This window comes from Mustela lutreola, chromosome 1 (assembly GCF_030435805.1).
Source record: "Mustela lutreola isolate mMusLut2 chromosome 1, mMusLut2.pri, whole genome shotgun sequence".
Classification (NCBI taxonomy): Eukaryota; Metazoa; Chordata; class Mammalia; order Carnivora; family Mustelidae; genus Mustela; species Mustela lutreola.
Genome location: NC_081290.1, coordinates 259,670,944 through 259,743,032, shown reverse-complemented (window position 1 = coordinate 259,743,032; position 72,089 = coordinate 259,670,944).

Here is a 72,089-nt window from a genome sequence, read left to right as displayed (position 1 = left end):
CTCACCCTGAAGTATAGCTTGTCCTTGGCCTTGGATGACTTGGCCAAGAAAGCAGCCAGTCCCCTTTGCCCACTGCCCTTGCTCTGGCCAGAATCTGTCTACTGTTTCTCCAGGACCTCAGGCTGTCTGGAGGGGCTGTAAGAACTCTGAATGGGGGGAGTGGTCTGCTATCTGCCCCTGCCTCCTGAGAACAAGACTGCAGAGCAGATCAGCTCTGCCCCCCTTCTAGCACCACACACACTGAGCTCATGGGTCTGGCTTCCCTCTGGTCTCTAGACAGTCAGTTGTTGGAGAAGAACAGAGCAGCTGTCCCAGAGGATGCCACAGGCCATGAACACACAGCCACTTAGCCACCTGGTATTGTCCTCAGTGTACTGAAGGCTATTTTGGTCTCATGAAAATAACACTTCTGTACATTTTAATGCAGGTTTGCATTTCCACATGCATTGCCCTATTTTATTTCTAATCCAGAGAAAGGAAGTTAGTCACTCAAGGATGCACAGTGAATGGTCAAGAACTAATCTTTCAGCTCCTTGTCTGGTGCACTTTCCACCACACCACATACCTCTTTGGAAGGGGATGCCTCCATTGAAATTTGAATAAAAAGACTTGCAGAATATCATGCTGCTATTGAAATAGAGTACGTATTGTCATGGAGAGATGCCCATTGTTTGGTGAAAATAGTAGCTTACAGAATGTGTGTAATATAATTGCATTGAACTTATATGTGTTTAAGGAGTCTAAGAGAATATTCAACAAATGACTAATGATGGTTATTTCTGTGGTGCCTGAGTGGCTCTGTCGGTTGAGCATCCAACTGACTCTTGGTTTCAGCTCAGGTCATGATCTCAGAGTCATGAGATCAAGTGCCACATTGGGCTCCCTGATGAGCACGGAGCCTACCTGAGATTACTTTTCCCTCAGCTCCTCCCTCTACTCTCTTTTAGTATAAGTAGATAAATAAAGAAATCTAAAAAAAAAAAAAAAAAGAAAAGAAAAGAAAAGAAAAAAGATGATGATGATTCCTGGGAACATGAGATAATGGGAAAACTTTTGCTCTGATTAGTTTATACATCTGTATTGCTTGCCCCCAACTTTTTTTTTTTTTAAAACAGGGAGCAGAATTGCTTTATAATTAAAAAATGATGAAGATATATTTCTAGAGAGAACACTAAATGTTCACATCTTCATTGCCCAGGAGGGCCTGAAAAAAATGAGGTTAACTTTCGTAGTGGTTTGGTAAGTTTTGGCATATCATCATACTTAGTGAAGTCCCAGCGACATCCGATGAAGGCTGGAGAGAAGGCAGAGGTCCCGGGAGGGTTGGGGGTGGGAAGGTTTCCTGCGATGGAAGTGGATGTGAATGGGGAGGGGCAGAGCTGGACCCCACACGGAGAAGCCCTCTCCAACAGAGTAGAAAGTGCCCAGCGAATCGTCATGTCCACAAAAGGTGCCTGGCATGGCGGGGTGCATCCCTCTCTTCCAGCTCCTTCTCTTTGGGAAGAAAGAGGGAGGAGGCATGGATGGCATTAGGCAGGGGACGAGAGGATGGAGATGGTCCAGGAATGGGAGGAGGAAAGTGATGGTGCTAGGCTCGAGCACCTCACACGTCCATCATACCTTTCAACCCAGCACTTTGACTTCTAACCACTTGTCTTACGTAAATACTCAGAAAAGTGTATGAACTTGTACGCACTCAAGGATATCAAAGTGTGAAGCAATAGTTGCATCACATCTTATGTTCTAGGAACGTTCCCTTTATTGATTCATTTAATCCTTGCAATAATCTTGGGAGGTAGGTGCTATTACTATTCTTTCCACTTTTGAGATGAGGAAACTGAGGCACAGAGAGGTTAAATCACTTGCCCAGCATCACAGCTATTAAGTGCCAGAGCTAGAGTTTGAACCAAAGCAGCCAGGGTTCAGAGGCTGCGCTCATAAACCCAGGGTTGTATAGCCTCTCACTGCTGGCACTTTTTTTGTTTAAATAAATAAATAAATAAATAAAAGCTCTGGAAATCAACTAAGTGTCTACTAATAGTAAATTGTTTCAGTTACAGTTCATTCATAAAAGGGAATATTATGTGACTGTGGAAAGCAATGAGGTCTGTCCATAGGTGGTGATGTGAAAAGGGTTCCAAGATGCACGACTAAGTGGAAGAAGGTGAGCAGAGGTGTGTATGTATAACGGGGACCCCTTCACACCCCTTAGAATGGCTACTGTCTCAAACAGTAACAAGTTTTGGAGAGGAGGTGGAGCAATTGGAGCGCTGTGTTAGTGGGGCTGTAAAAGTGTGCAGCTGCTATTGAAAAGAGCATGGCAGTTCCTCAAAAAATTAAAAATAGAATTCCCGGATGATCCAGCCATCCCATATATGCTGCCAAGAATTAAAAGCAGGATCTCAAAGGAATACTTGTATCTGTCCACTCATAGCAGCGTTAGGCACATAGGTCACATAGACGGTGGAAGCAACCTGAGTGTCCATAGACAGACATACGGTAAACAAAAGGAGGTATATACACACAAGGAAGTACTATTTAGTCTTTTAAAATGAGGACATTTTCATACATGCTACAGCATGGGCGAGTGTGGAGGACATGATGCTAAGTGAAATAAGCCAGTCACAAAAACAGACAAATACAGTATGATTCCATTTATATTCTGTACCCAGAGCAGTACAGTTCCCAGAGACAAGGAAGTAGAATGGTGGTTGCCAAGGGCTGCGAGGGGAGAGAGACATGAGGGGTTGTTTACAGAACATAAAGTTTCAGTTTTGCAAGACAAAAGAGCTCTGGAGATGGGTTGCACAACCACGTGACCACAGCTGACCCTGCTGAACTGTACACTTAGAAGTGGTTAAGATGGGGGGCACTGGGGTAGCTTAGTCGGTTAAGCATCTGCCTTTGGCTCATGTCATGATCCTGGGGTTCTGGGATCAAGTCCTGCGTTGGGCTCCTTGCTCAGCAGGGAGCCTGCTTCTCCCTCTGCCTGCTGCTCCTTCTGGTTGTCCCTGCTCTCTCTCTTTCTCTCTCTCACTCTGACAAATAAATAATTTAAAAAAGAAGTGGTTAAGATGGCAAATTTTATGTTGAATGTGCCACAATTAATAAACAAACTAGGGATTTTTGTTTGGGAGAGAAACAAAACTGCTATTCCCTAAGTGCTTAATTGTACCCCCTGGGGCTCTCTCACTTTATCTCACCCACACTTCAGAAAATACAATAGAAAGATCCAGAATCTGAGGGTGCAACCGCTCCTATTTGTAGATAACTTTACAGCTTACTGCACTTTCCTCAATTGGAATCCTGTGAGAAGGGCGGTGTGGGTTTTCTGTCCATTTAGTTCTATGGATGGGGAAACTGAGGAGGGCTTGTCCCATATCCCTCGTTCTCTGGCTTGGAATTCACAAGGGTGGGCCTTGAAAAACCCTGGGAAGTGTGACAGAGGGTCAGAAAAGGGCAGGAGGCCCTCAAGGGTATGGAAAGTTCTATAGCCCCAGGCACTAGGGGGTGGAAGCTGGGCTTTATAGAGGGTAGTAGTAGTTCAGGGTAGTAGTAGTTCTCATCCCTTGAATTGCACAGACCATTGAAATTCTCTCCTGCCCAAGAAACCCTTGGACCTTGACTTACTGAGATATGGATGTTTATATTTGCCAACTAACATTAAAAATGAAAAACAGAAAAAACATTAAACATGAAAAAAACATTAAACATGAAAAAGCCAACTATCATCCTCTGCCACCATTTTAATACCAAAAGATTAGTTATTTAAACAGAATGAACTTAGTTTTCTGAAAAAAAATCGCCGTATTTTCCTATCTTTTCACATTTCATGCAGCTTGGAGAAAAGAATGGCCTCCACCAGCCTTTGAGGACTTCTGATCAATACCAGTTGTGAAGTCATTCACAGTATTTGTGATCGATAATGATTAAGGCAACAACATGTGTGAATGAATTTTAAATAATTTTGAGCAGATTCGAGGTTATCAGATTCGAGGCAAACCAACACCACCACCCCACACCAAGATGTCCGGATCCTAATTCCCAGAACCTTAGAGCATATTATGTTACATGTTGTGGGTGAACTAAGGTTGCAAGTGGAATTAAGGTTATTGATCACCTGATCTTAGAGAGGCTACCCTCATTATTGGGGTGTGTCCAATATAATAAGAAGGAGCCTTAATGACAAAGGGGGAGGTAGAAGAGCTAGAATCCGAGTGACTGCATTGTGGGAGAGACTCAGCTGACTATTGCTGGCTTTTAGGATGGAAGCAGACACATGACAAGGAATGGGGCAGCCTTTAAGAGGCAAGGGGATAGAGTTCTGTGATAGAGCATCCAGAAGGAACACAGCCCTGCCAATACCCCCCCTTCTTTTTTATCCATTGAGACCCTTTTCAGACTTCCTCCAGCAAGAACTGTAAGATAATAAATTTGTTTTGTTTTAAGACACTTTGTTCATGGTAGATCATTACAGCAGTCACACAGAAAACGAATACAGATTTCATGCAATCTGGAGAAAAGTACACACGTGCATTAAAGGACTTCTGATCGATATCAGTTACAAATTTGTTCTCAATTTCTTACCGATAATGACTAAAGCAATAGGTGTGAATGAGTTTTAAACCATTTTGAGCCATTTCAAGTTTAAGCTTACAGAAATGTTACTTTGTTTTTTTTAACTGATACAATAATCTTTATTTTTCATTAACTTTTTAATTTTAATTCCAGTATAGTTAACATACAGTGTTATATTAATTTCAGTGTATAGGGATTCCAGATAGAGAGTAGAAATCTACCTTTCTTTCTCTTTTATTTCCTTCCTTCCTTCCTTCCTTTCTTTTTAGAGAGAAGGGGGAAGGTCAGGTGGAGAGGGGCAGAAGAGAAGGAAGGAGAGAATTTTAAGCGGCCTCCACACCCAGCATAGGTCCAGTCATGGGGGCTGAGTCTCATGACCTTGAGATCATGACCTGAGCGGAAATCAAGAGTCAGATGCTTAATTGACTGAGCCATCCTGGCACCCTGAAATGTTACTTTCTAAGCCGCTTCCCTGGGTGGGAGGGAAAAAAGGTAGGGTTATAGGTGGGGCTGAAGTCATGCATTAGTCACACCTGCCTTGCTTTTCTTTTTAATTGAGCACTCACTTTGTGCTGAGTACTGTCCCCAGTGTTTTATGTGCACAATCACATTTACCCAGCCACCCCTACAAGCCTGTGAGGTAAGTATTATTAATATTGCTGGCTCGCAGACTCAAGAGGTTAAATCGCTTGTTCAAGGTCAGGCATTGGGTACGTGATGGAGCCAGGCTTTGGACTTGTCATTTCTATGACGCTGATTGTACTCATGGCTGTGGGTTGGGCATCCTCATGCTAGCGGTCAGGTGCGTTGTCATGCCTGCAGAAGGCTGAGAACTCTGGCTAACACGATAGCTCGTACACTACACGGTGGTCCTCCCTGGGCCACGGGACGCAGCTGCTGTCATCACACGGGGCAGCCTTCTGCTGCTTCTCCCAATTTAGAAAGACAAGACAAAATTAATAATCATTTCAGTGGAAAGACATTCGTTGATTTAACTTTTTCTCTGGTACTTTTTTTAAAAAAACGTTTGTTACTTGGCTACTGCTGTTGGAGTCTCTACAATGTGCCAACACTAGCGGGGATAAAATAGAGTACTTTTTGTCATTCAGTCCTGACACCAGTATCAGTCCGTCTTACAGATGAGGAAACAGAGGCACAGAGATGTGAAGTAACTCGTTCAAAGCCAAACAGCTGACAAATGGTAGAACACTGTCAGGATTATCTATGACTTCATAGTCAGATGGCCCAAATTGTGTATTTAATCCTCTCACTTTAAAACACTGATGCTTCCTGGTTTTTTGCAAAAATCCTCATGACTCCCAGGTGCTTGGGCACGGACAGGAAGATTTGGTCACCTGCTGTCCCCCACTAGCAGACTGTCGACCAGACTTGAGCCAACATCTCTCTCCTCCCTATCCCCTGGCTGTTATTAACTTGACGCTTCTGAGGTTTAAAGCAAATCAGGGACTGGCTAAGAAAACATTCTAAAGCAGGTGAGTCATGGCTAAGTCTCGCCCACACGAGGAAGCCAAGTGCAAAGTCTGAGGGGATTCAAAGGAATTTCCCTGTCTCTCCTGCCTTCCTCCCCTGGAAACCTGACCGTGCTCCCGAGATGCGTGCGTGCGTCTTGGCAAAGTCACGGCTATTCCAGCACGCTAATGGGATGGATTCTGGGAGCGATAAAGGCCACAGAATGGAGGCACTAAGAGAAGCTTTTGTGTCTCCAAGACTCTGACCCCTTTGATGAGGCAGATGTTTGAGCTGGGCCCTCCTTTAGAGGGAAAATTAAACCTCATTAAACAGCAGGACAACTTCCTCAGTGGCAATGGCCAGCCCACATGCTGGTCTTCCCTGGCAGCAGACGGACTGGGAAAGAGGTGGTCTCCTGTCATCCAGCCCAGCGCCACCCACCCCCCCACCCCCGGAGACTCCAGAGCTGGTGTCTGTGACACGTGGTCACCTTGGAGGCTTTGATTTATGGTTGACTTTCGGAAAGGCCAGCCTCCGACCCTGGCAGCCTGTCGCGTCACCATCTTTCCTCTTGGGTGGGAGGACCTTCCGTCGGGATCAAGGGGCATCCCAAGTCTGAACCCCAAACAGAGCTTCTGAGAGACACTTCTTGTTCAAAGAAAGCAGGAAGGCTTTAAACAGAGGCTTTTCCCGAATCACCAGTATCCTAAGACCATTCTGCAGACACGTGTGGGGAAATCCAGGACTTGAATTCTCCCCTGAGTTGAATCTCAGTGCAGCATCTGAAGAGAGGATCGTCCCCAAGCCCATCTGGCTTTTCTAGGTTTATTCCAAAGCATCGACTACCCAGCTGCCTTGCCAGGTTGCATTACAAAACAAAAGACATGGGAGTTCCTCAAGGATGACCTTCTCAAAATCTGCCAGGGTGTCAACGCACAAAGTTTAGGGTGTGGGTTTGGGTGGGGCCAATTATTTCAACAAAATTACGGATTTAGCATCATCTTCCTTGAACTGGAAACATCTACATGGAACATATCAGTGAACAAGAAGTTAGAAATGGGGGGTGCCTGGGTGGCTCAGTGGGTTAAAGCCTCTGACTTCGGCTCAGGTCATTATCCCAGGGTCCTGGGATGGAGCCCTACATCTGGCTCTCTGCTCGGCAGGGAGCCTGCTTCCCTTCCTTTCTCTCTGCCTGCCTCTCTGCCTACTTGTGATCTCTGTCAAAAAATAAATAAAATCTTTTTTTTAAAGTTAGAAATGGGTCTAATGGGTGGGTATCAGAAGGAAGAAATATGTATGAGCTTTGTTTAACTGAATAATAATACTAGCTAATACAAATTATGGGCCCAGCACTTGGTAAGCATTTTACATGTATTGACTCTTTGATTCTTTCAAAGGAAACAGATACAGAGAGGTTAAATAACTTGTCCAAGATTGCACAGCTATTAGTGACAAAACTGAGGTTTGAACCCAGGCAGTCTGGCATCAGACTTCGTATCCTAATCATATGATCTTGCCCTAAAGAACTACCTAATAGTGAGAGGAGAGTGTGGCCCCTCCTAAGACAAAATCCTACTCCAACTTCAAATTGGCCGCATGTATATGAGACACATAAATGCACACATACACATACGTCACGAACTGAGACTCGCGTAGCTCTCACAAGCCCCCTGTTCCCATCTCCTGGGAGCCAAGAGACAGGTCTCACCTCCCCAACTTTTGGGCAGGCCCTGAGGCTGGGGAGACCTAACTTCAGCCAGAGGCCTCCCCTGGCCAGGCAGTGGCCGGGAGGTGGCGCTGTGTCACTTTCCTACTCCGGAGCTTCTGTTGTCTGAGGCCTGAGGGCTGGAGGTGGGAAGGCTGATGTGAGCAGAGCCTGTCGCCAATTTCTCTGATTTGAAATCTCACTCTTTTCTGTCACTTCCTTCAAATGAGCTTGGAGATGTTCACCAGATGACAGTCTTGAAAGCGAGCCAAAGCTGTTCTCTTAATCCCGTCTCAGGTTGGATTTGAAAAGGGTGTTTCCAAAGATTTCATCTGCCAGAGTTACATTCAAGTTGACCTTTGGGCCCTGAAGGGGAGAGAGAAAGAACACACCAACCCTCAACCACCTTGGAAGTAGCTTTGAGAGGGTCATGAAGAAGGCTCTGGTGCTCACTGTGCCCCAGGCGCAAGTCCGGCTGACAAGCAGGGACCTACATGGACCGTCTACCGGCACGGCACAATGAGGCCAGAGCTTCTCGTCTCCCCAGGCCTCCATGGACTTGCTTGACACTGGTCCAGGGTGGCCCACCTGCCGCCATTTTCTTTCTGAGGAGTTGAGTAGTAGAGAGCCCAGGCCCCTGCTGACGTGTGTAGACCAGACGAGCCCCGGGTCAGAGGAAAGATCACTCAGCATGGTGAAGCTTGGGGCAGGGAGGGGCCCTCCAAACTGAGTTTCTAGCTCCTTATTTTTCAGATGAGGAAACTGGAGCCCCGAAAGAGGAAGTGAATCACAAATTTGAAAAGTGGAAAAGCTAGGGGAAAAACTGCAGCTGGTTCTCAGAATACCACCAGGATCGCTGTTTCCATAGGATAGAGTTTTCATCCTGAGGCATAGTTGGGGGGTGCAAACTTTGGACTCAGACAGACCCCAGTTTGAATCGCAGCTCTGTGAGGCTTTGTCTGTGTGACCCTGGGAAAGTCACTACACATTCCTGAGCCCCAGTTTCATTTGAAAAATGGGGGCAATAATAACATGCACATCGTGGGGTGTGATGCAGAGTAAGTAAGATAACATACACATGAAAAGAGTCCACCACATGTGTCTTCATCCCTTTGGAGGTGGGGGTGTTATTTTAAATCTCAACCAGAGAAGCTGGTTTTGGATTGAGTGAGCACACATCCACCGTGACAATCAAACTGTGGTCCATATCTTACCCTCAAACCCCAAAGCTACCTTCATCTTAACTTGTTAAAGAAGAGAATTGTCTTTTATGTCCTTTTAGATCTGGAAACCAAGCCAGACTTAGGCATAAGCAAGTATCCACAGAACGTGCTAGGGAATGTAGGAAGGTTCTCCATTCCTTAATGTCTTATCTTTCTAAAACCCATCCTTTGGCAGCCACATGTCCTAAATACTTTTAGTAAATACTAGAATTGGGGTGCGTATCTTGCCTTTGTATTAAGTCAGATACTCCCATAAGTGACATGGGGGTATCAGTGACATGGTATCAGTGGTGACATCAGTCACTAACACCTTAGTATGATTTTTTTTTTTTAATCCGATTGCCTTCTTGCTAATATCTGCACTAAGGAACTAAGCATATTTATTTATTTATTTAAAAGATTTTATTTATTTATTTGACAGAGAGAGAGAGATCACAAGCAGGCAGAGAGGCAGAGAGGGGGGAAGCAGGCTCCCCGCTGAGCAGAGTCCAATGTGGGTCTCGATCCCAGGACCCTGCGACTATGACCTGAGCTGAAGGCAGAGGCTTAACCCACTGAGCCATCTGGGTGCCCCAGGAACTATACATTTTTATGGGGCTTGGGGAGGGGCTGGAAAATAAGGGGGTGTAATTTTTCAGATGGCCCAAGAAGAAGCTTGAGCAGCAAGAGGCAGCATGAGGGGGCGCCTGGGTGGCTCAGTGGGTTAAAGCCTCTGCCTTCGGCTCAGGTCATGATCCCAGGGCCCTGGGATCGAGCCCTATATCGGGCTCTCTCTTCTGCGGGGAGCCTGCTTCCTCCCCTCTCTCTCTCTGCCTGCCTCTCTATCTAGAAGTTTAGTGCAGCAGGTATCTATGTAGGTAAGGTGACTCAGAAGTACCAAAAGGCTCAAAGGCTCCCAAAACAGCATTTAAAAAACTTTTTTAAATAAGATTTTATTTATTTATTTGACAGACATCACAAGTAGGTAGAGAGAGAGGAAGGGAAGCAGGCTCCCTGCTGAGCAGAGAGCCCGATGTGGGGCTTGATCCCAGGACCCTGGGATCATGACCTGAGCTGAAGGCAGAGGCTTTTACCCACCCAGGTGCCCCCCCCCCCAAAGCAGCGTTTGTAAGTCCTTTGGAAATGCCCAGCACTTGAACCCAACTTTGAGACTTTCTGAAGAAGCCATGAATGTAAACTTTTCTTGAACTCAGATAAGGCATATTCCTGGTACACTCTTCGCTCTGGTCTTCACAGAATGGACCCCTTCTCATTATTCAGTCTTAGCTCAAAGGTCCCCCCCTCAGAGAAGCCTATCCTGACCCCCAAGTCCAAGCCCACCCTTCCCACCCACCTCTACCCTTACCCCATTCTTCTCTATTGTACCACTTCTCAAGAAACTCAAGCTCCATGAGAGCCAGGAACTGGTCTCCCTCCACAGCTGTGTTCCAGCAAACTGTTCTCTCTCCCAGTTGGCTGTTTTTTTCCTTTGCCTACAGTATGCTCAAATTTCCAAGCTCCAGCTATAATTCAAGTGGAAAATATGTCATTTCCCCTCAAGCCATTTCTTTTTCTTTCTTCCATTTCCAGACTCTTTCCAAGGGTCCCCTTCACGGGCGCCAACTCCTACCTCACCTCCCATTTCCACCTCAGCAGCTTACCATGGGGCTCTGGCTTCAGCCCTTGGCTGACAAGATTCTCAGGAGCAGGCTGTCCCCGCCAGCCACAAGGGTGACGCACTACGGAACTCCAGGGTTGCCATCCCCACAGACAAGGGTGTGAATGGCTCCCTCAGGAGGTGGGCAGCTCTCATTACGTCTCCCATCTCCCGCTGCCTTGCTCAGGCACCTTAATCACCAACCATTTCCTTTTCTCAATTTTTAATCTCCTGATCTCTTGGCAACACAACACTGCTGATCTCTCCTCCTTGACGTGATGAGGTACTATCTGCTCCCAATTTCCTTGGTACTTCAAGTTCTCCCTCCCAGCCTCCTTTCCTAACTCCTCTCGCTTTCCCTCTCACAAACCATGGGTGTTCTCTCAGCCTCCCCCTGTCTCTACACGGCCTGCCTCAGGGATCTCTGCTCGGACGCCCATGACATCCACTGTTACTTCTACACAAATGACCTGCCTCATAGTGCTGGCTGGATGCCTCCACTTGACATAAGGGGGACCCCGAAACTCAACTCTACCTAAATCTCCTTCTTTCCAGGCTCTTGCCCTATCGGGACCGGTATTGGGGCCATGTAAGAATGTACCAGGAAACATGGCGCTGGGTGGGATCCTGGCACCTTCACTTCGCCTCCACAGCCGGCCCCCGAACCACCTCATGAATAAATAGTTCCTCTGAAGAACAGACTGGTGAAAAGGTGAGGAAAAACACCCAGCTGAAACTGTCTCTGCTTTGAAAGAGACAGCCTGATTCCAGGGACTTCTCGGGTCACTGAGAGTATTTACTGAGGACGGAATCTGTCCATACAGAGATTGGAGGGAGCCAGCTCTGACAGGTACAGAATAAAGAGTTGGCAGGAGCAGTGAACATTTCAGAGAAGAATGGCGGGGGGAGCCCTGACGGCAGCCTGACCTGATAGTCAGAGCCTTCTATTTACACTTGACTTCCAGTGTGGGTGTAGGAGGTGAATCAGCACGAGAGAAAGAAAGGAAAGGAAGGGATAGTTGCCTTGCACTGGCATCTACCTGTCAAGCTGTGGGGAAATGATGCTGGAGCCTGGAGATGGCCCTGGGCGCTGCTGCTTCTAGCCTGGCCGAGGGCTGTCCAAGTCCAGTAGACACAAGACACCCTTCATCTATCTGCACATCAGTTGGCTTGCATGGGAGTGGGCATACTGTCCCCAGAGACAAGGAGACAGTCTCAGCTGCCTTGGAAGGACTTCCTATTTTGGCAGCCTTCATGGAAGACCAACCCAGAGTCTGCTGTGCCTTTACTGCATTTCTGGGTCTATGGAGAAGGAAAAGGAGAACCTCGATGCATTTTGTGTCTTTTGTGTTTGGGGTTCAGTCTGGTGTTTATTCGATCCTCTCCAGAGCTGGCACAACTTAGGAGCGCTGGTCTTTTTTTCAAAGTTCTGTTTAGACTCCAAAGATTCAACTGTTGCTCTACTGGGGCAGGACAGGAAATGTCCCCACTGCATGGGGACAGATGTCCAGCTCTGACAGAGCTGCACTTTCCACAACAGCTGCATAGAACTCCTCAATGACCAGCTCAGGTCATTGGGATTCACTAGGAATCCCAGTGAGAGGAGGAAAATTTACTGGGGCAGGAGCAAGGTCCATTCAGAGCTCAGCCAAGTGCTTAACACAGTACATGCAGGGAGAGACCCACAGACAGGATAAGTACAAAAACTGTGGGTACACCATGAGAGATTTTGATCATAGTTGGTCATGACCTAACCATGAACTCATCCAAGTCATATGGTGAATATGTAGGAGCCATGAATTCATCTCATTAAACAAGGCTTATCTAGGTTGGGTGTTGGCAAAATTGCTTGGTAAGTTGCACACGGGGACAATAGGATTGTGTATTCGTTGGAAATTGCAAAATCTAATGCATCACTGAAGACAGTGCAAGGAGAACCCCTTTAACCTGTTAAATTCTCTGAGAAGTAATGCCATAGAGAACATGTTTACCCTTGTTAAATCCAGTGTTTCCCAAACTTATTTAGCGATCAACTCCTTTTGGGGTCAGAAAGGGGGTGCTGCTAACATATCAAGGACTTGCAATTCCTCAAAACACACTTCAGAGAAAACGTACTTTGGAGAAGACACTGTAGATGGTGAGAATGAGCAAGCAGATAATCCTTTGGTCCAGAATCTCCAAACATTTTCCAGCCACAGGTCCCATTTGGCTAGATGAGTCAGGGCCTCAGGTAACTACTCTGTTTGGATTAACTGGAATAATTTAATGACTACTCCTGATCACTTGATGTCTTGAAGATCTTTTTTCCTGCTCTCAGGGGCCCAACTTCCACCCAGGGTGGGACAGCGGGCACCACCAGCCCATTATCTCAAGCCTCTGGTTTTAATTAAATTACAAAATGGCGCATCTGAGGTAACAACAGCACAACAAGGCCAGGTAAGTTGGTCACTGAGGGAGAGGTATTAACTCCTTCATGCCACAAGGGGCCCATTTACTGCAACCTGGAGCTGGACCAGGGCACCTGGGATCCAAGAGTCGGGTAACTTCTAATTCTTGCCTCTCAGTCCTCTGTATGTTATAAACACAGACTTGTATATTTTCATCTTAAGTTTTACTAGTTATGTTAACTACTTGGAGTGCCAAGACATACAGAGACTTTGTTTTCCTTTCCCTGTAGTAGATAGTATGCTGGTGAACATTTCACAACTAGCTCTCTGTGAAGGTGAGAAAGCCTTGTTTTATAGCATTTGCCCATTTCTGTGGTGTAAATACTACCATTATGGCCAAGTTTAACCTGCCATGATGACCTTACCTACTACAAAGTGATAAACATCATCAAATCTCAGGGACTGGTGCCAGCCAAGTCACCACAGGCAAAATGTTGCTCTACTGTCTAACTCTTCATAATATTATAGCCTGATATTTCCAGCTTATGGGTCTTCTGTAGGGCAGGCTGTCTGCAAGACTAAGGTGGTCCCCAAAGAAAATCCAATCTGAGTGCACGGAAGCCACAGGAGGCAACCCCCTGATGTTAAGAGACCTGTAGGTATCTGTGTCCTTCTCTCTTTCCTGCTACGATCCTGGAGAGAACCATGCCTGAATCCTTTCTATGTTCCTGGATCCCTTAGTACAGTGCCTGGCATTTGGGAGGGGGCTGATGGTTTTGGATGGATCTGTGACCACTTTAATGGTGTGCCCTGAGGTCTGATTTTACCTTTTTTGTTTCTAGACAATGTTGCCTCTGAGTTCCTGGAAAACAGTGACCCCCAACCCCCACCTTTTGTGCTCCAAGAAATGGCTCATTCAGAGAACTCTCCTTCCCCATGTGACTCAGATAAGATTCACAGACACTGACCCTCCACATCTCTTCTTTGTCTCATACATGATTAGCTGAAGAGTATGTCGCCATTTACCAATCTAGACAAAAGTCCTGCCAACTTGACTTGACCAAATTTAATCAAGCTTCTTGTCTTCCTCCAGGTCCCTGAACTTTGGTCTACCCTCAAGCATTTGAACATGGTACAACTCTTCCTTAACTTAAGGACCTGCGAGAGAATCAGCTGACCTCAGGGAAAAATGTTCTTGAACAACTGTCCCATAATATAACCCACTCATCCCATTCCCCTGTGCTGCGTTTTTTCCAGCCTTATTTATTCCTTCCTATAAAAGCAAATCCCTTTCTGACAATGGGGACACTTAACTAACCTCATGGTTAGAGCAACATCTCTCTGGCCGTAGTCAGCCTCCCCTTATTGAAATAGTCTTTTCAATAAAATCTCCCCTTAACTTGGCCCAGATTTGTTTTCATTTGACATCCTCACCACCCTGTGCTTCAGTGCCCTGGGCCCTTTGATCTTGACCTTGGCATTGCAGGCTCTCTCCCCACCCTCAATCTCCAACCCTCCCCTACCACCAACAGTGTTATTGTTCAGAACTTGTCACTGCACTATTTTCTTCTCCACAATTTCAAAAGTCAGAATACTTTCTGAAAATGCTTAACAGAAGACTCAGTTCCGAATACTCCGCAAACAATACCTTAAACAATAAAGACATTTCATCATCTCATCAAAAATAGAAAGTCTGGGGGTAAGTGACCTTTCACCAGTGATGTCACTAAGAACCCAGGCTCCCTCCGTCTGCCTGCTCCACCATCCTTAGAATATACATTTATTTGGTTGCTCACAATCACAAAAACAGTCAAGATGGCCCATCATCACATGACATTGTCCAAAGCACGAAGGAACTGAAGGGAGAAAGAGTTTTCCTTGATGGTCACTCTCTTTATCATAGAGGAAATCTTGTTCACAAGCCCCTTGGGAGAGCTCCCCTTGCCTCTCATTAACCACAGCTGGTCACATGGTCACCCCTAGATGAGGCTGGGATGCTGAGTTGTTGGAATTTTCTGTCCCAACTATGGCTGGTGGTGGGTTCTGTCAGGTGGAGAAGAAGAGGGGAGAGGGATGACTGTGGGGTCTGCCCACCTTGTACAACCCATAAGGCCTGTTCTGTGCTCTCCAAGGAATCAGTTAGCCATTCTGATAGATGCATCTCTGGGTTGATGGGCTGGAAAGCCTCTCTCTTCTTAGTCTGCTGGATAAAAGCAAAGCTTTTCTGAGTGCAATGTGTCCACACAATGACCTAATACTTCAGAGAAACTGGGTTTTTCAGGCTGGTAGAATAGCCAGGTGGGGTCTCAGAAAACTTTCAAATGAAAACCACTCTGGAGAGCATATTCCTCAATGCCCCCATTTCCCCCATCTGTAAAATGGGGGTAATAATACCAATTGCAAAGGGTTACTGGGAAGATTGATGAAATGGTGCCTATTAGGGGCCAGGCACATGGTGAGGGCTCAGTATGGGCTAGTTTCCTTCTCCCAACCAGAGAGAAGGAGTCTGAGCCCTAGCCTCAGACTGGTTGCTCTGTCTCTAATTTGGAGCAGAGTAAGAGAGAACAGGGAGAGCCTTTTGCACTCCCTTCCTAGGGAGTCTCTTCTCTTTAGTTCACTCCCACCAGAGTACATTAAGTCCCTGCTGTGTGTAAGGTTTTTTCCCCAGGGGACGAGAAGGAGATGTCAGACACCATCTCTGCCAGGCCTGAGCATGTACCCTACCAGCAGGAGGACTGTGACGAGAGCGCACATAAGTATAAAGCGAGGCAGACATTTGACACTCTGGAACTTGCCTCATTACCTCTGAAAGCTCCCTCGCATAGCAGGGAGTTAGCAGGACGTGGTTCTCATAAACCCCAAAGTGGTGATTTCCATATTCAGTAACTTTGATTTCCTCCCCCCAACTACCATTTATGCTTTCTGTTTCAAGAGATAAAGCCCTTTGGAAAATTCTAATGCATTCTCTTTTCCAGACATAGAGCCACTTTCAACAGCCCAAGCTAATTGGAAATCTCTCTTAAAATCATGCTGCACTTTCCAAGGCCCTTTGAAAATTTGTGATCAATATTCAGATCGCCTCTGTGAGTCTAGCCATTGGGGTCTTCTTACTATTTAAAGTCCCAGCCTTGACTCTGAGAGCCCTGATATTAACCCATTGATCTGCAAGTTACCCTTGAAAGTCACAAAAAAACCCACAAAGCACTCAGACTAAAGAAAGGCCCTCTCTAATGAAAAGTGGATCTTCCATTATGAGAAATGAGATTGCCTCCATAGATGTGATAGAACTTGACATCAAGGGCCCTTCCTACCTACGAGAAGTCCAGGGGAGGGCAAGATGCCTCCGAAGATCAGTGTACTGAGAGTTTCATTAGAGCTCTGACCACACGGGCAGGGATTTTGCTATACCGTCTCTCTGACCAAGCTGTCAGTGCCCATCTGATGCTGGGCTTGGCCCATCGTGAGTACTTAGTAAGGAGTGGATGAACAAATGAAAGAAGGAGTGAATGAATGAATGAATGAATGAAATAATAAAATGTGTCCAAAATTGGCATGAAAAAAGGTGATTCCTTGACAAGATGTGATCTTTTTATTTTTTTAAGATTTTATTTATTTATTTGAGAGAAAGACAGTGAGAGAGAACATGAGAAGAGAGAAGGTCAGAGGGAGAAGCAGACTCCCCATGGAGCTGGAAGCCCGATGCAGGACTCCATCCCAGGACTCTGGGATCATGATGTGAGCTGAAGGCAGTCGCTTAACCAACTGAGCCACCCAGGGGCCCCCAAAAGACATGATCTTGACAAGTCTTGACAAGGCAGGTCATGAAAGTCCCCAGGAGTCACTTGGCTCTACCGCCAAGAGACCAGGAAGAAAGGGTTCCCCGATCATCAAAACATCATAACATATTTTCAAGTTTCTTTATTTGATGCTTCAATATTTGGGGGCCTTGAGGGCTGTGGAGGGACTGTCCCTCCCAGGGTTAGGCAGTAAGATAGTAGAAAACTCACCTACAAGCCCAACTTGGTATGCAACTAACCAGTGCAGAGCTCACTTCGCCTGCCTTTACTGAGCTCTCACACTTGGGACCACATTCCTTGCTCTGACCACCCCAGGCTCAGGTCCCAGACAACCAGGGACAGCCTCTTTGCCCAGGGTCTGCCAAAATTATTCAAACTAGCTGACCCTAGACTTGTTTACCCTACTTTGCCCATTCCTTCCTATGGCAACCACAATAGAGTCTCCTGCCCATGTTTTCTCCTCACTGTCTCTGCCTCTTTGGTGTTTCCCCCTGGGGCCCCCTGTGGACCTCCTTTTGAGGTCCATGAATATAATAAACTGTCTTCTCAATGGCAGTCATCTCCTCATCTGCTGGCCTCACCATATGTGAATAATAACAAACCTACATTTTAAAACACAAACAATAGACTTGATCCCAGAGACAGAAATACCCCTACCATGAGAAAGTAAAGGATATCAAAGTATTCATTTATTTATTCATTGACTCGTTTAGTCACAAACATTTATTGAGCACCCACTGTGAACCAAGTTCTAGGCTAGGCTCATAGTTCACTTGATCTACTATAAAAAAACACCATGAACTAGGTAGCTTAAACAATGAAAGTTTACCTCTCAAAGTTCTGGAAGCTGGGAAGTTCAAGGGTAGGAGGCCCACAGGTTTGGTTCCTGGTGTGAGCTTGATTCCTAGCCTACAGATGGCACTGTGAGCTCCCTGGGCCTTTCCTCGGTGTATGCACATGGCTAGAGACAACTCTTGCATCTTTTCCTCTATAATGGCACTAATTCCATTGGTAGATCCAAGGTGGGGGTGGGTAGAGGAGGCACGTATTATAGGAGAGAGAAATGCGGTTCATTCGGCAGGTTGGAGTAGCATAGAGGTGGAGAGACACTGAGCAAAGGGATCATTCCTTCCCATCCATTTCCCTAACTATAGTAGAACCAGAGATGGTAGAGATTTTTGTCTTTTCCTTTGTGTCAGGAACTGCCTTTCCTCATATTCTGATTTCCACTTGGGGCTGATGTTAGGTCTTGCCAGTCACATTCTCTAGGCTTGACTCTGGATATATAGATAGAGCTTACAGATTCTGGAATTTTTTTTTTTTTTCAACAAAGTTTGGTTTCAAAATTATGGCCTTATTAGAGACTCAAAAATCTCATTTGGAAAGTCAAAACTGGAAATTTACTCTTCCCTTTGCAATCTTCTTGAACAAGGCCAGTTGTCGCCAAGGCCAGTACATGCCCCTGGCATAATAAGAGAATGTCACAAGAACAGAAATATATAAGAGAAAATCTTATGTCTATTTAAAAATATTATTCCTTAAAAGAATGAGAAGACAAGTCACAGACTGGGAGAAAATACTTGGGAATCACATATCTGTTAAAAGGACTTCTAGTCAAGATATGCAAAGAACACTTAATACTCAACAAGAAGAAAACAAACATCTCAATTTTAAAGTGGTCAAAAGACTTGAACAAATACCTCACCAAAGAAGATATACAAATGACAAATCACCATATGAAGACATTCTGAACATTTTATGTCATTATGGAATTTCAGATTAAAACAACAGTGATAGGAGTGGACCAAGATGGTAGAGAAACCACTAAACACCTATTAGAGAGGCTAAAACCCAAAAAACTTATAGCACCAAATATTGAGCAGGATGTGGAGCTCTTTTATTGCTTGGGGAACCCAAACAAAAATGGTACAAATTGTATAACCACTTCAGAAGATAGACTGGCGGTTTCTTATGAAACAAAGGTAAACATAGTCTTCCATGTGATCCAAAAATGATGTTCCTAGGTATTTACCAAAATAAGTTGAAAACATACATACACAAAAAAATCCTGCAATAAATGTGTACAGTAACTTTACTCATAATTGCCAAAATCTTGAAGCAACCAAGATGCCCTTTAATAGGCAATGGTTAAACAAACTGTAGTATGTCCATACAATGAAATATTACTTAGCAATAGAAAGAAATGAATTATTAAACCACAAAAAGACACAGAGGAGGCTTAACTGCATTTAGTACGTGAAAACAGCCCATTTGAAAAAAACTACATACTATAGAATTCCAACTGTATGTTCTAGAAAAATCAATATTATGGGGGCAAAAGAAAAATCATTGGTTTCCAGGGACTCAGAGGGAGGAGGGATGTCTAGGTGGATCACAAGGGATTTTTCAGGTGGTTGAAATTGTTCTGTGATACCGAAATTGTGGGTACCTAATGCTATACATTTGTCAAAACCCCCAAAATACAAATATACCAAAAAAATACAAAAAATATAAATATACAACACCAGAGTGAATCCTAAGATAAACTGTGGGTTCTAGTTAATAACAATGTATCTATATTGGTCCATCAATTATAACAAATTTACCACACTAAGCAAGATGTTAATGATAGAGAAAACTGTGAGGGGGTAGGGGAAGGAGGGTACGTGGAAACTCTGTACTATCTACTTAGTTTTTTATAGACCTAAAACTAATTAAGATGTAATATAATAAAAATACCATGTATTTTTAAAATAAAAACTTGGATACAACTAAAGTCAAACTTACAGGGAAATTTATGGCTCTAAAATGCTTACGTTAGAGAAAAGGAACATCCTAAAGTGAAGAAGCCAAAAATCCAAATTAAACAGTTAGAAAAATAAGCCAAAGAAAATAGAAGACAGAAAATACTGAAGTCACAAATTAATGAAAGTGTAAAATAAACGTGGACATAGAGAATCATCTAAGAGAAAGTTGTAGCTTTGGGGAAAAAAATGGATAATATTGACAAATCTCTAGCAAGATTAATAATAGAGAATCCAAATAAGTAATATTAGTAACAAAAGTGAGATGAAACCATACATTTTACAGAAATTAAGCAAATAATAATATGTGAACATTTTGTATTAGTTTTCTATTGCTGCCATAAGAAATTTCTACAAATTCAGTGGCTCAAGGCAACACCAATGTGTGATCTTACAGTTCTGTAGGTCAGAAGTCTGACAAAAGTCTCACGAGGCTTAAATCAAGGGGTCAATGGTAGTGCATTCCTTTCTGGAGGTTCTAGGGAAGGACCTGTTTCCTTGCTCATTCAAGACTGCTGAAAGCCATTCCCTATTTCCAGAGGTCAGGTCCTTTTCCTGTCACAGCTCTCTAACTCTTCTTTCATCATTGCTTCTCTCTCTCTCTCACCACAGCTGGGATGGTTCTCTACTTTTAAGGACCCATGTAATTTGACTGGGTTTACCTGGATACCCAAGGTAATTTTCTCATCTCAAGGTCCCTACACTTAATCACATCTGCTGAGACCCTTTTGTAAATAAGGGAACATATTCATTCACCAATTCCAGGGATTGGGACATGGACATGTTTGGGGGCCATTATCCTGCATACCATACAATTCTAACTTATAAAATTTGAAAATTGGATGAAATGGGAAAATTCCTAGGGAAATATTACTTATTAAAACTGACTTGAAAAGAAGAAGAGTCCATAACCACTCTTTTAAATTTAAAGAATAGTTTAAAATAGTCCCACAAAGGAAATAGTCCAGATGGTGTCATAGGTTAGCGCTACTGAAATTTCCAGGAATAATATTAATTCTAATCTTATATAAATACTCTGGAGGATAAGAAGCAGAGTAAGCAATAATTTTATAGGGCTCAAATAATTTTATAGGGTTAGTCTCAGTAGGATGGTTTTAAATCATGTCACAAATGCTTTGACATTTCTCACATCAAAAAGTGAAGTCTCCCCTTTAGTTTGCTTTGACTTCCTCACCATACAGGATATGGTAGAAGAAATGTCACGTGACTTCCAAAGCAAGATTAGGAAAGACTATGCAGCTTTGCCCAGTTTCTCTTGAGACACTTGCTCTAGAAGCTTCTGGAAGAAGTATAAGAGTCTGAAAGCTGCCATGCTGGATGGCCACAAAGAGAGACCACAGAGGCAGAAAAAGGTACCTCGGAGTCCCAGCTGTTTGCATCTTTCCTGCTTAAACTGCAGACGTGTGAGTGAGAGAGCTTTCCAGATTCCAGCCTTAGCCACCATCTGACTGCAAACACATGAGCAATCTCCAAGTGAGAATCATCTAGTAGAACGTAGGCAGACAACCCCCAGAACCACGAAAGATAATGATAAATAATTGAGTTGTTTTATACTGCTAAGTTTGGCATAATTCGTAATATAGCAACAGATCATCACAACACATTTTTATGTAGCAAAAATGAATGCAATGAACTAAGCATCCACATCACACAAAGAAAAAAAGGAAAATGACAAAAGTCCTAAACAAAATATTGGCAAACTGAATCTGGCTGTGTCTAAACCAAGATAATGTGTATGACCAAGTTGGGTGTAGCCCAAGAATGCATTATTAGTAAATTAATTCATGAAATATGAAGGATAAAACTGTACAGTCATTTCAGTATATATAGGAAAAAAGCATTCAATAAAAAGTAACATCTATTCAGGATTTTTTTTTTTAAACAAAAATCTTCTCAAATGAGGAATGAAAAGGAATTACCTGATAATAAACATCATCAAAAACTGGAAAGAAGGAGGGAAGGAAGAAAGGAAAGAAGGAAGAAAGTAAGGAAGGAAGGAAAAGAAAGAAAGACTATCACAAATATCAAATATCATTCATAATGATGAGATGCTGAAAACATTCCCTGTATGAAGGGCAAGACACGGATGGCCATTATCGACACACCTATTCAACCTGCTATCAGTCAGTGAGACACAGCCAGATAAAGACTGGAAACAACATAAAGCTGTGTCCTTTTGCAAATCATGTAATTATTTACATAAAAGCACGCCAATCTACAGATATTTTAGAATTTGAGAATTTAGCAAGGCTTCTAGATGCAAATGCAATATGAAACAAGTCAGCTGCACCTCTAAACACCACCAAGTTGGAATGGGTAATTTTTAAAGATACTATTGTCAATATAGAGAAAAAAAATAAAAATAAGTAGATAAAGAGATCATGCAAATGTGGTAAAATACTAACCTTTAGAGTCTGTGGGAAATCTTTGTATTCACTTTGTAAACTTTTTCTAAGTTTGAAAATATTTTAAAATAAAATTTTTAAAATAATTTCTCCTCCAACAAAGCCAAGAATTCCCTGAATAGAATAAAGAGAAAGCTTGAAACTGAAAATATGGGGCACCTAGGTGGCTCAGGCAGTTGTTCTGCCTTCATGATCCCAGAGTCTTAGGATCAAGCCCCACATCAGTCTCCCTGCTCAGTGGGGAACCTGCTTCTCCCTCTCCTCCCTGATTCTGCTTTCTCTCGCTATCTCTGTCTCTCTCCCAAATAAATATATAATTTTTTTTTAAAAAGAAACTGAAAATATGTCTACAACACATATAACTCACAATTAATATCTAGAAAATATCAAGCCCTCCCACAAATCAATATGAAAAAGAAAACCCAAAAGAAAAATAGGCAAAAGGGTTTAACACACCTTTCATAAAAAGGAAGTACAAATGGCCCATAAATATATGAAAATATGCCTAAACTTATTAGTAATCAGTCAATGCAAATTAACATCATAACGAAATACTATTTTACACTCACCAGAATGGCAAAAATTTACAAATTGGTTAATATAAAGGTGTAGAGGTTGCAGAACAACGGAAGCTCACATCCACTGATCATGGGAATGAAAACTGGTACGGTCCCTTCAGTAAACACTTCAGCATTATCAAGCTGAACACATCCTATACAGGAAACTAGAAATTCCACTGGAGGTATTTGCCCTAGAAAAGCTCTTACACATGTGCGCCCACAGATATACACAACAACGTTCATAACAGCGCTGTTAGGAAAGCCAGAAACAATCCAAATTCCCATCAGCAATAGAATGGATAAATAAATTGTGACATATTCATGCACTGGAAAGCTGTGTAGCAGTAAAATTGAATAAACCACAGCTACATGAATCAATTTGGATGAATCACTAAAACATAATGTTAAGGAATTAAATTATGGGAAAATATATAATGCGTCATCCCGTTATATAAAAACAGGCAAAACCAAGTGATATGTACACCTATAGATGATAAAGGAGAGGGAACAGGAGACCAGACCTCAAGCATAATGGTAACGACATTCTGCTTTGCAAGCCTGATGATTAATATATGAGGGCTTGTTCTATCATTATTCTTTAAACTACGTATGCATAAAGCACATTTTTATGTGTGATGTAGTTCCCATTTTTTTAAAAATCTATGGGGGTACCTGGGTGGTTCAATCAGTTAAGCGGCCAGCTCTTGATTTTGGCTCAAGTCAAGATTTCCAGGTTTTGAGATCAAGCCCTGCCTTGGGCTCTGCACTCAGCTGGGAGTCCACTTGAGACTCTCTCTCTCCCTCTGCCCTTCCCCCATCCCCACGCTTTCTTTCAAATAAATACTTAAAATCTTAAAAAAAAAAAAAAAATCTATGAACATACAGAATACCTATGACCCTTGCCCTGAGGATTGGGAGTTGAGCTCATTTCCGCCTGCGGCACCTTATCAGCAGCCAGTCCCGTTACCACTGCTGTGCACTTCTTACCACATGCCTTCAAACACCTTTCTTCACCTTTCCCAACTGTGAGGCAGGCAACCACACCTACTGCATGGACAGTTGGTGAGCCCTGTATGAAGTGACTGACATATAAAACACCTAACACATGGTAAGCTTTCAAGATACCTTTTTAAAAACTGGCAACCCTGATAGGGTCACTAGAAACTTCTTCCAAAAAATGTATTTTATTGAGATATAATTGGTGTATAATATTATCTTAGTTTTGGGGGTGCAGTGTCATGATTCAGTCTGTGTGGTGTGAAATGATCACCACAGGAAGTCTGGTTATACATACCACCACATACAGTTATTTTGTTTTCGTGATGAGAACATTTAAGGTCTACTCCCTTAGCAATTTTAAAATATAAAAAGCAGTATTTTTTTTAAAAAAGATTTTATGTATTTATTTGAGAGAGAGAGCAAGAGAGAGCACAAGCCTGGGGGTGGGGAGAGCTAGAGGAAGAAGCAGACTCCCCACTGAGCAGGGAGCCCCACACGGGGCTCGATCCCAGGACCCTGAGATCATGACCTGAGCCGAAGGCAGACACTTATCCGACTGAGCCACCCAGGTGCCCCTAAAAAACAGTCTTGTTTACTACACACTACATCCTCAGAACTTTCTTGTCTTATAACTGGAGGTTTGTACATTCTGGTAACCTGGAATCACTCGCAACATTTAAACACACTTTCAACGGGCCTTTTTCTGATTCTATTGATATTAACCAGTTGGCAGCTCTCCCAGGGAGCCCTTGTTGTTCATGGTATTTTTGCTTGGGGGTTTGATAGTTCTTATTTGTGGTGCCCCGCCCCCGTCCTGTATCGTCTACTCCCCAGGCTCACCAGAAGGATTTCTCTGCCAGTAACACGGCTGCTTTACTGAAATAGCGCCAAATTATTACTAGGTCTGGTTTTTAAAAATATATGCTGCGTCCCCAGAATTGTCTCTCATCAGCAAGAAATAGTAGCAACCTCCAGGAGGACTGTTCTTTACCAAAACAAGTTTTTGAAATTCCTTGTGCACTTGAAAACAGAATAAGTACAGCCTGAGCTGAAACTGAAGGGCAGGGTCCTTGTCGGATTTGACCCCAGAACACCGGCTTCAGGTCATGATGAGAGGTCAATAGCTCTTTTTATATGTCTGATTCCCCAGCTAGACCATGTGAGCCCCTCAAGACCAAGATTATATCTTACTTACTTCTGCATCCTTTCATGCAGGCTTGGTATACAGTAGGTGCTCCATAGATGTTTTCTGAATAGAAATAAATTGCCTGAGAAAAATGTCTGATGGCCAGTGTCTAGCCATCTGAGGGTCAGCAGCAGCTTTTTATATCTTTCCATGGTACCTGGCACCATGAACTAATAAATTGCATGGATACATTAATTTATTAATTGCTTAATTAAATGATTGCTTGATTTGGGGGTTGGGAACTGAAGATTACTTGCAAACAGACATCAAACTAGGTTCTGTGCTGGTTGAAACTTGGCGGTAAATGGGCTTCCCCAGACGATGAATAAAATAGAGTGAGTGTTCCAGTGCTGATGGCCAAAAGGAGGAAAGACTCTTCCCAACTTTGCTCTTCCTTCAACCACAATGACCTTCCAGCAGTCACTGAGGGGCCCTGCTGGCACTTATAAATCATTCCTTATCTGCTCATGGATCGTACCCTCCTTCCGCCATCAGGGACCCCTGCTAAGCCAGGTGCCTGTGGACTTTTCAGCCCAAGCTCTGTCTGCCTAACTAGGCTAGGGGCGCATCCTTATTAAGTATGAAGCAATGGGGAAGTCTCTCGACTTTCTACTCAGGCTGAAAACTAGAGAGCTTGAGTACAATGTACTGATTGACTTTAGTCAGTCAGGATGTACCCCTAAAGCTGGAATGGTGTCAACTTCCTCATGGGTGGAAGAGACAGCCTTCCAAATAAGGAAGCCCCCGAGAGCCAAAGCCCACCACCTCAGCCAGCTATGTGTCTGAGGAGGAATGATCTGGCACGGGGAGGTTTGGAGTCGTGGTTCTGAACGGTAACTCAACAGAGAAGGGCTCATACAGAGGAACCCAGCGGAGCTCCAAGGCCCGGGGTTCCCACTCACCTGCTACTTGACCAGGAGCCAACCACTTCTGCTCTTTAGTCTGCCATTTTCTCTTCTGTCAGAGAAGGGGGCTGGGCTAAAGGGATTGCAAAGCCTCTTCAAGTCCTAACATTCTACAGGTCTCTGATTTCTCATTCCTGCCTGTCACCTGAGCAGGTACGAGAGAGAATAATTACTAGCTGTGGGATGACCCTGGCTGTGGTTCTTTTGAACAACAAATATGAGCTTGTTGCTTGTCACTTGTGAGGGGGTTGTTTAATTGGGGTCAAATTACCTGAGGTCCCTTTTGTCAGATTTCTAATGGTAGTCATATTGTGAAGCATTGTCTGAAAATTTGGGAATTTCAAGTGTCTCGCTGCACTTTTCTCAAAGCTGAGCAACGTGACTAGTTCGAATCTGATAAACTGGCAAAATGCCATTATGTAGGGAAAGTCATGAATAAATTGCATGAACTAACCGGATTTATTCCAGAACAGAAACTGTATTTTACTCCTTTTTGCATTTCTAGTATCTGTGGCAGTGATGACCACACAACATAACAAGACAGCCCATTGCTTTGTCAGATGCTCAGTGAGCACCTGCGGTGTGCCAGGCACCTTGCAAGGACCTAGGGATACAACTGGGATGGGATAATGCCCTCAAAAGCTCCTTCCTGAGTAGGAGGGACAGACAGGACACAGACTGACAGAAGAGGCAGCTGCTGTGAGAGGAGAATGAACAGCAATAACAGGGCACCTGGTCCATGCTTGGGGAGCCAGGGAAATTTTTGTGGAGGTGACAGCCAGTTAGCTCCCAAGCAAGAAGCTCAAAGTCCTGGAACTCTCTGACTGAAACGTTAGCATGGCAGGGGGAGGGATGAGAGAAAAACAGAGAGAGGGAAAGAGAGAGAGAGAGATTGAGAGAGGCAGAATCCAGATCATAAAGGGCCTTGATGTCTTACTAAGGAGTTGCCTTAAGGGCACTCTGCAACCAGGTATCGGTTTTTCGTTGTTTGTTTGTTTGTTTGTTTTAAGATTTTATTTATGTATTTGACAGACAAAGATCACAAGTAGGCAGACAGGCAGGCAGAGAGAGAGAGAGGCGGAAGTGGGCTCCCTGCTGAGCAGAGAGCCCCATGTGGGGCTCGATCCCAGGACCTTGAAATCATGACCTGAGCCAAAGGCGGAGGCTTTAACCACTGAGCCACCCAGGTGCCCCCCATGTCGGTTTTAAGCAGAAAACAAATACATATGCATCGATTAATATATGCTGGCATGATTTGTTTGCACGGGCATGTCCTCATCTAAAAACCCAGGGGTAGGATAGATGATGGTCTCTTCTAGTTCTGACATTCCGTGAGCTTTGGAGTTTCTATTCTGATTCAGGTCAACGTTTCTCGGTGTTTGCCTCCTCTTACTAGCAGCAGAAGTGGTTCTGGGCAGAGTAAGGGAATCGGCAGCGCACTTGGTCTCTCTCTCCCTCTCCCTCTCTCTCTCCCTCTGTCTCTCTGTCTCTCTGTCTCTCGCCCTCTCTCCCTCCCTCCACTAGACGGATGAGCGAGTTCCATTACAGAGGAGGAGAGCTTCCTTGTGACCAGCCTCACACCAATCCATCCATCAGCCTATTAACAGTGGCTGAAAGCCACTTATCAGGAAGGCTCCTGCCCTTATCACTGTCACCATCTGCAAATAAACATCGACTTTATGCTGAGTTTCCATATTTAACCACATTTAAGTAACTGCTGATACTTTCATTACATGACATTTGCACTTCAGAATTTAAAATTAGACACGCGCCCGCGGCTCGTCCGTGAAATAGGAAAGACTGGGTTGTTTGGGGGCCTTCCTGCCATTTGTTTTTCAAAGAAAGTGAGCTTCAAAGCGAATTCTGCAGAACACAAGAATCTCTTGTACTCTAAAAGCAGTATGGACAAGAAAGAGATCAGGACGAGGTAGTTTTATTTTTATTTCAAAAGGTCGGTGCCTCGTGTAAAAGCTGTAATACATCCATAATGGATGAGATGCATAAATGATATATCAAAGTCAGAAAACACAGTCCTGTGAGGAGCAGAAGATCTTTCTTTCTGAGCTGGATTTCGCCATATAAAAGCTTCATGCCACACGCAAGTTTGTTACCTCATGATGAAAAACAACGTTGATCTAGACCGAAGCATGGATTAACAAACGCATAGCGAGAGCTTCATGGTGTGGGTGCAAATTCTGGGCCCATGGATTTAAAAAAACAATTGGGGATAAATGCATCCTTTTGAAAAGAAAATATTTCCGTATGATTTGGGGGGGGGAGGGTTAAGCATAAGGTGTTGATACCATGCTCTTTTGAATCCACAACTTTGCTCATATTCCTCCTTTTTGTTCTCATTGTCTTGAAAACATTTTTTCTCCCATCCCTTAGCAGAGCATTTGGAACGTAGCAGGTGCTCAATAAAAGTGATCTGCATGAATAAAAGAATAAATAGCAACTACTTAATGTTTTGAGTGCTAACAATATTGCAAGCAGGTCCATGCATGACCTGATTTAATCAACACAAGTAACCTTGATCTGGGTGATGTGAATATTCCCATTTTGCAAACAAGGAAACTGAGTCCCCGAGAGATAAAATCACTTGGCCTGGGAGCATGACTAGTAGTACTGGTGAGTGGTGACTAGATGAGGCATGGGTTTTATTTGAGCCCAGAGCTCATAGGCTTGGCCACAATAGGATCATGAATTAATAAACTGGCTGTTTGGGCCCAGTGAATTAAGTGAGACAGATCTCTTATAAACCCCGTGTTACAGCTGAGAACACTGAAATGAGAGAGCGGGAACTCACCGCGGTCACCCGGCCGGGAATCGGGGAACCAAGAATTGAACACAAGCCTCGGAGAGTTCAGTACCTAAGATCCTAACCTCCTGACATCCTGATCTCCTCTTCAACCTCCCTGACTCTGCTTCTCAAATTACAAGATCAGCAGAAGGAAGCCAGGAAGACAAAGCGACTTGCCAGGTCAAGGAATAGGTGTGACCAGGAAAGGTCTTCTCATTCCGTTGTCCCCAGCGCCTTGTCTGCTTTGCTCGGCTGGCTCTTCCTCAAATGGAAAGGTATTGTCTTGATTTGTTGACCTCAGATACTTCAACCGGACCCAAGGATGCTCTCCGAATAGTGCCTGTTACACAGCTCGATCACTGTTGAAAGAATGAGCACTCATTCACTGATTCCGATGCCTCTACTGGACGCAGAGTTTCAGGATGTAATGCTCCTGCGAAATAATTGATTAAAATTTGTGAGTACATTCAGGTGACATGACAAAAGGCTTCTCACTATTTCTCCAAATGTGCACAGTTAACGGCAGAGATCGCAGAGCAGGAAATTAGGTTATGCAAATACCTTCAAAGGGCAAATGAAAGTCTCTCTTCATTTGAGGGGATTTATTACCTTTTTCTTTCACGTGCCCTATTTTACATTTCCGCTGCATTTAAGTTGAAAGCTCCACATAGACAATCTCCAGTACAAACAAAACAGCCAAATTAAGGCTAGCGAAGAAGCTGTGTTGGTTTGTTGTGGGTTTTTTTTTTTTTTCCTTTCTTTTTTTTTTTTAATAGTAAGCTTAAGTACTTGAGCAAATTATAGGCCGGCCAGCCCTAGCAGCAATGAGCCATTCCAATTGTAAATGAACACCTACATGGCCTGTGGACAGCTAGGGTGCCTCACAGACGTCTCGAGCAATTCCTTAGAGCTTGCAAAAGGTTAAACCAGAAAGCAAGATGGGATAGGAATCGCTGTGTTCCCAGCACCGAGGACATTGGGAATTAAATAAATGCTGAGTTGATACATGGTCAGTGCTAAAATACATATTTGCCAAATGAATAAGGGAAGAAATGAGTTTGGAGTCCTAGAAATAGCTTCCATGGTGGCCTGTTTACGTGATGATGATGTTCATTCCTGCAAAGGGCCGGGAGGGCTCAGCTCCTTTCTTTATCAAGGCAATCAGACCTTGTTCGAGGTTCATATTCTAGAATAAGAGCTCTAGGAAGCACCTTAAGAGAGGAGTGTTTTTTAATGGACACTTGCTATTCTTCCTCGGCTGGCGTTCACCCCCCCAGCTTCAGGCAACGCCCTCCTCATGCTCTCTGGGGGACTATGTCTCTCCCATTCTCAGTTAGTGTTGGTTCAAATGAAGATGAATCTTTGTCCAGGTGTAGGGAAAAGCTTGTAAGCCAGGTGTGGCCAAAAAGAGTGTAATATCCCCTGGTCACAGTCACATGAGTCGATATAGGCCAATCAGAGCCAAGAGGTCTCCATCCTGGAACTTTGCTGGGACTACTAGGAAAGAGGTACACTTTCCCCAGTAGAGCTGCTGGGAAGGCAGAGTGAAGATGGAGCTTCTAGCATAATCTTATGAGCAAAAGGGGAGACCTTGCCTAAGAGTCAGGCCAGTAGAGAATAAGATAAAGTCAAGGGTTAGGGGGAAGAAAACCAAGGTCCTGGATCCAACCATGCCTGAATGCATAGTGCCTCTAGAGTTTTAATTAGATGAGCCAGCAAATGGTCTTTTTTGCTAAAGCAAAAAAGGTCCTGATAATATTTGTAGATGGCACCTTTTGAAGGGCAATGATATTTCATACACTACCTCGAATGCTTAATATTGAAAAATTAGTATCTAGCAAGCCTCAGTTTGTAGTGCCTTGGTAAGTACACAAATATTGAGAAAAGAAATCCTTAGAAATCTAGAATAACCATTAAGCCAATCCCTTTACCAACATAATAATTACTATTATGCAGTATGGATTAAGAGCTAGAATGTTTATCCCTTCTGACTTAAGGAAATAATCTTAAATAATAAAAAAAATTTATACTCATAGATATTTATTATGATATTATTTATAACTACAGAAAATCAGAAACAACCAAGTGCCCAATATATGGAAAAGGTCAGATAAATTTTATCACTAAGTGTCATATAGTTATTAAAACACTTATTTAAAAGTTTCAATAACATGTTTATAGCATCATGTTTTGTTTTGTTTTTAAAGATTTTATTTATATATTTGACAGAGAAAGAAACAGCAATGGAAGGAACATAAGCCAGGGGAGAAGAAGAGAAAGAAGCAGGCTTTCCACCAAGCAGGGAGCCCAATGCAGGGCTTGATTCCAGAACCCTGGGATCATGACCTGAGCCGAAGGCAGAAGCTTAATGACTGAGCCACCCAGGTGCCCCTAGCATCATGTTAACAGGAAAAATTTTGTGTATTGTCCAATCATACTATGTTTAAAAAAAATTCATGAAGAGAAAAAAAATTGAAAGTATTTTCTTTTTTTTTAATTAATTTTTTATTTTTTATAAACATATATTTTTATCCCCCAATGCTAACATTGATTATCTTTAACTGCTAGAACTATGGATTATTTTTTTCTCTCTTATTTGTAAATAAAAATCTGAATTTATCTGTAATTAACAGACGTTATTTTATGGAGGAAGGCATGTTATTAAACTTTCAAAATAACTCTCTCTGCTACCTCCCTGGAAGCAGTCAGCCAGCCTTGACTTGGATATGTCAAGCCTGCCCACTTTGGACCCTGAAAAGTAGTGAATGCACACAATGGATCAGAGGTACGGCCACAAATCCCTCATGTGATTGAACTCCGGGCATGTATCAGTCACCCATTCCATGAGCTCAAAATGAGAATGCATTAAAAACTCTTACCACTGATCTACTTTCGTCTCTACAGGGACTTCGGACCAAAAGCTATAGTTGGGACTCTCATTACGTATTAACCTTATTAGTGAGGAAAGTTCAAGGAAAAGCCTTAAATGCACATTCCTCAAAATGATGCTTTTCAGGTTCTTCTGTTCTCTGGGGGAACATATGGAGGTCTTCTAGAGCAGAATGTTGAGACTCCAATTCCCAGAGCTCTCAGTCTTCTTGAATTAACCAGTAAGCTAGGCTCTGAAAGGACCACAGAGATTGATCTTGTTTGTCCTTGTCCAGAAATAAGGTCTCAGAAAGGTAAACAGACCAGGCCAGAAGGAGAAGTTAGGAGACACATTGATGAAATCAGTGGGCATGGTTATGATGTTACTAACAGATCTGAGCACAAAAGATGCCTCTGGAAACAAGGATCTCATTCAGGGCCTTGGGCAAACATAACTCTCCCTCCATATGCCCAACTTCCTATGTGCCCCTTGGAAAGCCATTTTGGCCGCCATTTTGTCTCTTGATCAATGAATATAAGGCATATTCTAGGCCTCATTGCTAGAGTAATGTACCGAACAAGCACAACTACAACAATTTTTATGAAATTTCCTGGACGAGGCCTGTGAGCAGGAGTAAAAAAAAAAAAAAAAAAAAAAAAAGGTAAAATGGATATTCATCCCAAAGAAGAATGAATGCTGGGAGAATTTGCCCCCTGATGCTCTTGCACCTATCTGGGGTAAGTGGCGAAGTAGCAAGTTCTCTACAGAACTGTGAACTCAGCAGGTCGTCTTTCTTGGTCTCCCCTCTTCCATCAAAAGCTGATGATGAAGGGGCGCCTGGGTGGCTCAGTTGGTTAAGTGACTTCCTTCAGCTCAGGTCATGATCCCAGGGTTCTGGGATCGAGCCCCACATCAGGCTCCCTGTTCAGCAGGAAACCTGCTTCTCCCTCTCCCACTCTCCTGCTTGCTTTCCCTCTCTTGCAGTCTCTTTCTCTCTCTCTCTCTCTCTGTGTCAAATAAATAAAAATAAAATCTTAAAAAAAAAAAAAAAACGCTGATACTAAGAATGTCTGTGACATCAATCACCTCCACCTTAGAAATAAGCGTACTACTTGTTTTTATCTGTACATTTGGTGTTGGAAGTGTTGGAAGCAGCCAAAAGCCATTGATTCCAGAATCGAAAAATAATTAAGCCCTTTCCAGGAAGCAGCCTATGTGAAGGACTTCACACACATCTAATCCTCATACCTGTGAAGTAAGTATTATTAGCATGCACCCCCCCACTTCCCTTTAATAGATGAAGAAATCAAGAGCCTTTAAACAAACCTCCTGAGGTCACATAGCTAATAACAACGGAGACCATTAAAACTGGGGATGATGTGATTCCAAAGCCTGTGCCCTGACTTCTTTGCTTTCTAGAGATGCAGATTCTGAGCATACCCTATTTTTCTAGGGTCTAGAAATACAGTTCAAAATGAACCCACAAGTCATTCTACCAGGTAGATGTATATCAAATCATCACATTGTACACTTTCAACATACACAATGATATTTATCAATGACTACTCAATAAAGTTAAAAAGAAAAAAAAAAAAAGAAAGAAAAAACCAAACCACAAGTTCAAAGGAAACCACTGCCCACACAGCACCCTCTAATCCAGCCTACATTTAAAATTTCTATTCGCAGTCCAATTTCTCAATGAGCAGTGGAAGACATCAGACCCCGGCAAAGGACTGACTACAGCTGGCGGACCGAAGTGTCTGGGGACAGGGTGGCTTCAGAGTGAACCCAATTTTCATTCGGGTCACTTTCACAGGGAGCCAGGGGAGAGACCAGAGGATATGCCCTGTGGCCCACAGCTTAAGGGGCCCACAGTGGCACAGCAGGGCCGGGTGAGGAATGGTCCACCCCATCACTGGGATCAGAGCCTTTGGCAAGGGTGTCTTCCAGGAGCCCCCTCGCAGAGTCCAGTGACCGCTGCTACCCAAGCACCAGCTTGTCTCTCTGTGGTCATTGAAGTGTCACCAGGAGACCAGGAGTCAGGGGAAAAAGAGAACAATCCCTACAGGCTCCCCACCCATGGTGCCCCTCTGCCTTGAACCGGAACAGAGGCCTCAAGCCTTCTGACAGGCTCTGGAGGCACCCTTTAAGGAGGAGGAAGATGGAGGGGTGCTGGGATCCCAGTCGTGAGAGCGACCCTCCTGTGTAAAAATCACTATACATTTTTTCCAGCGTCTTCTTCCTTCCCAGGGACCCTGCCATGATTATCGGGAGGAGTTGGCTGAGGGACACTGTGGGTCACAGGGGAGGAGAGTGGGATGTTGTGGGCCACGTCACAAGTGCCATTCCTCCAAAATGCTCTGAGGGTACATGTGGCGAAAGAGGGGTCGGATTCCGGTATGCAAGAAAGCCAAGAACTGCCTCTGCAGTGCTGTGCAACCTCCCCCAGCGAAGCTTCTCAGAAAGGGTAATAATGTAAACATTCAGCCATTAGAGGAAAAACCTTAGCCTTCATGCCACCCTCCCCACCATTAACCACACTGGCAGCCCTATTAAAATACAAGTCTGATTTGTGTTTAATGATCTTGAAAGGAAAGTAATTGCTTGGGTATTACCATTCGAATGTTCTTAGAAGCACAGATAATATTTACAATCAGATTGTCCTTTCTGAGGGGGGCAGGCAGGTACCACTCCCCAAGCCATTTGAAGCTGAGGCTAGGAGAAGTGACCTCAACAATTGGCTTAAGCGTCTTGGAGCTCGGCGTGTATTTTCCTCTTTCTCTTTTCGCTGTCAAGAGACTCCTGGGTAATGATCCCACCCCTGTCCTTTGAAGAAGGGGATGTGAGGCAGTGGAAAGCAATGGTGGTTTTTTTTTTTTCAATGAGGAGCAAATTTTACGGTACAAGTTTGAATGCAACCCAGTTGTGTCTTGGGAAAACAGCAGCCGGCATTTCTGTCAAGTCAGTAGTTGAGGAATTTGAGGAGAGCAGACTATATCATTCCTGAGTGGGGAGTGAGACCGAATCAAAAAGCAAGGATAAAGGAGAGAGTGAATGAAGTCACAGCCCAAACAGATGGATTTAAATGTAAGCCAAACTGTAAGGCTACGGCAGTGTTCCTGGAGCATCAGTTTATAGATTTATGAGGCCAACATCGCTGTTCCAAGAAATACACAGCTGAATGCATGGAGACCAGTGATAGCACATGGTCCATACCACCCAAACTGGGGAGAAAACGAATTCCAGTTCAAATCCCAGCTTGGCCACCTAACAGCCATATGACCTTGAGAGAAAGTAATGTAACTTCTCTGAGCTTCAGTGCTCTCATCTAAAATATAGAAATGATAACTGGACCCACCATAGAGGGTAATCCCGGGAATCCAGAGAGATTCTGGAAGCAAAGCGTTTTGTACCACATTTGACAAAGAGCAGGTACTCAACCAATATCTTCATTATTATTATTAGCAGTATTTTCAAGATCTTATTTATTTTTTAAAAGATTTTATTCACCCACTTGAGAGAGAGAATGGGCAGGACCACAAAGGGAGGGGGCAAAGGGTAGAGGGACAAGCAGACACCCTGCTGGATGGAGCAACAAGCTACCCCCACCTGAGAGTCAGATTCTTCCTTTCTGATTGATTTTTCTCCATTGTATTTATCACTTGACGGGCACTTATCACTTCTACAGGTCTTACTTGTTTGGTATTGTCTGTTTCCCCACTCCCTGCTTGAACTTAACCTTTGCTAGAGCAGGCATTTTTGTCTGCTGTTCCCTGCTATGATCTCAACCCCCTGGGTGAGTGCCTGGCATACAGTAAGCACTTACTGAGTACCTGCTGGATGAGTGGATGAGTGAGTCACTTACTAGCCATAGGACTTTGAGAGAGTTAGTTAACTTCTCTAAGCTTCAGTTTCCTCTTCGGGAAAATGGATGTACCAGTCACCACACAGGGATATTGGGAGGAATAAATAAGAACACGTATATGAAACCCTTAGCTCAGTGCCTGGCACATGTGTAATCACCCATGCTAACCAAGCTATAACTTTGATAGAGTGACAGGAACATTTCTGAGGTTCATTCCATTCTCATGGGACAAAGTTCAGGGAATGGCCAAGGAACTGTTCAGAGTTCATTTGTTGGTAATACATTTTTTTAAGACAAATGCTTAAGAATTCCATTTTAGGGTCACAAAAAAGATGTAAATGTCAGAATGGTAATATCAAAATGCCATGGTGTAGTACATTTGTCACAACACTGGGTCAAAGTTAGAAGGAGTTGTTCTAGAATGTATGTATTAAATTGGGAGGAAATTCTGGTTTGCACAAAACTGCCATAAACCCTTCCTCTCAGGAAATGAAGACTCCACATGCCCTGACTTTTTCTATTCTTCATAGTTATGACAACTCACAGGGTCCATTCAGAGAGAATGAGATAATATGTTCCACGTTGGAGCCCAAGTTTGGGGCCATGGAGATCTGACCTCTTTGACACATCTCCCACTGAGGATCTGGATCTATTCTCAATCTGTTAAAACTAGACAGGCCTATGCCTGCTTCAACAAAAGAGAGTGGCCAAAGTGATGCTCTGTGACTTCTAAAGCCAGGTCAAAAAGATCATGTGACCCTGCTTGGATTACTGTAAGAAGTTTGATTGGAGAGGCCATATGTAGATCTGGTGCTTGGTCCCAGAAGAGACTGGCCTTGAAACCATCCCTGCCAAGGTGCAGACAGGTAAAGGATGCCTCCAAATGTCATTTGGACCCTTGAGACCAGCCTATCCACCTGCTGAATTCCCAGGTGACCACTATTGATGCCATATGGAACAGATGAATCACCCAGCTGAACCCTGCCTGAGTTCTGGCCCTCAAATCTGAAAGATCTGATAAAATGGTTTCAGGTCATCACATAGCGGGGTCACAGGTTACACAGCAATGAATAACTACAAAAGACATCTTTGGAAATAGATAGGCCACATCAAATGACTTCAGAGCACAGGGCATGAAAAAAGAGAATATTCCCTGTTACTTTCTTCTTTGTCCTATGAATAGCATCAATTTGAGCTGGTTTTCTGAGTTGTTTGAAAGTGCTCCTTTTGGAGTACCTGGGTGGCTCAGGGGGTTAAAGCCTCTGCTTTTGGCTCAGGTCATGATCCCAGGGTCCTGGGATCGAGCCCCTAATCGGGCTCTCTCCTCAGCAGGGAGCCTGCTTCTTCCTCTCTCTCTCTCTCTCTCTGCCTGTCTCTCTGCCTGTTTGTGATCTCTCTCTGTCAAATAAATAAATAAATAAATAATCTTTAAAAAAAAAGAAAGAAAGAAAGAAAATACTCTTTTTACGCACAGAGTTCTGCTATTACAAGTTTGTTTCCATAATGCAGGCCTCAGACAGATCTTCTCCCCTTAACTTCACTCCTTTAGTTGTTTCCCTTCCTCTCTCTCAGCCCCTGAGCTGAGCCCTTCTTGCAGAGCTCAAGAATTCAAGTACTTCAATGGTTAAGAAGAAAATCTTCAAAAAAAATCTCAAAATCAGTTAAAAACAATAACAACGGAAGGATGAACGAAAGGAGTGCAGCACACAGAGACTTGAACTCATGGCTTTGGTTGGGTGCCTTTTCCTTTCTGTGTCTCACCCTCAATCATAAAATGATAGGGTTGCCTTGGATCTCTAAATGATCTCCCAGCATTCACATCATGAATTTTCAAAGAGCATGAAGGGCATGTGAGAGAGCAACGTACTCATTTGCTAGATCACAGCTCTACAGGGGCAGATGTACATTTGTCTTTTCCATAGCTATGCACCCAATGCCTCAGAAAGTATTATTTAAAGACAATATCAACAGTGATAGGAAACCATCATTGAGCTCCATGCCAGGCGCAGTGCTTTGAGCTATATGTGCATTCTCTCATTTGTTTCCCACAACAGCCATATGAAGTAAATACTGGTATTACCTCCATTCTACAGATGACAATTCTGAGGCTTAGAAGTTTATGTAAGAATCCCAACAGTACAGAAATAGTAAACAATGCAGCTGGAATTGGAAGCCAGCTTTCTAAACTCTTGATCATAACTATTTGTAGAAGGAAGATCAAGAAAGAAGGAGCTATGTCTTCTCCCAGTCCACAAATGTCCACACAATGAGGAAGAAATTAGACCTAAGACCTTACTTTATCTCCTGAACTGCCAGTCTCCTGAGAGTCAGCCCAACCTCTGTCACTGGCCACAATCCCAGGCCTCAGGTAACTTCCTCCTTGACACCTCTGGCCATATGGACAGGTGCTTAGTTCCCACCTAATCCCCCACATAAAACATGGGCTAGCAGCATGGGGTTCCTGCCAAAGCAGCAAGAGGCTCAGTTAAGCCCAAAAGTTATGTCAAAAGAGCCATCATTTGAGATAGTGTCTGGGAAAGGCCTTTAGGGAAGACAACTTCTCCAAGTCTGTTATAAATTAAAGTATTGGGTTGTGTCAGGGGAAAGAATCTTTCAGGGCTGGTGAATGGGAGCTAGTGTAGAGTGGGACAAAGAGCTATGGCCCAGAAGCCAGGAGACAGGGGTCCCTGCTATAGTTCTGAGGCAGATTGCTCAGGTAGACCTGAGAAAGCAGCTTCACACCCTGGGTTCTGTCTCTAAGGCCACTCCTTGCTCTAAGATATTCCATCTTGTCCCATGATGCAAAATATCCCCATGATAACACTGAACAGGGGGCATAACAGTCTCTGGGCCTTTGATATGAACTCTCAAACAATTCAGTTAGTAACCAAGATCTGTTCCTAAATGTCATCATCCCCAAACCTTCTTCCCTGTCACAGTAATAGGACGTCATTTATATGTTTCTCAAATGGATATGATACACCTAGCAGTGAGCTAGTCCTTTGGAGATTTATAAATGAGAAGTAGAGTGATTTTTGCCCTCAGCCTTCAGCACTTAGAATTCAGGCACTGACTCTATCCCTTCGTGCTTCTGCCTCTTCCCCACAACTCACCTGTAGCTCAGCGGTCAAGATTCCTTTGATGTGTCTGGCTCAAAATTTGTTCAATTTTGATGGCACAGGGAGCAAGACAGAAGAAGCCAATAACAGTGACAACAAAAAAATTGCTAAGACATAAATCTTTTGACTTGTGCCATCATCCATTACAGTAATCCAGTAAGTCTTGGGGAGAAAGCCATTTCTCTCTTATTACTGATGTGGGTGATATTAGTAACAGTGTCTGCTGGTGGCCTATACTGGGGTCTTTCTTCGGAGCAACTTCGACACATAGACATGGAAATACATAATCCCATCTTAACTAATACATCTCAAGGAAGCCATAGGTTCATATACTAATATGTGTGGACTTATTCACATTGTATCTAGTTCAAAAAATAAGGAGAGTACTTGAGGAGCAAATGATTAACTGATTGATTTTCCCCAAGTACTTCCTGCTCTAAATCACCTCCCCGGTAAGCAGTAGATCATGTGGCATTCATGACAGAAGAACAAGAATAATTCTTGGCTTTGGTGTTTCAAAAGCCAAGCTGTTTAACTTGCAAAAGTCTGATTTGGGAGTCTTAAAACATGATCATAATTTGACTATATATCCCTGTGGGATATAACCCAAAGGCAAAAAGAATCGAAGAGAAAAAAAAAAAACCACTTTGAACTTTTTTTCTGTAATTATATCTTTGGCGGTAAAGTTGGTGTTCTAACACTGTTGTGTATCTGCTGGGGATTAAAACAAATGAATGATTATTATGGGATTCTTGAGAACCAGGATTTGGGTTACACAGAAAAAATAGATGCAGCCAAGTAAAAACCCTTAATATTCTGCACCTAATTCCAATATATGGGATTTTTCCCACACACCGATAAGCATTTCATGGACACCTTATAGCTGAGTGTCTACCATTCAACTCAGCCCTGATACTATCTACCTGGAGATCACATCAGATCCCAGGGTTAAGGGCTCAGTCCCACGAGAACATTCTCCACTTCAATTGCAAAATTGCAAGTTTTGTTATTTGTGCTTCTGAGAGGCCGGCTATAAATCAGAAGTTCCTAGGCTCCTTCCTTGGGTTCAATTTATTTGCTAGAGTGGCTCACGGAATTCGGTAAACTAGTTCACACACCAGATTACTGGTTTATTGTAAAAGGATATAGTTCATGAACAGCCAATGGAAGAGACACTTGCAGGGGGCAACGTACATGGGAAAGGGTGCAGAGCTTCACGTTCTGAGCACCCACTCTCCCGGCATCTGCAAGTGTTCACCAGCCCAGAAGCTCTCCAAACCCTCTCCTTCTGGCTTTTTATGGAGGCCTCATTATATAAGCATGATTGATTAAATCATTGGCCATTAGCAATTGAACTCAATCTCCAGCCCCCTCCTCTTTCTGTAGGTCAAGGGGTTGAGGCTGAAAGTTCCAAATGTATAATCACAGGGTTGGGTCCTCTAGTAACCCGGTTCCACTCCTTCAGGACAGCTACAAATCACCTCATTCACATTACAAAAGACACCTTTATTGTTCTCATCACTTGGGAAATTCCAAGTGTTTTAGAAGCTCTGTGCCAGAAATGAGAATGAAGACCAAATGTATATTTCTTATTATGAATCACAAAATCACAACCCTGTCATCTTGAATCTGACAGGACATATCAGTATGAACTCATTACAGTGTATTTTATCTTTATCCCTACATTTGCTCACTGAAAAGGACAGGAGACAACATCCAAACCCATAGATTGTTTACACCAAGACTGAACCCTAATGGAAACTATAGACTTTGGTTGATAATGATATGTCAATGTAGGTTCGCTGATTGGAACAAATGTACCACTGTGATGGGGGGTGTTGATAGTGAAGGGGCAGCGGGTGGTTTCCTGAGAGCCCAAGTGTGGCATGAACACCTCAAGACCCCAAAAACCTCCCCAAATTCCCCATGGACCCAGTAGGTCGTGAAGGCAACCGACAAAGAGCCAAATGAGGAGAGTCTCTGAAGTCAAATGAGAAGTTGGCAGAAGCAGCTCCCAAGAACCAACATCCCGAGCCCAGAGGAAACAAAAACATCACAACAGATGCCAGAGGGACCGCGTGGTGGTGACCGAGGCCCCGATGTGCCCATTTCACTACCTCCAGCCAACCCCCTGCTCTGAAACAAAAGGAGCTGGATTGCCTCAGATTATGATCCCACTGTTTAGCAGGTGAGAGCTTGAAGTATAAAGCAAAGTTTTTAAGTTCGCTTACAGAAAGATCACGTTCTAGTATCCACACATTTAAGTTTGTGCTTAACGAGGTTTCATTGATCTTTTTTTAAAGCCAACATCCTCTGATCCAGTCCTCCATTCTGCGCCCTATTGTCTATATGGCTTCGACGACAAATCACAATGAAAAGGACTCTAAAAACGCTGGAGAGAGAAGGAGACTCAGGGGAGGATGAGAAAAGAGTGAAAGGGCCGCTTCACCCTTACCGTTTATTTGGTTGGTTCTGAGAACTGGGAGCAGAAGTTTAACTTTTACAAAGCACTAATGGTGAAAGACAAAGATTGTGTATGATAGGATTTGTTTCCAAGTCGAATAATACTGATGGTTGGTTAACCCGAATGATGGATATGTCCCAAGCGCTGCATGTGACTATCTCACGTCCATGACTGCTACCATAGGGGCTCCACACCTGCGCTCGGGGACCAAACTAGTTTGTTTGAGAGTCTCGCACCTGGATTTTAATGGCAATTTGGCATAGAACCAAGCCCGGTGGCTTTAGGACCTAGGTTCTCAGACACCCAGCTCTAGGGTCTCTCCTGGCTCAACACAGCAGACGTGTCTAGTCCATGGCCCACCACTTGTGGGCTCACTGCAGGCCTCCCTTCTGGAAGGTCATCAGAGACTTGCTCGCACTCAGTGATTTTAGGAAGGAGGGGACCCGCCTTCGGAAAACTGATGCGGACAAGCTCCAGATGAGGCCCGAGTTTGCTTTAACAAAAAAGTGTTTGTTTTGCGAAGACAAGTGTCAGTGGCTGTCAAAGAAAGCAGAAGGGGGCTAACTAAACTGCAAGGGGTCAACCAGGGTCACTCCTGACCTCGGGGCTCTGCTTAGAGTAGGGAGGGGGGAAAAGCAAAACACACTTGCTTATCAATGGACTATTTCACTCCGTCTCTAAGTAAGCCATGCGTGAGAAAGCAGGTCAAAGTTCATTTGTTTTAGATCAGGTATGAGAAGGAAATATGCAATGCACCTCTCAGAGTTTGGGGGTGTTTCTTTGTTCTATAACTTGACATTCAGAATCGGTATGAATAACATGAGTAGATAGAGTCAATTTATGGTCTCAGTTTTCACTGCTGATAAATGAACATGATATCTGTAAAGCCTGATGGGGGATCTACCCTGGGGGTGTCCAAGTTACTCAGCCTGAGGCCCAAGTATAAGTCTGGTACTGTTTGTCCTGCTGCCACCAAGCAGAACATTCTCTCTCTGCTGATGTGGGACACAGAGGAAGGGACCTGACGAGCTTCTGGGTTATTGTTGGACATGAAGTGACCTGGCTCTGGGTCAAAACAAATTTGGCCCTTTAAAGGCTCTGAGGGCTGGGACAAGTCCTGAAAAACAGTGACAAGGCCATAATGGGTCCTTTATGAACAGTTCCGTTCTCATACGACATTGAGTCTGGTGTTCACAGACCTGACCTCCGCCGGTGTCCCTTCAGGAGCAGCCTGGGGCTGCGGAGAGACGGGGCTATAAATAGATGTTGTGCAGCTGTGAGGGGAACTATTTTGGGATCCAGGGGGTCTCCTTTGTGCTTTTGGTTAGGAGGCTTCCAAGTGAAGGAGGAGACTTGTGTGTGTGTTGGGAGGGACACCACACCCAACCAGACCAGGCCCAGCAGGTTCCTCCCTGCCCCTCTCTGCTTCTAGGCCCAGCAGGTTCCAACCCCTCTTTCTCTTTCTTTAAAGATTTCACTGGCATAGGGCACTGGAGTTTTGTGGAGGAGAAACACAAAAGGGAGAAGAGGGAGCAAGTCCTGTCTCAGCCCAGAGTGTTTGGGGAAGTTGCTTCCTCAGCTGTGTTCTAGATAAGACCATCTGACCTTTGCAGGGCTGGTGGAGGTGCCAAGGCCTCAGGCTCTCGATGCCTTTTCATCCATGTCCGTGGCTGTCAAACAGGAAGTAACCTGGGAGCAGAAGTGAGAAAACAGGGTTTTAGACTCCTCTTCGCAGCTCAGCTGTGGCCCACTCTGAGGGCCAAAGGGCTGGTTCTTTCTCTCTCATGGCCCAAGTGCCATGGTTTAAGTTGGTATGGCCTTAGAGCCTTCTGAGCAGTACAGCTTCTTTCCCTCCCCTTCTACTTGGCTTGAAATCACCTCATGGTCATGTGAGATTAGAGGAAATGGCAGATTAATGGTCTCCTCTCCTATTAGTCCACGCTTAATGGACCACATTCATGGTGGCCATCTTGAAGACAGACCCAGTATCTAATGGAGCAACTCGAATGGCTTGAGCGTGTGCCCTTTAGAGCCCACGGACCCGGGCTGGAATGCCACATTGCTACATGTCAGTTATGTGGCGTTTGGCAAGTCTGTTCATCTCTCCAGGACTCAGTCTTCACTTACAAAATGGGAACCCTTCACATATCTGCTCATGGGATTGTTGAGAATCAGCTGTGGCAAAATACCTAGTACCACTCGTGCCACATGGTATGTGCCTTGAAATGTATCACGTGCTTGTAATGGATGTGTTTCATCCGTTCTTACTAACAGCTGGGGAGACAGAATTGAAGAGGAGAGCCCTTGGTGTTTGGAGCTGCGTAAGGACCCTAGTTCTGACGTATCCTGTCACTGTGGAAGGACCCTCCTGAGGCAAGAAGAAGGAGAGTGACAAGGGGGAAGAAGGGAGCAAGGATGTAGGCAACGTTCCTCTGCCTCTAACTGGACCTCAAGCAGGGCCCTGCTGGTTGAGCTGGGAGGAGCTCCCGGTGTGGAGAGCCCAGAGTGCCAGGCATTTAGGATAGAGGGGTCCCTGTGCGGGTGCTCAGGCTACAACTTCTGCAAAAATATCTCCATAACTCTGTAGGGGAATTATAGCAATGACGCTGCAAGGGACGATGCAAACAGAGATCATATCTGCTCCTTACACAGGCGGAAATGAAGGCTTGGGGAGGTGAAAGGATGTATCCGGCTCACACCGCTGAAAGCAGCAGATAGTTGGTAAATATAGCACAGGCTAGTCTGGATTTTATTGTCCCTGTAAAAGAAATCTTGTTGGTGGATGGGAGGGAACATGCACTCCGTCAAAGGACCCACACATCTATTTAGGAAGCAACAGGCACAAGACCTTCCCCAGCACCCTAAACTGATCCAATGCAAACTTTCCAGCTGACCTCACCCGTCACTTGTAAAAACCAAGATGAGCAAATGAGCCAAGAAGGGGTTCATTGTGATTGTAGCTGTTGGTAAAGAAGGACCCTATCACCCGCATATCAAGAGCCAGATGGCAGCAGGAATTCCTTGATGGTAGGAGGGTCCCCAAATTCTAGTTGCTTCTGAGCAAGTACGGATCTGTGTGCTGCTCGAAGAGTGCCCTGATTCTCAAAGGAACCCAGTGCATCCTCAAGGCCTTAGTCTTTCCAGAGGACCTTTGAGATCCCTGCCTGATCCCTCTGTGAAGACAGATGTTGAAGCTATTTTCTGTGCGGTTATTCGATGTTCCTTACAAAGACTGTGACTTTCTAATACAGCATCCAAAAAAGACACGTTTGAGTGTGAAAGAGGACACTATTAACAAGTTTAATGTATATAAACCCTGATTGTCCTGGCCACATCAGGATGTGTGGTTACTCTACTTTTAAAAAATCACCCTGATAATGTCCTCTTGAAATGTAAAGCTTAGAAGTATATGTCTTCTTTGAATTGATGCCTTTCTTTCTTTCTTTCTTTCTTTCTTTCTTTCTTTCTTTCTTTCTTTCTTTCTTTCTTTTCTCTTTCTTTCTTTCTTCCTTTCAAATCTGACAATGAGGTAAGGAGGAGAAGCTATATAATCTCTTCTTTCCTTTCTGCCTGGGCTGCTAGGAAGTTCAGAGTTAAGTTTTATGTCAATTCTAACAATCATCACCAGCCGGGGCGCTTGGGTGGCTCAGTGGGTTAAAGCCTCTGTCTTCAGCTTGGGTCATGATCCCAGGGTCCTAGCATCGAGCCCTGCATCGGGCCCTGCATCGGGTTCTCTGCTCAACAGGGAGCCTGCTTCCTCTTCTCTCTTTGCCTGCCTCCCTGCTTACTTGTGATCTCTGTCTGTCAAATCAATAAGTAAAATCTTTAAAAAATAAAAAAATCATCACCGACCGTGTGACTCCTAGTACAATTATCTCCTCATCCTTTCCGCCAGCCCTGTTCTCTCCCTTTAGCACACGTGCTCCTTGACCATACTCTTCACACCACGCAAAGGTAGGAATTTGATGTTATTTCAATAAATTACCTCAAAAATCTTTTGGAAGCAGGTCAGTGCATCAAGCGCCCATTATGGATTTTCTAAGACAGTCTGCTATCACTTATTTCAGCTATTTTCCTCATAAACTATATGAAGTTCTAAGGAATTCCCTTATTTTGCCTTCCAAAATGTATTATTGCTTTAAGCAAGCACTTTTTGAACTCCCTCCATGCACTAGAATGGGGACAGGAATATTATCAGTCAACAAAACAGACAAAAATTCCTCCATTTGTGTAGTGTACATTATAGTGAAGGAGAAGGACAACAAACGATAATTTCAGGGGCGCCTGCGTGGCTCAGTTGTTGGGCGTCTGCCTTCGGCTCGGGTCATGATCCCAGGGTCCTGGAATCAAGCCCTGCATCGGGCTCCCTGCTCAGCGGGAAGCCTGCTTCTTCCTCTCCCACTCCCCTGCTTGTGTTCCCTCTCTCGCCGTGCCCCCTTCTGCTAAATAAGTGAATAAAATCTTTTTAAAAAATGATAAATTCAACAAATAAGGAAATTAAATAGCAGATTAGAGGTTAATAAGTACAATGGAAAAAATAGAAGAGAGTAGTGGTGTGGGCGGTATTAATTGTTAGGCAGGGCAGTTTCAATTGGATGATCAGTGTGGGCCTCACTGAGAAGGTGATATCTGAGTAGAGTGAACATGTGATTTATCCTCTAAACTGGGAAACTTTTTTTTAAATTTCAGTATGGTTGACACATCATGTACCTTAGTTTCAAGTCAACAACACCGTGATTGGACAAGTCTTATGTTAGGCTGTGATCACCGTAAGTATACCATCTATCCCCTTGCAATGATATTTCAATATATTCCCTCTGCTGTACCTTTTATTCCAAACTGGAAAATGTGAAGTGCAAAGGAAAGCTTTCATAATACCAGGAAACAGGTGCACACTGGGATAGTCCTGGTCAAAGAGGGACATCTGGTCACCCTACATATGAGCAAAGACTTGAAGGAAGTGAGAAAATCAGTCAGGTGAAAGTGGTTCAGGCAGAGGAAATAGACACATTTTAGAGGCAACAACCTATGGGTGCTGTAGAAGACATGAGAAGGGTGGGGACTCCCCACGTCTCCCAGACCACCCCACCTCTAGCACCTTGAAGCAATGCATAAACCCTTCTGTGGATCAGATTATGGTGCCTAACTTGTCAACAATTGGAATGCTCATCCTCCAAAGCCCACCACAAATTTTCATTTTTCATGAAGTTTTTCCTACTTACTAATTACCGCAGTCCCTATGGGATGCTCTTAATTTATATAATTGTCTGCCTCACTGATGCATCAATTAATAACTATCTACTGAGCAAATTCTGTGTACATGGCCCAGCACTGGGAGCCACGAGGGATGTGAAACAGGAACCCCTGGTCCCTACCCTCAAAAAACTGAGAAAACAGAACAAATGTTATCCAGAGCATGGAAAAACATCAAGTTCTTTAAGGAGTCAGGGTCCATGACATAAAGGAAGTATCTCTTGAGTTGAGTCTTTAGAGAGAGTACACGCAGGTTTGGGAGGGGTGGCACAGAAGGAGAAGGAGAGAAAGAATCCCAAGCAGACTCCAAGCTGGGTGTAGAGTCTGATGTGGGCCCCCGTCCCAGGACCCTAAGATCAGCACTTGAGCTGAAATCAAGAGCTGGACACTTAATTGCCCGAGCCACTCAGGAGCCCCCTTGAGTTGAGTCTTCAAAAGGCAGTTTCTGGGGACACATGGAATTTCTCTCCAGAGGCATATAATAGTAGGGTGGGGTCGGGGGCACATGGGAAGTGGTGGCCTAAGTAACAAAGTGTTGGGGGCAGGCATGAGCATGGGGTAGGAGAGGAGATGGTCAAAGACAGCCTCTGGGGCAGACATTTCAAGTGGCAAGCTGCAGAAAGGGAGTCTGAAAATAAAGGAACATCAGAGTCCCAATGGAGTGTGATATCGCAGACAACATGGGGTGGCACAATTAGCAGGGTGGGGAGAAAACAGAGGAGGAGTTCTTGTCATTATTCAGACATAAGGTAGATAAAGGCTTGACTGAGAGAACTAGTTAGAAATGAAGACTGGGGCACCTGGGTAGTGCAGTCGGTTAAGTGTCCGACTCTCGGTTTCAGCTTGCGTCCTGATCTCAAGGTTGTGAGATGGAGCTGCACATTGAGCTCCATGTTCAGCACAGAGTCTGCTTGAGATCCTCTCTCCCTCTCCCATTTTTGCTTTCTCTCTTATTCTCTTTCAAATAAATGAATAAATCTTTAAAAATGAAAAAGGAAGAGTAATGGTGAAACAAGGAGACCTTTCGAAAAAAGAAAGAACAGTGTGGCCACAGAAGAGACTAAAGGCCAAGAAAGAGATGCTCAATGCCAAGATTCCGGGCCCAAGAGGGGAAAAGGAGTGGAACCACTAAGGGATGGGGGGCTTGGAGATGGCATTGGTGGATCAGGTGAAGTAAAAGCAGAGCCCCCAGGAACAGGAGAGGGGCCCAGACAGAGATGGAGAAGCAGGACTCAGCCATGTGGAGCCATGTTGAAGCCACAAGGCGGGATAAGCCCAAGAGAGATGTACTTGGGAATCACTGACCTATGTGCATCTTCATGTCTTAATCTTCCCAACCAGATGCTTGACATACTCCTTTCTTATATTCTCGCATTGTGTTGGGAGGCAAAACGCTGTGGTGATTAAGCATGTAGGGTCTGGTTTCAAACTTCCTCCGTATGAGCGCTGGTCCTACCCAGCTCTGGTCCTACCCAGCACTAGTTCCAGCTTCTTGACCCCAGACAAGTTACTTACCTTCTCTAAACTTCAGTTCCCTCATCTGTAAAATGGGGGAGACTTACAGGAGTTGCCTCATAGGAGCTGTGAGGATTAAAATAAATGTGGCACAGAAAAAGTAATCAGTTGTGTTGCCATGACTACAAATGGTCACTCTTGATAAATATTCATTCAAAACATAGCCCATAGAACTAATATTTAAAACCATACAATTCCCTAAGCCAGTTTATCAAAGGGAAGGTTAGGAGAGAGAATAAATATTTACTGATCACCTACTATATGCCAGATACTCTGTTAAATGTTCAGCTGACACTCACAACAACCCTGTTATTATAGACTAAGAAATAGTGGCTCAAAAATGTTAAAAAACTTACCCAAGGTCATACAGTTAATAAACGGTATGTATTTTTATGCATTTAAAACTTCTGAAAGGATACGTTCCACTTTATATAGCTCCATATTTTTTAAAATTTGTAGCAGACTTCTGTTATTTCTACAACCAAAAAATTTCCATTTGGGGGGCAGGAAGGAAGGGTGGGGTCACCTGGCAATCCCAGCTCCTCATCTAGAAATAAAGAGCCTTGGGGCCTCTGTTGCAACGTTGCAACAGTTGCCCTGAGCCACGGGGAAAAACGATAAGCTATGTGTAACACTAAGAACTAAAGAAGTCAGCAGGGAAAAGACAAAAAAGGAAGATGGGTAAGCGTGTAATGTATTTGAAAGAGATTTCTATTTAAAATAATAGAAAAGTTTTCGTGCTTAAAAGGATAAACTTCCTTAATCTGTCCCATACTCTTAATCCCTAGATGAGATGTCTCTGTTCTTGGAAAGTGGACATGACTTCTCTATATATTGACTCCAAGGGCCTCAGACAAGGTACAAGCATGATTAATTCTGTAACACTAACATATGTTAAAGGAAAAAAAAAACATGGGAGACTCCAGAGTCCAGATTATGTCTGAGGTCAAAAGTTTGTTCCCATCACAATCAAATAATAACCTTCTGGAAGAATACAAGGGGAAATGCCCTGATGAAGGGTGAACCACCCTGCAAAGGATTAATTTGATTAATTGAATTGCTTTTTAAAAAGCATCTTTGGAGGTCCTCTGGGGGGTCTCAATCAGTTGAGCTCCCAACTCTTGATTTTGGTTCAGGTCATGATCTCATGGTCATGAGACAGAGCCCTGTTTCAGGCTTTGTGCTCAATAGGGAGTCTACTTGAGGTTCTCTCTTCCTCTCCCTCTGCTCCCTCCCTCCCCAAAATAAATATATAAATCTTTTAAAAAGGCATGTCTGGTCTGGGTCGTGTTATTTGTGTATATAGGATGTGGTAATAATAGTAGACATGTTAGAGGAGTTTTTTTTCATTTTAGAAGTCTGTAAATTATTGTGCTGTAATTCTAAGAGTGTCATAGAAGGAATTTGATCTTTGACAAGAATCAGAGTTTTGCTGAAACTCCCAGGGGAAAGTAGGATGGTCTGCTAGAGAGCAAGCTGAGGCGACTTATAAGAAACCTTGACAATCAATCAATCAATCAATATAGCATTGTAATAGAAGTTCACATTTCATAGATTCCCTTCTAAGGAATTTTTATTCTGGCAGGTGCATACAAATGTAATTCAAGTCAACTAACAATTAATTTCTGAACACCTACCGTGTTCCAAGCACACGAAAATGAAAAAAAGTGTAGTCTTTATTCTCAAGAAGATCATAGCAGATTGCAATAGAGTGTGATAAGTTCTATCTACACACACACACACACACACAGGTGGATAGAGAGAGAAAGGGAAGGAGAGAAACACTGGGATGAAGGATGGAGTGGACATTAATTCTTCAGTGGGTCAAAATAAAGGACCTAGAAAGTGAGTGAAAATTATCAAGAGATGCTTTGGGCTGAAGGTTTTCTTGGGTATCAGTGATCATTTTATCATTCATTTGTATCAAGCTGCCATCTTCCTCTTGAGAGTCAAGAAATTCATTCTGCTATTCTTAACTTTGCTTCAAGAACCCTGCGTGCTACTCTTAGCTTTCAAACAAAGTCTGGTGGGAAAACAGTGGCAGGTCTGGATCTTCAGAACAGATTGAACAATTTAGAGAAAAAAGAACAGATTGAAGAATTTTTCCAAGAATTTGTACAAATTTTAAAACTTTCAACATACGAGAAAAGAGGCAGGATAAGAAAAATAACTTCTTACCTCCAACAAAAGTTATTGTTACTTGGTAGAGGTGGAAAGGGAAAATATAACAAATCCCACTCCACTCCACCTTGACCTCTATTTCCTCCAAAGAAATACTGAAATCCCACCAAATGTATGGTTGCCTAAGAAATAAGGAATGGAGAAGAGTAGGGTCATCTCTTCATACTTAACAAACTCTGCATCTAGCTACTTCTCTTGGGTTCTACTCCCACTTGAAGGCAATTGGCAAAGTCACAGACCAGGGAATTATAACAAATGGACTGACACCCTCCCAGTCCAACCTATAGTCCAATGGGTCCACATTCCCACACACTGAAATTTAGGTTGGTCATGTGTTATTTGTGTTGGTCTTAAAGTCAGCCTACATTATCTGAGGTGACCAGCAAGTATTCCTAGCTTGACGATAATGACCCAGACGATGAAGGTTACTGTTTGTTTTCCTTGAAAACTCTAACGATTTCATCAGTCTCCCATGGCTTGCCAATGTGAACAATGCATTCTTCTTTGTCACCTTTGGCTATTTTCAACCCTGCAAATCCTCAGATCCCTGCGTTGGAACACCTTCCATGTTTCCCAGTGAACGAACCACTGATTTCCCTAGTGCTATGGGGCTCCTGGACTTTCCATTCCACTTGCTGCCTCTCGGGCAGTTAGATAACAGTTGTCCTTATTTGACCAGAGAAAGAGAGATTAAAACGGAACAAAACAAAACCTTAGAAGCAGTGGCCTTTTTTGGTGACCTCTTAGTTACCAACTTCTCCTTGGCCTCTAATAAAGGGGTGATGTGTTTCTTTATCAGCAACCTGTGCATGGTTTACCTAAAGGTCAATCTTCTATTGTCTGTATGTGTCTAATAAATTGGGCCTTTCCTGTGGGGTGTGGTACAAAGCCAACAGCTTCAAGAAGGACAGATTCCACCAAAATGGTGGATACAAAGAGTCATTGTACGGCTGAATCCATACTACGTTATGTTCCAGAAAAAGTCTGTTTAGTTTACCTCTCCACTCACGAGTTATTTTTTTTCCCCATGCCTTTTAGATCACCAGCTTTCAAGACCACGCTCCACCTTCCCCCAGGATCCTCTTCGTATTGTTCCAGAAGCTGCCCATGAAAAGTAGACAACCATTAACATGGTGGCTTCCAGGGGCAACTGCCAGTCCTCAAGCACTCGTTAATGGCGAATCCAGAATTACAGTAATCTGGGAGTCAGATGGTAGCCAGCTGTCACCCAGGAAGTCTCTCTGGGGCCAGCTTGTCATCCTGGGGCTCAAGGAAAGGGTCCAATTCCTGAAAATATGGATGGCAAGAACAAAACAGGATAATCAGAACCAAAATGAAAATTCATTCCTGGACATAAAAGCCCTTGGGGACGGGGACAGCAGTACTTCGAGGAGCAAATGGAAGCAGGAGATCAACACAGGAGACCTATATTGACTTAAGTTAGCTTAAGCAATTAGACAAAGAATAATACAGGAGTCCAGAGACCAGCCATAGGCTTAGGAAGTCCAGCTGCTAAAAACACAGGGTAAGGAGTCTGGGTTCATGGCCTGAACCAGCTTACATAGATATTACCAGATTACTTAGATCTGAGCCACAGCTTCCCAGTTGTAAAACAGAGATAATAACACAACTGACCTCCCAAGGCTGTCCTAAGGATTCAATGAGATGATGGGTAAAGAGGCAGTTTTTTCCAAGCCTAGCACATAGTAAACATTCAATTAAAGTTTGTTATTGGTATTTTTACTAGCTCATAGTATTGTACCTGGCACATAGTATACATTCAATAATCATTCATGATCAGATAGTGACTTAATGGGTCCTGGGCCTGAGAGAGAAGCTAATACCAAGGCCTACCAGAAAGGGGAAGTGGGGCATCTGCTTAGCTCAATCCATTAAACAACCAACTCTAGATTTCAGCTCAGGTCATAATCTCAGGGTTGGGAGACTGTGTCCCAAGTTGGGTTCCGTGCTGGGCATGGAGCCTGCTTAAGTTTCTCTCTCTCTCTCTCCTCTGTCCCTTCTTCATCGCTTGTGCTCATCACTCGCTGGCTCTCTCTCTTAAAAAAAATGAAAAAAAAAAAAAAAGGAGAAAAGAAAGGGGAAGAATTAAAGAATTATGGGGCTGAGCAGAGTAGTCTAAATTTGGTTCTGATCTAGTTTAATATGGAAATATGACCAAGGCAGAGGATGGCAGTGGTTATAGCCAAGGAAATGGGACATTTCTCTTTTTTGCAGATCTGAAATTTTCTCGAAATAATAGGAATCTTCAAAAATCACCTGGGCATTGGGGCACCTGGGTGGCTCAGAGGGTTAAAGCCTCTGCCTTTGGCTCAGGTCGTGATCCCAGGATCCTGGGATCGAGGCCCACATCGGGCTCTCTGTTCGGCAGGGAGCCTATTTCCTCCTCTCTCTCTGCCTGCCTCTCTGCCTACTTGTCATCTCTGTTTGTCAAATAAATAAATAAAATCTTTTTTAAAAAATTACCTGGGCTCTGTTAAAGATAATGCTAAGGAGATCCTCTCTCTTTAATCTACTCTGTAAAATGCCCACAGCCCTTCCCTTACTCCTCTCGCTGACAGCTTCTCTTGAAATTTGCCAGTGGTTTCTGTTTCCCTCCGATCTGCACACCATGGACACAGCCCTCTCCCCCTTTGCTATGCGGAACTGTGGCTCTGTCCTGTTATCTCCCTCTTCTTGGTTGGTTGAATAGCTTCCTGATTGAGGTTCCATCTGAAAATCCCCATGTTGGACAGAAATATGGATTCCATGAAACATCCTATATGTCACAACCGAATATCACCCTAGGCGGCTACAGCCCAGGGGTGTGTCTGTTCTAATAATTCAGTCCCACCATCCCAGAGGCCACGAGCTGACCTAGTGAAAAACTCACGCAGGCCACAGCCCCTCCACCCCTCCATCGCACACCTCCAGTCTCCCTCTAGCCACACGGCTTTCAGGCGTCAGGTTGAGGGAGTTTGAGGAAAGGTGGTTGATAATTATATTGTCTTCTCTGCAGGGTCTCAATGGCTCCGAATTTCATCTTAAGGTGTGGGCTCTTTAAAGTTCCTGTGTCTTGAGATGTGCTGGCATGGAGAATACAAAGCTGGTTTATTTCTCTAGAATCCTACCTCAGCCATAGTAGAATCCTTTATGCATCTGGAGCTGTTCTCTCCTTAGCCAAACGGGGTAGGACTGGCCTAAAACCTAAGAGAAGGCAGAGAAAGACTCTCTAGTTCTCTTCTCACATGTTATCTTTTTGTCCACATGGCATCCCAGGAAAGGCAAGGGGGACGAATATGGTTGTTTCCCATTTCCTGCATCAGAATTTTGAGGCTTGGAGAAATGAACAAACTCCCAAGCTAGGTCACGTGGTTAGGAGTAATAGCTCCAGGAACAGACAAGGCAAAGAGAAAGCATGTGGCATCTCTAGAACAACTGAGAATGAACAGCCACCCATCTTGGAATTCATCCTAGTTCTGAGGTTATAGAACCTTGGATAATTGATTTAATGCCACATCACATGAAATTACTCTGCAAAGCCAGGATAATAATAATCTACTTCCAGAACTGGTCCTGAGGCTTACGTGTAAGAACCCATGAGCACCTCGTCCAGGGCCCGGCAGACTTTAAAAACACCATCACTTCCCTTCCCCCACCTTCCTTCTCCTCTGTGCACTCCCCTTACTCTGGGACATGCATAAAAATCAGCACCTTAGGAAGGCTCTCCTAAGCCGGTTGACATTAGCTAATGAGATCCTTCATATTCTAAGTATCGAGTTCACAAACGGAATCCGGGGAAGATTTACTGCCAAATAAAAAGCCGCGCTCATGAGGATTGTATTTGCTAAGCACGGCTCGTGAAATATGTGCCAGTAAACCTGGGTGACCTAGTTATTTCTCTATGATTTTTAGGACAGCCTTGGGCATTATTCACATTCTCCTTCATCCTCCAAACGTTACCTAGGTTAAAGATCTGACATCCCCATCCCAGGCAAAGACATAAAGACCTAATGAATGGGCTAAATCAAGCTCATTTTTAAGAATGACAGGAAGCGGGGTGCCTAGGTGACTCAGTGGGTTAAGCCTCTGCCTTTGGCTCAGGTCATGATCTCAGGGTCCTGGGATCAAGTCCCTATTGGGCTCTCTACTCAGCAGGGAGCCTACTTCCTCCTCTCTCTCTCTCTCTCTCTCTCTGCCTGCCTCTCTGCCTACTTGTGATCTCTCTCTGTCAAATAAATAAATAAAATCTTAAAAAAAAAATGACAGGAAACAGGGTCTTAATGTTTTTATTATTAGGCTCATAAAGCATTACGTATTAAGACTTCATATACCCAGCTATGTGCACTGATGAAGGAACAGCGCCCATCGAGACATGTTCTTTTACTATGGAAGCTGGAAAACAGAGTCCCGAAGACTGGACCCAGACAAGGGAGCTGGCTGGACAGAGCACTTAGCCTGCAGCATAAACAAGAGGATGCACTAGTTCTCACCACCCCAAATGGGGACAGGGTTTCAGGGTACACGCATCCGCTCAGGCGGGGTTGGTGGGTGTTTTTGCCCATTGCAGACAATACCAGATCTTGGACTGGGGTACCTTCGGAGCCTGTTCACCCAGACACAGGAAAGGGTGTCCCCTGATGCTTTGAAATATCCAGGCAGCCTCGGTCCCACAGAGAACTCTGGCCACCTGGGAGGTCAGTGGGCTGGACTCCTCACCCAGACAGTCTATTTATCAGAGACATGGCCCAAGGTCACGGAGGAGAATTTTGTGTGTGTGTCAAGCATATCTTCAGAATGACCACTTCCCTCACACCAGAAGGCCAAAGTCTCACCCTGCCGGGTCACAGAGGCCATTTTTAAAAGTTAAAAATGAACCCAAGTGAAGGAGTCATTGTCCTGGGACACTCCCCAGGCTGAGGACAGAATTGACTGTTTGGAGGGAATGAAAGTGGCCTGAACTTTGTGTCTCTAGAGCTGACAAGGGAAGCACTTTCCACCCCACCCCCCTTTAGTTTCCTTTCTAGCCACATCTCTTCTCAGCAGCTCCCTGGTAATTTTCTCAAGAGAATGGGGGTGGGAGGGGGGCAGGGGCGGGGACATGACTCAGCCATTGTGTGTGAAGCCTATATGGAGACAGGGAAAAGCCTCTTGACTCATTAGAGATCCTGGCACCAGAACTTCAGGGCAAGACAGGCCCCTGGGGGGAACCACACGCTCATTACCCCCTCCTGCGTTTGTGAGGATATAGACCCTGGAGGCTTATGGGAGGCTGATGTATTGGCCTCAGTGAATTTCCTAGGACCCTGACTCTGACTAAGGCTCTGTGACTTTGACTGAGCCGGCTTCCAAATCGCCTTAATCATTTCCCATCTTCTGTGTTGCATAGTAATTTTAAATTTAAAAAATCAAGTGTGTCTCTTCATTTATTCCCTCCTATAGCACCAAAAGTCTTTGAGTTAGAATAAAAGATCCTCCTGTCCTAATAGGCAAGGTGGCATAAAAAACCGGGTGGCCCTGCTCCCCTGAACTTGGGCAGGTAAGAGTTTTCATTTTTTTCTTTCTCACAGAAGTGGAGAGAGGCTAAGGAAGTTACCCAAGGTCACACAGCTACAAGTGCCAGAGACTTGTGGGGGAAGGAGGGAAGGATTCCATTCTCCAGCTCCGAGTTGCCAGGTAAGAAGGCGCTCCTGGTCTCTGTGTGCTGTGGGCAGGCAGCTTCAGAAGATTTTCCAAATTCAAGTTTTTCCTGATCCCAGGTGAAGTCAGTAAAAGAAAAAAAACTAAATAAATAAGAGAGGACTCCAGGAGCCTCCGCTGCACCTCCTGAGAGCAAGTGAGCTGCAGAAAAGCAGAAGCAATTCTACCCCTTACATCTACCAGGACACAGTTCCAGGTTGACCCTGGATGCAGTTTCTTGCTTGTCCCGGGCCCAGGCAGAACCTGGCGGCACAGAGGCCCATGTGCCTAATGAGGAGCCTGGGAGATTCCTTTCTCCATCACTCTGGGGACAGACATAGGGACAGACATGCCTTCTGTCTCTCCAGAGGATGTGCAGCTCCATGTAATTACACCTTTTTCAAGCTGGGTCGATCGGGATTGTTGGGAAAGCCCCACTGATTGTGGGCTTGTGAATTGCTGGGCTCCAACTGGGACAGCTGATAATGGTAATGATCTTGCATTTATACAGACCTTTTCATCCAGATGGATCCATGGTGCTCAGCAGAATTTACAACTGACTGTACAACTGCGGAGCCAAACTCTGCCCTCTGCGAGGCGCAGCCAGCTCCCACAGAGGTCACAGTACTGCTGGGGGTCTCAGTCGACACTCTCCCTCCAGCAGGAACACGTTCTGGGTCTATGCACCGGAGCTATAGGACGAAATGGCAAATCACGAGAGCCCCAGAACAACACAGACTGCACAGGGCAGCTGGAGACCTGGGGCCATGGGGAGCTGCACCTGTGCAAAGGGAAGCAGGATTCAAGCTTCTGCTGAGTGCAGAACCCCCTCCCTGCACATTCAGACTCCTTTTTTTTTTTCTTTAAGATGTTATTTATTTATTTGACAGAGAGACAGCCAGAGAGGGAACATAAGCAGAGGGAGCAGGAGAAGCAGGCTTCCCTAGGAGCAGGGAGCTGAAAGCAGGACTCGATCCCAAGATTCTGGGATCATGACCTGAGCCAGAGGCAGATGCTTAAGGACTGAGCCACCCAGGCAAGAGAGGCACGGAGAGAGATCTGGAAGTTGGAGAGAGATCTGGGTCCCTAAAACCTATTCATACTGCCTCCAGATCAGCATTTCCCTAAGTATGTTCCACACAGCATTAATCTTTCCTGCAAGATGCTCCAAAATACATTTTGGAGTCAACTAAGTTTGGGAAAGGCAGGAACTAGCTCCTCCTGCTGATGGGTCATAATGGCCATGAGCAAATGAAGCGCTGGGAGAAGCCCTGTAGTCAGGAAATCTACCTAGCCTTGACCGGTGCTCCCTGGACAGGTGGAACCACCGTGCCTCTTTGGTCCTTGGCAGCCCACTGCAGACCACGCTCTGTACTTTGGCCTAATCCACTACAGATTTAGACCAGTCTGAAGGAAGCTTTCCCATCTTTATGTTTTTCAATAAAAACTGTATATATTCTGCCTGGGCTTAGGATAGTATCAAAGAGCTGAGCCACGGTGGGGTGCCCGGGTGGCCCCGTTGGTAGAGCGTCTGCCTCTTGGCTTCAGCTCTGATGGTGATGTCAGGGGTTGTGAGACGGAGTCCCCAGGGTCGAGCTCCACGCTCGGAGCAGAAGCTGCTTGGGATTGTCTCTCTCTCTCCCTCTACGAACGTGCACTTTAGAAAGCTTTAAGAACTGAACTGTTTTTTATAAACCATCTTTACTCCACCCCTGTTGTAACCACAGGGAAACTGAGACCCAGAGAGAGATGTCACATACCAGATTCACACAGCAACTTGGTGGCAAAACCAGAGCCAACATTAGACCTCACTCTGATCCCCTGGCCCATGATACATAGTAAGATTATAAATGTATTGACCTTTTAAAAAAATGGATACAAGGTGTACAGCAAAGAAATTCTGTATAATCTCTACCCTTATTTCCTGGATTCTATCCTGCCTTCTGCTTTTTTAAGGCAAAAAGTTTTCTGGGATGAGGCTTCATCATTTGAGTCTGAGGTATTGTGATGTGAAGGGTCTTAGACCCCTCGCTAGACCTGGGGGAAGTTCCGCAGCCTTCCCATACACTCATTAATCTGTGTCTCACGTTCCTGCATGCACACACACATATGCACACACACACACACACACACACACACATATATATATATATATATATATATATATATACATATATATATATATATACACACACACATTTGCCCATATATATACAAAGCAAACTTCCAAGAGACGTGGGGTGAATTGGAAAAGAACCACCAAGGGATATACATCCCTAGACCCATGCTGTTCAAGAGAGTGGTCACCAGCCACACGCAGCTATTTAAAATTTTAGTTAAAATGTGTTAAAGTAATCTAGTTCCTCAGTTACACGAGTCCCATCTCAAGTGCCCAATAGCCACACATGGCTGGTGGCTGACATATTGGACGGCACACGCTTCCGTCAGCACGCACAGTTCTGTTGGACAACCCTGATCAGACTCAGCCACAGCAGCACAAGGCATGGTCTCCTTCTCATGCTCTTCTTCAGGGCTGTGGACAATCCTGGTTTTCTTCAACAGGGAGGAAGACCTGAATATTGAACAGGAGGGCTTGTGGATCATTAGAAATTAACTATATTTCTGAACTACAGGAGTTAAAGGCCATGATCATGGAAAGACCTAAAGACATACCATGAAGATTCCTATAACATGGCAGCCATGTTTTTATCTACTTCCTGCCTCCAAGTTGCAAACGAAACTACCTTCCCCATCCAGTGGACCCCTCCACATCAAGACGTGAGCGATTTTATATTACATGGATGTCTGGGGTCTCCTTAGTCTCTTTTACTGTGATCAATAATCACTACTTATATGGTACCCTGATTACTTGTCTTTAGAGCCCTATAGTTTGTTGGCTTTGGGACCAGACGAGGAATACACATGGTCGATCTCTTCTCCGTAGCTGCTCAGTAAGTCTTTACTCAGCTCCAAGTTGGCAATATTACCCCCAAGGTCAACTTCTCTTACTATGTATAAAGAAAAAGGCCCCCTCCCAACCCCGACACAGTCTGGCAGCCTCTCCCCCATCAACATCTCCCACCAGTGTGGTACGTTTATTACAATCAGTGAACCAAATTGACACCTTATTATCACCCGAAGTTCCGACTTACATTAGGGTTCACTCCTGGAGTAGAACACTCTCTGGGTTTGGACAAATGTCATGTCCATGTCCATTGGACAAGTGACATGTATCCACCATCACAGTGTCCTACAGAATATTTTCACTGCCCTAAAAATCCTCTGTGCTCTGCCTCTTTATCCCTCCCTCCTCCTAACCCCCTGGCAACCAAACCTCTTTTGCTTTAGGAACTCCATTCATTTTCTGGACATTCCTAAACCTGGCTCCTGCTGAGAGCAACCTCACAGGGCCGAGAGGACAGCAGATGTGCAGCCCATCTTCTAACCGGCTCAACCGAGGTCTAAAAGCACAGAAAGCGGTGGCAGAAGGAGGGCTGGACGCTGGCTGTGCTCTGGGCTCCCGGCTCCCGCTCACTCGTGGGCACATTTGCTGCCTTCTAGAGCTCTCCCCCTTCTCTCATTTGTCACCATGACCTCATCCTCCCCACTGTGCGGCCTCCCAGCCAGACCCCGGCGGCAGAAGCATCATCACTGCTGATTTTGTTCTGGGATTCGGATGTTCATTCTTTTCTCAGGATCCCCCAGGTTGCTCAGACAGAGTGGCTGCCAGTCAGCCCCAAGAGTTCTGGAATTTGGCCTCAAACCAAGTTTGCCTGGGGCCAGGGCTCTGCCTCTCCTCAGCCCAGGCTGGCAGCAGGAGAGGAGAGACTGAACTGCGCGCTTTGGCTCAGGGAAGAGAGTTTCAGACTTGAGTTTTTAATGTCCAGCTTGCTTAAAAATTCCGGAGTCAATCTTACATTCCTCGGGGGGCAAAAGCTGCATAGTTATTTCCCTTGGAGCAGAAGCATGGTTCTCTCTGGACCCCATCACCTAGAGCAAACCCAGATTCCAGGGTTCTTTCCCACTGCCCTGTTGTGGGTAGACCTTACCCTTCCCCATAGTAATAAAACTTAGCTGGGCACCGCAGCCCCCCTGCCCCTGAATAACATTACATTTTGCCTTTATCCTTGCAGCTAAGTGTGTGATTGAAGTTGTGGGTTTGCAGTTTGTGCAGGGGTTGGGTGGGGGGGGAGTTGCATTTTCCGGGAAGAAAGAGAGCATGAGTTTCTCCCCTTTTCCTTCTTCCTTCTGGCTAGAGTGAGACATGATGGTTGATGCTACAGCAGCCGTGGTGGGCTATAACGGTGCCTTGGAAACAGAGCTCTGCAGAGTAGATAAATAAGATAAAAAGAGCTCCAATCCCTGGCACTGGGTAGTATCACACCAGCCCAGGACCATTCTGACTTTTGCAGGAGAGAGAACTAAAATTCTATCTCATTTAAGCCATTTATTTCTGTCATTCACAGATGAGCCAAATGCTAATATATCTGTCCCATGTATTAATAATAATAGCAGTACTCTTGAGAAAAACAACAGCTACGACTCTGAATGCAGATAATTTTGCAGGCAGTGTGCTCAGCACGTTAAATATATAATCTCACTTCATCCTCGCAAGAGCCCTACACGGCGGTTGCTGGTGTCACCACTTACCAAAGAGGAAAGTGAGGGTTAGAAAGAATAAATGCCTTGCTTCTAGTGATAAATGCCAAGAGTGGGGTTCACCACACTACTCTGTCATAGGAAGGGATAAAGCCAGGGATTAGGAAAAGCAGAGAAAGCAGCAGGTCCGGCAAGGAAGAAGGCAACCCAATAACCTTCTATCCAAACAGCACAACGAGGCTCCCTGGGGTGCCAGAAAGACCCCTCAGGGCTGCCTCAGGATGTTTTAAAATTTCAAGGGAAATACCTCACTGCTTGACATCTGTCAGACCCAGCACAGAACTCCGGCTTGAGGGAGCTCATGGCTCCATTTATTGCGCTGCATCTTTCTCTCTCTCTCTCTCTCTCTCTCTCTCTCTCTTTTAAATTTTATTTATTTATTTGACAGAGAGAGAGGGAACACAAGCAGGGGGAGTGGGAAAGGGAGAAGCAGGCTTCCTGCTGAGCAGAGAACCTGATGCGGGGCTTGATCCCAGGACTCTGGGATCATGACCTGAGCTGAAGGCAGATGCTTCACGAGGGAGCCACCCAGGCGCCCCACTTGAGCTGCATTTCTCACAACGCTGGAACTACTGGGGGAAATTTGCACTGTTGCTGCTGAAGATACTCAGCAGGTGGGACACCAGCCTGGTGCCCATCCCTGATAAAGGAGCCGAAACAGAAGAAAAAAGAGCCCAGAGGGAATGAGAGAACATTCCACGTACCAGTCCGTGAGCAGCTGCATCAGCCGTGTTCGAAGTCTGGCCTTTCCAGCGTCACGAGCCCCTTTTATCATATAACCACCTTGCACAGGGTTCCTGCCCATTGCAACAGAGATTCGGTTCATACATCTTAAGTGGGCTTTGCCAATTGGCCAATGAGAGGGAGTTCCAAAAAAGCATCTTGCATTTGAAGTAATAACTTAGAAGTCTAAAACCCCCAATCTTATGGGTTCCCATTATCAGCCATGAGCTTTTAAAAATTCAAATGAGAGAGGGGCACCTGGGTGGCTCAGTGGGTTAAGCCTCTGCCTTTGGCTCAGGTCATGATCCCAGGGTCCTGGGATAAAGCCCCTCATCCGGCTTTCTGCTCCTTGGAAAGCCTGCTTTCTCCTCTCTCTCTCTCTGCCTGCTTGTGATCTCTGTCTGTCAAATAGATAAATAAAATCTTAAAAAAAAATTCAAATGAGAGAGGGTGAGATCAGAAGTCAAGGTCATCTACAATGGCCCTCAATCATTGTGACCCACTAGGATGTGGTGGTTTCTCTGGCAAAGGAGAAGAAGACACCTCCTCCCTATTGAGATGTCCATGACACTCCTGTCCTTACCAACTGTGATCCCTGCTATATAAATTTTAATCCTCCTGCCCCGTAAACCCGTGCAGGGCAAGGACTGAAGGCTGTTGTGGATCGTTTCCTCAGCCACTTACTATCTATGTGATTTTGGTCCACTTCCTTGTCAAGCCTCAGCTTCCTTATCTGTAAAATGGGGATGTTAAAATTTTTTTATATTATACTATAAAATGTGTCCAAATGTGCATACCGCAGCGCCAGTCCAGAGTGGACCATGAACCTGTGATTTCTCACCTTCCCTTTTATCCCCCTGGGCTGGGCACCCAGGGGGTACTTCATAAATTTACAAAGGATGCTCGGTTTTGTTTTGTTCTGTTTTTTGGTGTGTGTGTGTGTTTCAGATGGTCACTTGATCTGTATGTATTAACCCAAATTGGCGCTGAATTTACCTAGTGCATTTACTCTCATCAAATGAAGACTGACATTTTGCATTTAGGTTAAGACCTCAAGAGCTGAATGATCTCTCAACTGCAATGATCAGGATTCACTGAACTTCCATGTGCCACATACGATGCCTGGCCCAGGAATACTCGGGAGAATACGGCACAGCCCCGACCTCAGTGGGGTCTATCCCTAGTGACGGTATATGGAAAAAGGAGGATTTTTACAGCCCTAAGCGATCTGCTTTACATGGAGTCTGATTTTGGGGGCTAGAATAACAGCAAGGGCCTCCTATTCCAACTACTCCTTCACTCCCATCTGACATTCACAGCCTTGACACAATGTGCCCGTGATTGTTCAGCCAGTGCTTGAACTCTTCTCCTGATGGGAGACTCACTTCCCCCGCAAGCTGGCCCGGTGCGTCTTTGCACAGCTCTGGCCATTAAGAACTACAGATAGGAAGTTTTCTCTAATCTCAAAGTGTCAGCTCTTCTATCAGCTCTCTGCCTGAATCTGACAGAGAACAAAATGGGAATTAGATACGTGGGCTGGTTTCAGCATGAGACAGTTACTCGGTGTAATGCCAAATACAAAACAGACAAGAAGGGGGGATGCATTTGCCAAAGGGAACCCTCCCCATGGGCTTTGGCTTGGCCCCAAGCTGCTTGACAAAGAACCACAAAGACGGCATGGTCAGAGCACATCAACCAAATGGACACACTGCTCCAAGGGTGGAAAAATATTGGGTCACCATAATAACTATTTTTTAAATTACTATTAACTGTTCCTCTCCAATGAAAGTCTGCTTTCCTTGTCCCTTCTTCTTTTTTAAAAACCTGTCTTTCCTAGTCATTGAAAACTTTGACCTTCAACACTACCCCTTCTCTTTCAACCACTTCCCTCAGCATAGACCTATGCTGTTCAAGACAGTAGTTGATGGGCACATTTAAATGAAATGTAAGATCCCGTGCCTGGCTCACTCGGGCCACATTTAAAGTGCTCAGTAACCACATGAGGCCAGCGGCCACCACATTGCACAGTTCAGACACGGAACATTTCTGTCATTGCAACAAATTCTACTGGACAGCCTTAGTCTACTCCATTTTTTTTTTTTTTTAAGATTTCATTTATTTATCTGAGAGACAGAGAGCACGACGGAGGGGACAGTGAGAGGGAGATGCAGACCCCCGCTGAGCAGGGAGCCTGATGCAGAACTCGATTCTGGAACTCCAGGATCATGACCTGAGCCAAAAGCAGCAGCTTCACTGACTGAGCCACCCAGGTGCCCCAGCCTTTGTCTATGTTAGAGTGACTTTGACCTTTTTTGCTTTCTAGTACTGAGTAAGCAGCCATGAATTGTTTACCATACAGACCTAGATTCTAATCCCATCCTGGTAACTGTGTGAGTTGGGACAAGAGACCGACCTTTCTGAGACCCACTCTGAATCCCTCCTCCCCCAGCTGTCCCTAGAGATGCCTAATCCGCACACACTATTTGCACCCCCCATCATGTCGTGGGCACTATACTGCTTTAGATCTGAGCTACTGAGGCCTGTTTCAGGCCTTCCCAAGAGCCCGGGAGCTCCTGGAGGCCCATTTGGCAGTTCCTCCCCCACTGTGCCCAACACGGTGTTCACCGGTGGCAGGGCCTCCACCAATAGGAGACTGAATTAAATCACCGTCTGGGTAATGTAGGCAGATTTTAAATAGGGTGCAATTCATGGTCTCCCTTGCTGCCTCCAAGAAAAACCCAAAGCTTGCATAACTAAGATGTTGGCTGGCTAGCACACTAGGTGGTCAGTATAAAAATGCTACGGTTGCAGGGACGGGATGGACCTTTCCCATGTATTAGGCACTGTGCTCGGTGCTTCATGTATGTTTAATCGTCACAGAAATCAGATAGATAAAAGCATTGCCCGCTAATTTGCAGAAGAGGAACCTGAAAGTCAGAGTGGTTGGGGGACTTCCAGGCAGATTCCAGGGACCCTAAGCCGGGGTGCTCGGCCCAGCTGCTTCCTGTGGGACAGTAGTGGAGGTGAGTTACAGACCCTGCTGCCTGCATCCTGGGCTGCACGTGCCGAGCCAACATCACCAACCTGATGACTAGAAGTTTCCGAAGTTTGGATTTGCACAATCAAACCTGCTTTGAAATATCAGGCTGATATAATGGAGGGTGAGGATATTTACAAGGGGTAGAGATTGCGTCTGGGGTTGAGACTTAGCTCTACAGACCATGTTTTCAGACATCCTAGTAGACCCACAGGATGTCTGCCCTCAAAATATGCACGTTAGTAATTTCTTTTTGAGGAATTTATTCTAAGATATTTCCCAGGAAGTTCTGTGCACCCTAATATCGTCACAAGGAAATGCATTATAGCGTCATTTATGAGACGGAAAAAAATAGAAAAAAGCCAAAGGTCCAGCAGTTGACGATTGATGAGATAAAGCACGTTTCATCCATAAGTTGGAAAACTAATCATTCAAAATACAACGGTGGAGAAACATATTTAATGCCATGGAAAAGTTTAATGCCACATTCATGGAGGAGAAGAGATAGTTACAGTGTGGTTTGCATCTTATGGTCCAATTTTGGCTCCATAGTGGTAGAGAAAGCTCTCTAAGAATGAAAAGCACCAAATGTTAGCTCTGGGCAGAAAAACTCACCTGAGGTGTTGTTCCCTTCTTATACGTATATGTATTTCTTTCCTTATATGTATTTTCTGATTTTTCTACAATAAGGGTGTTGCTTTTTGTAGAACTTAACGTTTATTATTTTTTTAATCTGGCCTTAAAAAAACTCCATCATTGGGGCGCCTGGATGGCTCAGTGGGTTAAGCCTCTGCCTTCGGCTTGGGTCATGATCCTAGGGTCCTGGGATTGAGCCCCGTATTGGGCTGTCCTCAGCGGGGAGCCTGCTTCCTCCTCTCTCTCTGCCTACTTGTGATCTCTGTCAAATAAATACATAAAATCTTGAAAAAAAAAAACAAAAAAAAAAAAACCTCCATCATTTTACCATACACTTGAAATGAATATAATGTTAGGTGTTAATTATCTTCATTTTTAAAATAAAATCTTCCTCAGGAGCCATTTTGAAATTCCCGTTTTTGCCCCCAGGCTTGTCACCCTGGGTCCCACTCCATCTCCTTAAGGAGAGGCTGCCTGGGGGAAGTTGGGCTGTGGGGTTGGCTGCTGTGGTCTGAGCAAAGCACTTTCCCATTCCTGGGTTCACAATTGGCCTGCGGTTTTTATGTGCAAGGCTATTTATTTTCCAATCAGAGGCATTGAGTCGGGACTTCTGGGGGTAAACTGGTAGCTCTGGGCAGCTTTGAAGCCTCACAAGTGGGACGTTTTGTCCCCTGAAGATTTAGGAGGGCCGGCTCTCTGGACTGTTTTATTGCCTTCTTTTACATACGTATAGCCACAGAGTGGGGTGAGAGCGCTGCCCTGGAGGACAGGACGGACCTCCCTAAAGGCAAAAATCCTCAAAAGCAAGAGGAATGTTATCAACTTTTCAAAAGTTGGTCCCTTGCCTCCCACCTAAGCACACCCCAAGAGACTCCCCCTCCTTTATTCTGTATTGTCTTCTGGTAGAAGTAGATCTTAGAGGGGAAGATTATGCACTTTGGAGTCAGAAAGACATGGGCTGGCACCACAGCAAGTTAGTTAAGTTCTTGGAACCACAAGTAAATTTCTCATCTGTAAAATGGGTCAATTATAGTTGCTCTGTCATGTCACAGGTCGTTGTGAGCAATGCACTGGAGAATGCCCATAAAAGTGCCTGGCACAGTTCCTGGCACACAGTAAGTGCTCATTCCAGACAACTGTACCATTTCCCCTGCCTCCCCTCCCTCCATCCTGTCCTTCCTTCCCTCCCCCCCACTTTACTCACTTTCTTCCTCCCTTCCTTGCTTCCTTCCATCCATCCTTCCCCTCTTCCCTCCTTCTTCCCAAGGCCCCAGCTCACCTAATTGTCCTGCAGAGAAGTCTCAGCAACCATACCCCTCTCTCCAGCCGTTCCCCAGCCCTCTGCCCCAGAAACTTCACAAACCACCCATCTCCATCTCCAAGCACACACACATCCCAGTCCTGCCTGCTCCTTTCAGTGTGGCCTTCGCATTTCCCATTGACTCAGGCCCTGGTGTAGGGACAAATTGGACGAGCAGAGTGTAAATGTTACCACTTTGGCTCCTCCTCAAGAGGGCTGAGCACAGATGTTTGCAGGGGCAAGCGCAGCCCGGTAAGAATGGGGGCATTGTGTGCGGGCTCACACAAAGGCTCAGTGGCCCCACTCGGCTGCCAGCCTCCCGAGCATCCCCTCTTTACGCATTGATTTATTAGGCTAGGGATGAATGAAAACGTAATTAATATTACTGAAGCATTAGAGTCTATTTAATTTAAATGCCACTGAATATTTCACTTTCAGCTGGGAGTGACAATGTGCTCAGGCCTGGCTGGTGAAAGCTGGGGCCATCTGTTACCCCAGCAAAGGAGGGAGACCGGGGAGGCCGAGGGTGTGGGGCTTTGTGGACATTCCAAAGGTCCACGATCATCATTCAACTCAAGGGCAGCGGAACCACATTCCTCTGCACGAGCCCCTCTGGGGGTAGGGGGAAGGGGCTTACAAATCAGGGCACAGAATGCAGAAAATGGAAAGACCTGCATCCTTGCCTGCACCAGGGGAGTCCACGAGAAGGGGAAGCCGGGAGGCCAGGAAGCTTCAGGAGAGTGGGGGTGGGGGCACATATACAGGGTTAATCCGGGAAACACTGTATCAGAGAAGTAAGTGCTGACCAGCTAGAACTGTGCTGTCCAAAGTGGTGGCCACTGGCCATGTGGTTCTTTCAAACCAAAATTAAAGAACATTTAAAATTCAGTTCCTCAGTGCCATTTATTTCACTAGTCCCTAAGCCACATTGGCTAGTGGATACTGGCTGCTGTATTGGACAGCACAGAACAGCTGTATCATTGCAGAGAGTTCTGGACGACGCTATTCTAGAAGGCAGTTGAATTGGCCCCAGAAATCCACCTGTTGGTCTGGGGACTCTCTGGCCCGGCAAGAATCACTGATGGTCGAGAGCAAGTGCTATGGTGGTAGTTCATATGGGTTCAAATCCCAGTCCTTTTTTTTTTTTTTTTCCAAATTTTATTTATTTATTAGAGAGAGAGCACAAGCAGGGGGAGAGGCAGAGGGAGATGAAGAAGCAGGCCTCCACAAAGCAGGGAAGCCCGATATGGGACTCGATCCCAAGACTCCAGGATCTTGACCTGATCCGAAGGCAGTGGCTTAACCAACTGAGCCACCCAGGCGCCTCTCAAATCCCAGTTTTGTTGCTTGCACTTTAACAGGTTATTTAATGTCTGCTTACCTCAGTTTCTTCTGCTGTAAAATGGAGAGAATAATCTCTTGACTAATTACATTCCTGGGGAAAAGAATTACTATGTGTTTCCAACAGAGCCTAGCACACAGAAAAGGTATGGCTTACATGAGTCATTATTATTCGTGGACGGGGTTATAGGGGAGAGCTGTCTCTGACTCGAGGGGGAACGTTGCCCTGATGTGTCTGAGCTGAGGGGACAGGGAGGTCCTGAATTCAAGAGAATCAATCTCCAGGCAGCCAGCTGGGGGGCCTGGATCCCAGCTTCCTGGGTTTCTGGAGCTGGGGGGAGGGGAGGGGGATCCCAGAGCACTTGGTGCTTCCACAGCGGCCGCGGGAGGGGGAGGTTCTGTCCTTAGTGGGATGATAATTAGCCCGGTGGGTTCTCTCATAATTGGGATCATTTGTTCTCCCGGTTTTTTTCTCTGACAAACTGATTCCATGCCAGGGGAAAGCTGTGTGACTCACACCTTGCCATGCCAATTAGCTGATAAACATCAAACGTAAACAAAGATGGCCTAATTAAAACTAGTCACTGAACCTCTGTGAGCATCTTGTCAAAATTGCACCAACATTCTGCACCCAGGCTTGTGCTGGGTCTCAGGAGGGATTCCGTGGAGAATCCGCAGATGGCCCCTCCGGAGGGGCCCCGAAAGCGACAGAGGAAGCAGGCAGAAGGCAGAGGAAGGGATTAGCTCAGCCACTTGGACTGGCCCCTCCGGCAATTCCAGCTGCAAACCTCCACCCGGGAAGCTGCCTCGTGGCATGTTCACAGCCGCCCCTTGGCACTGAGTAACCGTCTCGGGGTTATTTTTGTTTCCATGTGTGGTTCTCAGACGGGTATCTATTTTGTACTTTGGATATCTCTAATCTTGAAACACTCCAATCACTGTCACATAGTCAGTGAACCTCTCTCTGTGACTCAGTTTTCCTCCTGGAAGAGAGAAGAATGATACTTGCCCCCATTGGCCACTCAATGTCATGGTAAGAATCGAGGGAGCCTCCGTACCTGAAACACTTTGCAGAGAGAAAAGCTTAACTCCTCTTTAGGTTGTTCTGTCTGGCCCAGGGCAAAGAGCAATACTTTGGGAACTGGACTCGCTTCAAACCCAATCTCACCTCTGCCACGGCACCCTTCAGAGCCAGACAATAGGACTGGTGATATGTGCCCAAATAAGAATTACTGGGGCACCTGGGTGGCTCAGAGGGTTAAAGCTCTGCCTTCCAGCTTAGGTCATAATCTCAGGATCCTGGAATCGAGCCCCGAATAGGGCTCTCTGCTCAGCGGGGAGCCTGTTTCCCCTCCCTCTCTGCCTGCCTCTCTGCCTACTTGTGATTTCTCTCTCTCTCTCTCTCTGTCAAATAAAAAAATACAATATAACAAAATAAAGTAAAAGAATTAAAGGCTGCCAAGCACTCAGCACAGGGCAGATAGTAGGTGCTGAAGGCTGTTCGTCTCCTACCCTTTTACTTCTTTACCGAAGGGGAAGGAAGGGCTCCTGAAACAGAGATGGGAGGGGGCAGTGCTTTCTAATATCCTAGACCCTGAATCCACACACATCCTCATTGCATCCTTTGACTCTCTCTCCTTCTAACTTGACTACATTTAAGTGTCCGCTTCTTAGCCTGACAGAGGCCCCTGGGGTCTGGGCCCCGACCACCCTCCTGTCTCATTCTTCCTGACTCCATCTCACACTCCCATCCCACACACCCACGCTCCAGCCGTACTGAGCTCCCGGGTCTCCCTCGAATGTTGGGGCAGCGTTCACGGGGCTGTTCTCTGTCATATGCTCTTGCCTCTCCCTGGAAGTAGCTTCTGCCTCCCCCACCTGCTGAAAACGTCCTCCACCCAGAAACCTTTGCTCAAGTCTCTATGGAGAGTTTTCCAACCACCCCCCTCTCTGCTTCCTTCAAGCTGGAGAAATGGGCTGTTTGTTGACCACCCTGGACGGTATGTTCAGCCACCACGCGGTAGGGCAGACTTGCGTAAACGAATCAACGGTTGAAATGTGTGACGGGTGTCTCTGTGTCACTCTCCGCCATCAAGGATACAAAAGTTGGTGGAGGAGACAGACTTGTCGGCTCTTTATGCCCCCACACACTCCCAGGTGCTTAACCGAAAGCACAGCCTCCCCAGCCCCCATCCTGGGACTCCGGTCCCCTGGAGAGTAATGACCTTTTCTTTGCTATAATTGTATCCCCAGTACCTACCACAGTGCCTGGACAGAGCAGGAGCTCCATCCTCTCTAGAATGAATGAATGAATGAATGAGTGAACGAATAAATAAGCAAATCCCCCATTTTCTGTCAATGACTTGTCTGCCATCTGTCCATCTGAGCCACAGTGGTCTCTCCAAACTGGCTTTCCATGAACACCCTTGGGACAGAGTCCTGTGCAGTATACCCTAACCTGAGGCCTTCGTTTTTCCTATTATAAATCCTTCTATTGTTTTGCATTTGCCCACAAAACATATATTGTAGAAAATTAAGAAAGGCAAATAACATGGGGTGCCTGGGTGGCTCAATGGGTTAAGCCTCTACCTTCAGCTCAGGTCATGGTCCCAGGGTCCTGGGATCGAGCCCGGCATCTCGCATCTCTCGGGCTCTCTGCTCAGCAGGGAGCCTGCTTCCTCCTCTCTCTCTGCCTGCCTCTCTGCCTACTTGTGATCTGTCTGTCAAATAAATAAATAAAATTTCTTTTAAAAAATGAAAAACACATTTAAAAAAAAGGGAAATAACAAAGTTAAAGGAAATCACCTACAGACAGTCCACATGACCCCTCTGGTCCTTGGCCCTCCTGCCCTCACGCACCAACTCCAGTCAGACTGCCCATGATCCCCCCGCAGCCGCTGAATGGCTGTGTGGACTTCAACCACATAAGTCAGCCCTCTGGGCTTCGGGGCTGCCTCTAGAAAGTGGGGATCATCCTTCTGCCCACCTCCCTGCTGTTGGGAGGAAGAATCAAGTTAACACATGTGAGGGGCTTAGTTGTGGGGGGCAAGCCGGGCTCAGGATGGCTGTTCTTACTCCTACTCTTCACAGAAGCTTCCACAGCCTGTCCAGCAGCCCAAAGCCACGTGTGACCCAGAAGGGTGCAAATGAGTCACGTCCCGTTGTGGCTCAGGGTGTTAGGATGATTACCCTCAAAGCTGGTTTCTGTGTCAGGACCAAGGGCAGACCTGCCTCTGAATTGAGGCTCCATCGTGAAGACAATACTGGTTTCACTGAATCCTCTTCAGGTAAACAGAAGGATTAAATCTGCTCCTCAGCCCCACGTAACACTGTGGAGAGGCCAAGTTTGCCATATAACTAGAGACGCAGTTCTCTCTCAGTTCCTTGAGCTGTGTCATCTGAACGAGGAAATGCCCGCTGCCTGACAGGACGCAGGCCCTGGCCACAGCCCTCCTGCCTGCCAGGCAAAGAGCCCTCTTCCTCCTTCAGGTGGATGCCTTAGAAAGGGGCTTTGTCACCAGTCAGGTCCTCTGGTGCCCGGGATCTGCAGGCTACCTGGCCTGGGACAGGGCAGGGCCCTCCCACCCCCAGGAACCCAAGGTTGGTTTTGGCAGTGACCCTGTTTCCAGAAGCATTTGGTGCAGTCGAAGAGGATGGCGGACTTCGGAGCCAGCCGGGGGAGGCTGGAGTCCACACTCTGTCATGTATTAGCTGGAGAGCTCAAGCCTCTGACTCCTTATGGAGCAAAGCGATCCGAGTGGCTCTGGGCTGCACTGGTAGGAAGTGATGTCTGGCACACAGTAGGTGCCTGTGACGCAGAAGCTGTCGCTACAAATCCACCAAGGAGTCCGCGGGGGTGTTGGAGCAGGGGCTGAGAGCAAGCTGGATTCCCGGCTGTCTGCTCACCTCTCAGCCCTGAACAGTCCTCTTGGGAGAAATCCAGGAGATCCCAACGAGATCCCAGACGTGTCTCTGAGGCCCAGGCTATAAGGGTGTCACATTCTTGTCCCCAGAAACAGGAGCAGTCCCAGCAGAATGGGAGTGATATTTCAAGGGAAGACCCAAGCCTTCCACGTCAGTGGAGAAGAGAACTGTCTTCAAGCCTTCACGGTGGCCTGGAAGGGGCTGCAGGGATGGTCTCAGCCAAAATTCACCCCCACTCTCACCCCGGACCTCATTGTGTGACTTCAGGCTCGCTCCCTATTCAAATGCAAACACCAGGAGGCGCCTTTGCATTGTGGCCCGGCGCTCAGTGATAGGCTTGACAGGCAGCAACTTCTCGGAGCCAGAGCTGCTGGGGGAGGAGGGGGGAAGGGGGCAGGGAGGGGTCTGCGGCGCGGGCGGAGGAGGTGAACTCTGAGTGAGGAGGCCCAGCCAGGTCTTGGCTAGAGTTGACTCTGCCCACAGGCAAGGACCCCTGCTCCAGGACCCCTGTCTCCTGCGGGCCACACGCGGAGGACTGGCTCTGTGGCAAGGGCCCCAGGAAAGCCTCCTCTGGGAAGGCAGCTAAACAGAAACAAAACTGTCTGATTTGAACCCAGAGTTGGATTCAAGGCTTCTGAGTGATCTTGACGGAGTGTCTTAACTTTTCTGAGCCTGTGAAATGAGGATGGGAATACTTACCCCAGAGTGCTGTGAGGGCGGCAAACCGTAAGCCCCCAGAAAGTCTAGCTCTCGAGGCTTCCAGTGGAAATGTGTTCCGTTCAGCTCTCCAAGAAAGTGGCTCCAAGCCCACTAAAAACCAGCAGGACCTAAGGCAACCCGCTCTCCTGGATTGTGTCCTGGCACAGAAAAAGCCCATTAGTGGAAAAACTGGTGAAATCCGATAAAATCTGAAGTTGAGTCAATGGTATTACTGATAGTCATTTGTCGGGTTTGATAACCGCGCCATGGTTATGGAAGATGTTAGCATTAGGGGAAGCTGCGTGAAGGGTAGATGGGGACCCTCCATGTGCTATCTTTGCGACTTTTCTGA